The sequence below is a fragment of the Eubalaena glacialis genome, chromosome 7 (assembly GCF_028564815.1).
Source record: "Eubalaena glacialis isolate mEubGla1 chromosome 7, mEubGla1.1.hap2.+ XY, whole genome shotgun sequence".
Taxonomy (NCBI): Eukaryota; Metazoa; Chordata; class Mammalia; order Artiodactyla; family Balaenidae; genus Eubalaena; species Eubalaena glacialis.
Window position 1 is genome coordinate 1636882 of NC_083722.1, and position 71806 is coordinate 1708687.

The window sequence follows — 71806 nt, forward strand, 5'->3', positions numbered from 1 at the left end:
GTACAAGGGTTCCAATTTCTCTACATCCTCACCAACACTTGTTAGCTTTTGTTTTTGATAACCGTATTAGTCAGGGCTCTCCATTCTCCAGAGAAAGAAAACCAATAGGATGTGTGTGTGTGTGTGTGTGTGTGTACGTACAAACATAAATATTTATTTATGTTTATGTTTAAATTTATATATACTTATTCTTATTTATTGTAAGGAATTTGCTCACATGATCATGCAGTTTGCCAAATCCCCAGGTCTGCAGTCAGCAAGACTGAACTCCAGGAGAAGCGATGGTTTAACCCCAGTCCTAAGGCCAGCAGGATCCAGACCCAGGAAGAGCTGTTGTTAAAGTTTGAGTCAGAAGTTAGGGAGAGACACTGTCTCAGCTCAAGGCCGTCAGGCAGGAGGAGCTCCCTCTTCCTCAGCCTTTTTGGTCTATTTGGGCTGTCAACTCATCGGATGAGTTCCACTCACAATAGGGAGGACAGTCCTTTTGACTCGGTCTTCTATTCAAATGTTAATCTCACCAGAAACACCCTCACAGACACATCCAGAATAATGTTTGACCAAATGTCTGGGCACCCCCTGGACCATTCTAGCTGACACATAAAATTGTCATCTCAGTAGCCATCCTAGTGAGTGTGAGGTGACAGCTCACTGCGGTGCAGTTTCCCTAACGTGCGTTTCCCTAATGACTAGTGGACCATCTTTTCATGTGCTTATTGGCCTTTTGTTTATCTTCTTTAAGAAATGTCTATTCGAATCCTTTCCTCATTTTAAAATCGGGTCATTTGCTTTTTGTTGTTGAGTTGTAGGAGTCTTTGTATATTCTGTATGTTAACCTCTTATCAGATAGATGCTTCACAAATATTCTCTCCCATTCTGTGGGCTGCCTTTTCACTCCGTTGCTTGTGTCCTTTGACGCACAGAAATTTTTAACTAAAAATTTCTTTCTGTGATAAAAAAAGTATAACATGAAATTTACCATCTTAACCATTTTTAAGTGTACATACAGTTCAGTAACATTAAGTATAATCACATTGTTGTGCAACCAATTTCCTGAACTTTTCACCTTGCAGAACTGAAACTCTGTACCCATTAAAAACCAGTTTCCCATTTGCTCCTCCCATAACCCATGGCAGCCGCCATTCTACCATCTGCCTCCGAATTTGATAGCTCTTATGGGTGGAATCATGCAGTATTTGTCCTTTTGTGACTGCCTTATTTCACTGAGCATCATGTCCTCAAGGTTCCTCCATGTTGTAGCAGGTGTCATAGTTCCCTGACTTTTTAAGGCTGAACAATATTCCATTGTATATGTAGACCACATTTTGTTTATCTATTATCCATCAGTGGACACTTTGGTTGCTTCTGCCTCCTGACAGTTGCGAATAGTGTTGCAATGCACATGGGTGTGCACGTATCTGTTGGAGACCCTGCTCTCAATTCTTTTGGATGGATACCCAGAAGTGGAATTACTGGATCATAGGTTAATTCTATTTTTAATTTAATGTAATGCCTTACTGTTTTTCACAGGGGCTGAACCATTTTACAACCCCACGACCAACAGAGCACGGGGGTTCCAATTTCTCTACATCCTTGCCAACGCTGCTTTTCTTTTTTTTTTTTTAATAGTAACCATCTTAATGGGTGTGAAGTAATATTGTGGTTTTGATTTTCGTTGCTCTAATGATTAGTGATGTTGAACATCTTTTCATGTACTTTTTGGCTGTTTCTATATCTTCTTTGCCCATTTTAAAATCAAGTTATTTGGTTTTTTGTTGTTGAGTTGCAGGAGTTTTTGTCTTCATATTAACCCCTTCTCATTTATATGATTTGTAAATATTTTCTCTCATCCCAAAGGTTTCCTTTTCGCTTGGTTGATGGTGTCTTTTGATGCACAGAAGTTTTTATTTTTTATATAGTCCAATTTGTCTATTTTTACTTTTTTGCCTGTGGTTTTGGTATCGTGTTCAGGAAGTCCTTGCCAAACCAATGTCATGAAACTCTTCCCCTATGGTTTCTTCTAAGAGTTTTATAGCTTTAGGTCCTACATTTAGGTTTTTGATGGATTTTGAGTTAATTTTTGTATATGTATAAGGTAAGGGTCCAACTTTTGCACGTGGATGTCCAGTTTTCCCAGCACTATTTGTTGAAAAGACTGTCCTTTCCCCAGTTGAATGGTCTTGGTACCCTTGTGGAAGGTCAGTTGACCATGTATGTGAGGGTTTATTTCTGGGCTCTCTATTCTATTCCATTGGTCTATATGTCTGTCTTTATGTTATCCATTCATGATTTTGTAATATCATTTATTGATCACTTTGAAAATTATGGTTCATGGAGTTTTTTACATTTTCCAAATGTTGACATGTTTCACTTACAATATCAAAGTATCAGTATCACCACCAAACTCATCAAAAAGTCTTAAGGCATTGGTAAGCTGCTCATGGGGGTAGATACAAGATTTCCGAAAGTCTGATTTTTACTAGGTAGCTCAAATTTTTATCATTGCCAACAAGACTGACAGCTGTTTGCCTTGTAGTGACAGGGCCACTGCTTTTGTTTCAGGGTAATTTCTGCCAGCTACCCATATCTGAATCTACGTATGGTATATAATTTCAGGTACTGATAAGGGCTGGAGTTGGGACTGGGGCCTGGGGGGGCTCCCTTGAGGAGCTGTGTTTGAGGGCAGTTCTGAATGAAGGGAAGGAGCGAATCACGGGAAGATCTGGAGGTGGAATGTTCCAGGCAGGGGAAACAGAGGGTGAAGGCAGGAATAGAGCAGCAGGAAGACCCGTATGGCTGTGGTGGGATGAGCAAGGGGAAGGGGGCGGAGGCGGATCTTACAGGTGCAGGAGCCAGGCTGCAAGAGCTCCCGGCCACAGACAGGACTTCGGGGTTTATTCTGAATGAGACGGAGGCCCCTGAGGGTGTGAGCAGGGAGTGCTGTGACCTGGCCTCTCAAGTGGTCTACGCTGCGTATCGAATGACCACAGACTCAGCAGCGGGAAACAACGCACATTCATCACGTCACGGTTTCCGTGGGGAGGGGTCTGGGCACGGGGTCTCCCAGGACGCCGTCAGGGTACCGCTGGGCTGGGCTCTCACCTGGAGGCTTCGGACGCCTCGGCTGCTGGCGGGATCACCTCCTGGGCCTGTGGGATTCAAGGCCCCTCGCGCCTTCCGAGTCAGCACGGGGAGCAGGGCTGCAGAGCAGACAGGCGGAGGCTACACACCGTGGCGGAGTCACTCCACGGCCCCGCCCCCACTTGGACAGGGTGAACGTGAACGTGGGTGTCAGGAGGTGGCGGTCCAGGAAGCCACAGCGAAGTCCGTCCACCGCACCTGACATGTGCTCTGAAAGACCCTCTCTGGCTGAGGATGGAGAGGAGACTCCGTCTATCTACAGGGCAGGGGCGGCGGGGCTTCAGTAGTCCGCAAGGCCTAGTGACAAAAGGTGGTCTTCGTTGGAAATTAGGAAATCATTCGGGATGTTTTTTCCACAAATATTTATTGAACCCACTATGTGAGGGGCATTGGACTGGCTTGGGGATTAAGTGAGGAAGTCAGATTTCTCATTTTTGAGAAAACATTGACGAGAGGGCAAAGGGCAAGCGTTAGTTGACGCTGGTTGAGGAGTACGTGGGAGGTGAGGACGTAGTGCCAGCCACTTGGGGTGTCTCCGTAGAGCTTGGAGAGTCCGCAGGCAGAGGAGACGGGGAGGAGCTTGAGGGAGCCCACAATCAAGAGAGTGTTTTTTGTATGTGTTTTCTTTTTCTGTGTTTTTTTTTTCAGGCTGAAGGGTAGGAAGAGTGGAGAGAAAGAGATCGAAGCTACAACAGTGGGACATTCCTGAGGAGAAGGGTAAGGGCCGTGAAGGGAATTATCTTAAAAAGGAGGGAAGACGTCTTTTCTGAAACAGTCTCCACAGTTCTGCCTTTTCCAGAATGTCACATAGCTGGAAAATACGGTACGTAGCCTTTTCAGGTTGGCTTCTTTCACTTAGTAATACGCGTTCAAGGTTTTTCCAGGTCTTTTCATGGCTTGATAGCTCACTGCTTTTTAGTGCTGAATAATAGTCCATTGTCCGGATGAACCACAGTTTATTTATCCAGTCACCTGCTGAAGGGCATCTTGATTGCTGGCAAATTTTTGCAATTATGAGTAAAGCTGCTATAAACTTCCGTGTGCAAGTTTTTGTGTGGACATAAGTTTTCAGCTTCTTTGGGTAAATACCAAGGATCATGGTTGGTGGATGGTACGGGAAGAGTATGAGGTAAGTTCAGTAGAATTAAGTTTCTTGAGAGTGAGACTGTGTTTTTGTTAAGGAAGCATGACTGCACCAGAAAGAAGCAAAGGAGTTTAGGATATATGTGTAGAAGTGACTCATCGCTGAGTTTCGGCTGAACAGGTTTAAAGGGAGGACCTCACCTGAGAGGCCGAGTGTATGACTGGACGCACCTGGAGAGGGAAGCATGCTTGCAGCTGCCCATTAGAGGGGCTGAGAGAGAAAGAGAAGATGGTGAGAGGTAGAAGTTTTTAATGCTGTTAGAAACTGTATTTTCCTTAAGAATAGATTAATTCTTCAGGAAGGAGACCTTCAGCATATGCAACCGAGGATAATAAAAGGAAGGGGGAGCATAGTCAAGTCAAATAAAAAATTACTTGTTGATCATCTCCTTTGTGCCCTGTTGTGTGCCTGCCTTTGGCGGGGGGGACTTCTAGTTTATTTGGAGCCACCGCGTTTTCTAAGCCTTGCGAGTCAAGAACTGAGCCAGAGTGCTCTGCCTGTGAGAACCCCTGTGTACAGAGAGCGAGGACGGGGAGGGCGGGCAGCAGCGTCGGGTGAGCGGTGGTGCTTCACGGGGCTGCTTCTCACACTTTTGCAGCCACCTTCCCCTCCACCTGCTGTGCTCACACCTTGTGAGTGTGTACGCGTGTGTGTGTTTATCCCCCAAAGCACAGGACCTGTGACCCTGACATTTCGAGTAAGCTTGCCAAGGCAATGAGGTGTCCAATTTAAAATTCAAGTGTTCTGGGTATTTCAGGACATGTGACTAATGTTCAACACGTTCATTCCCATCCTGTCCCCCAAGGACACCCAGCGTAAGTGGTGTCCTGGAGTCGTGACCGCAGCGGCCCTGTGCCTCGTGAGACACACCCGAGGGAACTTCTGAACCGGCAGGCGGGCATCACAGGAAGCTCGCATCCCCCGTGCGGCGAGCAGACCTCTGGGCCCCAGGTGAGGGCAATGTCGCTGTCTCCCGTGGCGTTGTGTGTTTCAGGCTGTTTTCTGCTCAGACCCTCCTGTGTCATTAACGTATGAGACCACAGAGCAGATGAACGCAGCCTTGTGTTTGACCCGACATCAGGATGGGAGAGCTGGCCGTCAGAGGAGACAAGTTCGTTTGTTCCGTCTGGGGTTGTCCCGCCGGAAAAGGCCGTCCCTCTCTTTGTTCATTCCTTTTTCAACTTGTCCTGTGTTTCTTATCAGTGTCTGCCAGCCACGAGGATTAGTGGCCTGGAGTTCACCCTCATCGTCACCCTCTGCCTAAATTATTTATCTAACCATTTTGTATTGATAGTTTATGCTGGATAGGCGAGGGACTATTCCCCGTCCCCCGCCCCCCCCCCTCCACTGGAAGGATTTCCAAGGGGATGGGAGGAGACCTAGAAAAACACGAAAAAATTCTTTGACTTCATCTTTGGACTTGGGTCACGCCTCAGGGCGGTGGGTTGGGCGGGGGGCCGGGGGGATGGGGTGAGATGGAATGTAGACCAAGGCCTGGGTCCAGATCTGAAATCACATATCTGGCTGTTCCTTTTATCTTTTCTTTGAGGCAAGATTTCACTTCTTTTCATGCAAACTCAGGCCAAACTTGTGGTCAGGTTCTGCCCATCAAGGGAGCTAGGATGAGAAGGAGGTGGCAGGCAGGTCCAGCTCCCACCAGGAAAGCCCCTTTCTCACGCCTCCTTGGCTTTCGCCTAGCACTTAACTTCTTCTAACCAGTGAAAACCGAAGCCGGTATTCAAAAGAAAAGCACAAATTTGGTACCTTGATTGGTGAGGTTCCTTCTCATCATGTTATTCCCGGGGCATTTGTCGAGGCACCTGCTGAAGCCCTGTTCTTGCCCAAATGTGTTTCTTGTGCAAAAATGGTTGCCCTGACCCAGACCTGCTTCCAGAATGTGTGTCTCATCCCTTCCCTCGGCAAGCCTGCAGGTCCTCTTCTGGAGCCTCCTTGCGACCAGTTCTCCAGATTCTGGCTCATTCATTTCAAAGGCTGTTTACCTTATTTACTGAAATTGCATAGTTTTTTAAAAAACAATTTGAACTTGTATATGAGTTCTTTAAAGAGAGGGGCTTATGTCCTCTGCTAATTGAGATTTTGGCCTGTTCTTTAGATTTTGATACACTTACTTGGAAATTGATTTTAAAAATTTGTAGATAATACCATAAAGACCCTAGTAAATAGCATTAAATTTAACTTTTTACAAGAGATTTGTTGAAAAGTTGTTTAAGGCTTCAAGGGCAATTTGTACTTATTAGGTATCTATCCTGTTGGCCTGATATAGGACAAAGTGCTGAGAATAAAAGATCCAAGGACATAACCAGACTTCCACTCCTGGGCATACACCTCCAAAATGAGTACTATGTCCACCAAAGATGTGTGCAAGAATGCCCATGGCAGCGTTGCTCTTCAAGCCACTACCTGAGTTCCAGATGTCAAACATCTGGTGACAGAAGAGTGTGGTGCAGCCTTTCAACCTACAGCAATGTGGTGGGACTGGTCACAGCTTCATGGCACCACCTGGGGACCCGTGTTGAAGTGAAAGTGGGCATCTCCCAAGAGCACACGCTCTACGGCTCCACTTATATTAAGTTCAGAACAGGCATAACCCATCTATGGTGACAGAGGGCAGAAGAGCGCTGACCTCTGGGGTGTTGGCTGGGAAGGGCGGGGGTGGGCGTCTGCGGTCCTAGAAACGTGTCCGTCTTGATCTGCTGGGGTTATACAGTGGGTGCACGTGTGTAAACACAGGCTGAGCCATACGGTAAGATGGGTGCACTTTCTACATGGAAATTATACCGCAATTAAATAGCTTAAAAGGAAAAGATGGACAATACAGAGTCCCTGACCTCAAGGAGCTAATAGTCTAGTAAGAGAGAAGAATGTGGAAGGGAATCATTCCCTGCCTTGTGCCGAGAGCTGCCCTAGAGGTTTGTAGGAGGAGCAGCAAAAGGACACAGGAGGCATCACTATCACCCTGACACTGCTCTCCAGATCGCCAGATCCAGAGAATATTTCCCGGCTCGTCTACTTTTTGACCTCTCTGTGGCATTTGGCTTTGCCAGCTGCATTCATTGTCAGGAACACTCTCTTCCTCACATAGCCTCGTGGCAACACTCCCCATGGATCCCCTCCTCCCTCTCGCTGTTCTGGTTCTTTTCCTTTCCAGCTCCGCCCGCCGGGTGTCCTGCAGAAGCTCACATGTAACATCCCCAAACCGCGCTCTTGCTCTGCCTCTCCTCCCAGTCGCCCCTCTTTCTGTTTTCCCTCATCCAGGAAATGGCCTCTGGGTGCAGCCCTGCCTTTTCTCCCAGGCTCGGTTAGAGGATCTCTGTCTGCGCGTCCGTCTCCCTGGCACACATGGTTCACGCTCAATCAAAGCTGCTGTGCACCCGCCTCCAGGAAGCCCACCTGGGTTAATGCTTGGTGGAGCCTGATTAGGCCTACCATGCTGTGTTTTCTGACCGGACTTACCCTTGCTCCACAGCCTTCCTGCCTCCCCCCAGCGCTGTCTGATCGCGGGTATCCTGGGTCCTGTGTTCCTTCCGTCAAGTGTCAGAACCGCAGTTACTGACTTGAGCAAAAGGAGGATGCACTGAAAGAGCTGGATTTGACCTTGGCGTAACTGAGTCCAGGGGCTTTGACTAGGTCCCTGCCCTCCACTGTGCTCTGGCCCTCAGACCTGCTCTCCTGCCTGCTGGCCTCACTCTCAGGGGGCCACGGAAGGCTCTGATGCTCCATGACTCTGTGGTTGGTACTTCTCTCCATGCCTCTCCACCACACCTCCCAGAGAGTCTCTCTGGCCTTGCTTGGCCCATGAGCTCCCCTGGGCTGACCGCTGAACAGGGGATGGAGGCTCCAGGGTCCAGACCAGTGCCCACGCCCACCTTGGGAGCTGGCCGCGGAGCTGCTGTCAGAGGAGGGAAGGAGCGTTGACGGCCCCCCAGCAAGTCCCCTGCCGGGAGGGGCTGGCGACTGCGCTGCATTGGCAGCAGCGCCGTGAGCTGAGCCTCACCGGCCTCCCTCCCGGGCTGCAGTTCTGCCTCCGAGTCACTCCAGCCATCACCGTCTCTCCCTCAGCCACGCAGCTCCTAGGACGGGTCGTTGTCAGCGACACAGCAATCAAAGAGAGGGACCCTGTCAGCCTGTACTTTCAGTTCGCCCTCTCCCCTTACGCCCCTTGCCCTGTCCCCTGTCTCGGGAGCGAGGAAGGGAGATGCAGCCGCCGGCCGGGCCGGGCCGGGCCGGTCGCTGTGAACCATTGGTCAGTCGCGCAGAGCGATGCTCCTGAGGGGGGGGGCTCCCGGGAGCCCACCTCAGGCCGCCTCCTTCCTCCACACGGCGCCTGGCCCAGACTCCGGCCCCCGCCCCTGCGCCCCTTCAGACTGGGAGCGGAAAGCGTGTTTGGGGAAGAGAAAGAGCTGCCGCCCTACAGCTGATGCCAAGATGAGTCAGGACAGTGCACGGAGCTCTGGGGGCCAGGCCCCCGCCCCCGCATGTGCTCCTCTGTGGCCTCCTGGTCTGATGGGACATCGTCCAGGTCCCAGTCCTGGCTCCGCCCCTGAGGTACCGCGTGCGCTCACACCTGCGCCGACCCCACCGTGGGCCTCGACCTTCTGTCAGTAGAATGAGAAGCAGGGACACAAACAGTCCTTTTAACTCAAAAAGTTTCTCTGATTCTGGGGTATTTCACTTGGGGAGAAAAACCACCACACACGCAACAATACAATCCTATATTTTGGAGTTGATTTGATAAAAATCACCATACACCATTGAAACTCTCCAGTAACTTACTAGTAATGCATTTCCTGATGAGGGGAGGGAAGGCCGTGGTTTCTTTCTGTTCTACTGGTTCAATGTGTGCCGGTCCCTAAAATAAAATCAGCTTGGTAAAAAGCCGCTGAAAGTTTTATGTGGTCTTAGCACACACCACACCTAAACTCAGCGGGACATTGTTTCCTTGTTACAGGGCACGTAACAGAGAGCCCAAATAATGGCTCAGCTGTCCAGCGTACACTTACTGGATCAGCAAAGTTAACAAATGATATCTTATTCCTGGCTGCTTCTGCTGAAACACGATCCTTCCAAAGGCGAATAAACTGTTCCCACTCGGTGACCTTCCTCCTTTCAGGGAATGAACATATTTGCTTCTCTCCAGCGAGGCCTTTTCCCCTCCCCACAGAATAAACCAAAACATCTGGAGAAGCTGTGGGATCTCTTTCAAGAAGATTACACGTTCTTTTCGGCTCTGACTTTTCTGGGAGATGAATCTTGACGATGTGAAATTAGAAGCTGGTGATCGGGCTTCACGGGAGACCAGCCCGACCGTCCCTGGGAAGCTGGCCCGTCTCTCTCTCTCTCTTTCTCTCTCTCTCTCTTCTTCTCACTCTTTCCTTGTGATGTTTCCCTGACCCTTGAGAACACAAGGCGCAAAGAAACTGCCCCCTCCCTTCTGTCTCCCTGGCAGGGAGTGGCCGCCTGGGAGGGACTTGGCATTGCTGACACCCTCTGCCTGTCCTCTGGGCGCCACCTGAGGCCCGGGCTGCTGGTCGCTGGGCAGGTCTGGTCTCGGCACTGGACACCCCTCAAGGCCACCGAGCTCCTACCTCTGATGGGAGTAAGTTACGGCCTTGAGGCAGGCGGACTGGCTCTGTCCCGTTCGCAGTGAGGGGCTTTGCAAGTGCTGGCGTGTCATCCCTCATCATCCCCTAATCGTGTCCTGTGTGACGGGCATGGGCCCGTTAGGGACAAGGCACGGGGACCACCTTCAGGCTGAGAGGGAGGACAGGGCCCGGCCGTAGGGCAGCCTAGGAAGGAGTCGGCTGCCCCTCAAGGCTCTGCCCTCTTTGCTCCCAGCTGGAAGCTACTGGTGAGGCTCTCCAAATCCAGCTTTCACTGACGTTTGGTCAGAAAGAAAAAGGGTGGGGTGAACGGTCGGTCGCCCGAGTGCCAATGGTGACAAGCATTTTGACCACTACGGGAGCCGAGCCGAGGGTGTGGGTCCTGAGTCACGGGCGCTGGGAGGATGGGTGTTTGGGCAGACGACATACCTTCCCCCAGGGTATGGGCAGCGGGGGCTGTGTGTGTGTTTGGAATAAAGAGAGCGATGGGAAGACCAATAATTGGGGTGGAGAAAGGTCTAAAGAGCCTGCCTTGTGTGCGCTGGCGGGCTCGCTATAGGTGGAGTGTGAAACACGAACTGTTTACACAGCTCTTATTTCCTTGTACTAAGAACACAGAGCAAGCTGGGCACGGAGCTCAACGGGGCTCCCTTCTTCTCGGCTGCAAACCACTTCTTTAAGATGGACCCTTAGACTTTGGAGGAAGCCGCTTTCCACCAGGCCTGGCAGGGCTGGAGCAGCGCGTGCCACCAGCTGAGCAAACAAACCTAAGAAAGAGAACTTGGGTGCACTCGGGTTAGCGGCCCCGGGCTGGAAGGCTCCCTCCCTCCCCTCCTGCTTGGCCCCGTCCCTTCCCAGTCTCCGGGGTGGCATGGGGATGGGGGCTTCCGCAGAGGAGGTCCTCAGGTAGGGGATGGGCCTGGCTGCCCTGCAGCGCATTGAACGTGAGAGATTTACAGTCTTCTACTCCTGACTTCTGTTTAATGGAAACCAGAGGTATAAAAACTAGGCAGCAAGTAACACCATAGCAGGAAATAAAAGGGGTGGGAGGGGGAGAAAAGGGTGCATTTGAATGGGGCGCAGTCTTTATCAGCCCCCCTGCACGCAGCTGATGTGGCCTCTGGCGCCCGATGGGGGTTGCAGAGCTGTCTCTGGAGGGTCACCGGGTCTAGAAATCCTGAGAAAGACGTGGCCTTTGGTAAAATCCCAAATGGGCTTTGTCAAGAGTTTTCCTCTTTTGCTTGGAAATCTTTATTCTAAGAAACATTTCATACATTTGTTTCTGGTTTGTTTTATATTTTCCTGGAACTAGTTGGGTTAAAAAAGTACTTGATGCCTGAAAAGGCCTTTATGGTGTGTGCATGTAAAGGTGTCTCTGTGTGTGAAATACAAGATATTCATACTTTTTCTTTCAGGGAACTAGCAAGCTGGGCAAAAGCTGATGTTCTGAACCTTCATCCATGGTTTTCAAGTGGGTGTTTTTTCCCCGACGATTCCTGATGCTTCCTGAGGACAGAACTCTCACTTTTCAATACAACTCCCTGCACGGAAGAGTAAATCCTGCTTTTAGAGCCTTAGTATTTCTTCCCTTTTTTCCACACTCACACCTGGGTTCTGATTCATCAGCTAAATTCAGGTGGAAGAAATCAGATGCTTATAAAAATATTCTAAAAAGTCATGCCTAACCTTTAAGGGGAAAGGGCTAGATGTTTCATTAAACATTTATCACTTTTTGGGCGGGAAATAAACTTTATTTTCCTCTCTTGGGGAATTACCCAGAAGCAATAAAATGCTCTTTTATAACTGAATATCCCAGTTTACATCTCGTGGAACGAAGCAAAATAAATATAAAGTTTAAAAATAAGGTCACGGCCCATATATTTTAAAAAGCGTTGTCACCATGGGCCAACGCAGCTCAAATATGTTTCTTTCATGTTTAACTGCATGGGGGTGCACAGATTTTCCCCCCCTAATATCAGTCTTGTTTCTCAATTAACTGTCTGATTTCTGCTGTAGTGTTTGATTAGGAAAAAAAAAGGAGTAGTGATGGAATCTTAACGTCTTATTTAAAAAATAAAACATTATCAAAATCTGAGAATAATTCCTGGGAATGAATTCCTTTTCTCCCTTCTCCACTTGATGCTTCAAATTTTTCTTTGGTGGCTTTACTTTTGTTTATTTTCAAGTTTCACTTTCTCTTGGATTTTATATGCACCTTCTCTGTGAAGAGTTCGTCCTAGTTTAAATGCCTTCTCCCTGCATATTCAAGTATCAGGAAGGAAATGGTATGGGGCCCTGGATTTGCTCCCAAACAATGCAGGGGGGTGAGCGAAGGAGGGAATGCGGGTGAGGGTGCAGGTGAAACCAGCTTGGTCGTGAGCTGATCATCATTGAAGCTGCATGTGGGGCACACGGAGGTTTATGACATTATTCTCTTTGGAATGTGCTTGAAATTTTCCATAAAAAAGTTTTCCTCAATTCTCACCAGTCTTCACGTTCCTCTTTTACTGGACTCTGGGTTGTCAATCCATGTTTCCCTCCTTGAGACCCCAAATGTTTATTCTGGAAAGGACACCACTTCGCCCAGTTGACCGGCTCTGACGATGGGATTTTTGGAGATCTTTCTGAAGAGATTGTGAGTGGAAGGCTGTCCTGTGGCTATTTCTCAAATCCAGACTCCTCTAGAGCAGGTGGGTGAGCTCTCAGCCGCCGTAGGGCATCTGTCTAAAGCACCTACTTAAACTTGTAACACATTGGAACAGGCATCTTGATACAGCCCCTGTTTGACACGGGGGCAGAGGAACTCCAAAGGGAAGAGTTCGAACTCTGTCCACAATTGGGGATTGGATACGTTCAGAAAAAGCTCATGGGACGTCCAGGTGAGGGCGTCACCCACTGGGGCCAGGAGGCAGAGATGGACTTGAACCTCTGAAAGTCTTTCCACTTTACCAGGCTCCTCAGAACACAACAAAACTTACTTTTATTCTCTCTCTATAAGGGTAGGATGGATAACTAATAAAATCATAGGTAGATAATGGTATCAGAATTCCAAATTGCTTCAGTAGGCAAGAATCATGAACTAGAGGCAACAAGGTGAACTATAATATTAATGGTATATTAATGGTTCTACGTCCTGCATTTGGGTGAGAAGGACCAATGGCAGTTGTGTAGCAGAGACCTGACATTAGACACATACAAAAGGCCTGGGATCTCAAGAGAATCTAGTCTGAGCCACGGTGAAATGCAGTTACTGAAAAAGCCAACACTCTTCAAATTGCATGAATGCATTTATAGCATCCAGATTGAGGGAGGTAATAGTTCCCTATCAGGGTGCCACACTGTAAGAAAGGTATTAAAGCACTGGGAAAATCCATAAGCAAGTGAGTAGGATGGAAAGGAGGCTGGAAGTGATCATTTATAGGATCATGAAAGGAAACAGAAGTAGCTAGGGCCACAGCTTTCTAGATGGAGGACAAAAGGGGCCCCAGGAAGCTGGGAGGTACTCACAGGGCACAGAGAGAGGAGTTTGGGAAAGCAACCTCGTAACGCTGTTGATGAAATCCTGGGCTCACCCCCGAGCTGCACCGGAATGAATTGCATTCTAATCAGCACATAAAGGACTTTGAGAACTGATTTAATAGGTAGACCATGCAGGTCCCAGACCAGTCACTGGGCACCAAATGTATGGGGCAGATCCAAATAACACTACAAAGGCTTTGAAAAGTGACCTGACCTGAAGACCACAAAGATGGTGGGTGGAAACTTGCAGCCTGAACCTACCCAGGTTGACTGTCTGCTAAAACAACAGTATCAATATTTTCTGTATATTTTAACCAGACCCAGAGTCTCATAACGTAGTAGTCAAAATGTGACCCAGAATTACTTGGCATAGAAAGAATTAGAAAAATATCAACTGGCGTGGCAAAAGGCAGTCAACAGACACCAATAAGGTGACACAGATGTTGGAATCGTATGACAAAGATATTAGAGAAACTATTATGAAAATGTTCCAAAAAACAATTGTGAACACAGTTCAAAGAAATGGAAAGAACTGAAAAGTGAAATAGCTGAAATAAAAAACTCACTGGATGGGCTTATTAAGATAATATAAGATAATTTGTTCCTAAGATAATGTATTAATTATAAGTGTATATAATTTAGTTTTTTAAACAATGACTCTTGTTAATGTTTGCAAACTCCTGAAAATTTAACAGTCAGCTCTTGTGAGCCGATACAAGCCAGCTCACAACACAACTGTCTACCGTGAACAGTCTGTGTCAGTGAACAGTAAAATATCCTGCACTGTAGGACTTGCTAGAGAATTTAATATAGAGACAGACACTGTGAAACACCAAGTGGGGGATGAACGTGCATTTCTAAGTAGAGTTGACTTGTGTCCGGGGAATGGACGTACTTTGGGAAATGCTGACCCAAACAAACAACTAACCCCACAACACTCTAAGCCCACACTCCCCCGGCTGCGTTCTCATCTCTCTCTGGCTCTGCAGCCACCTAAACCCTTCCATCCACCCCAGCCCCAGGCCTTTAATCTTTTCTGTGTCTTCTTTCTACACGCTCCTCAGTAACTCATCTCTTGGCACAAAGCAAGCCCTCGTTACTGTTTTTTTCATAGACAGCAGCCAAGTTTAAAATTTGGACTTAACCAGTAACAATTTTCTCCCATTGCTTTTTCCCAGATTTAAGAGAGAACTTCAAAACTGTCTCTCACAGTATCCATATGCTTTGCAGCTACTAAATCACAGACAAGATGGAGACCATCTCATAAGCTTGGCAAGGCAAACCTCTGGGAGAGTGTCAGACAGCAGTTCCCTTCCTGGTGGCCAGATGATCTGTCCTCAGATCTCTGTGTTGACCTTCCTCCCACCCGAAACCCTTGTTAACAGGAGTGGAAAGAGCCAAAAGTCCGAGATGATGTGATTTCCCCCCTTGGTTCTCGGATGGACAATCCATCACAGGCTATCGTCAGCATCCCTGGGTCTTGTTTGGGAAACGCTACTTTTTATTACTTTAGAATATGTTTATGTCCATGAATATCATCCTGAACTACAGGAATTTGACTCGATAGCTAATTTCTCTTCATTTGCACACAGCTGTTTCACCCGTGTTGGCAATTTTCCTGAAGAAAAATGTTGCCCCTGGTGGAGCGGGAGCGTCTTTCGATGTCACCGGCGTTTCAGCAACAGATGACGTGCTAGAGCAAGCTGCTGTCCAGGGGTGTGGGCCCCCCTCGCCGCGGCCCGGCGTGCGGACTGTGAGAGCAGTTGGGGCCTGGGGCGTGAGGGGCTGGCGGGGAAGAGTTTGAAAACCTGAAAACCTGCCTATCCCTCTTCGGGAACCAATATTTAAACTTAGACTGGTTGGAATAATCAAATTCAGAGCAGAAGCTGACACCACAAGACACCATCTCTCCACTCCTTTGTGGGCACTTTAAAGTCGTAATTTAGACTTTGGCAAATTGGTGTTAAGGAAGATTTGTTAACACACTTGCGGATTACCAACATCAGGTGGTTGGTTTGCTTTCTGCTCGCTTGTTCAAGAGGGTGGGATTGTCTGCACACACGGTGCAATTCATCAGAGTCAGCATCGGGTCTCTTTTCTATGAATAGTAATACACTTCCTTCCTTTAGACATGCTGGGTATTTTGGAATATGTAGATTTATTTACTTTTTTTAACTACTTCTAAAAGTTGTGGTCTCATCAGAGGGACAAATAAGTTCCAGCGTTTTTCCTCCTCCTTTGCGCCTTTAACTCCTGAGATAGAGCTTGTTGGGCTGCCTTGTCCAGTCGGAGACACTATTCTCAGCGTCACGTTTTTGATAACTTCTATTTGTAACACTGATCGTAGTTTCAAGATCTGGGACTCCATTTAGTCATAAAGAGATCCTCTAGGCTGCAGAGGGTAGAAATAATAGATATATCAGGTATTCTAATTATTTGCCAGTCTTAATGGACAAAATATAACTATTTTTATTTCAACCAGCTTCCGTGTTGCTGATGGTTTGCAAATACATCGCATACCTGTGTTCACATTGGTCCATCAGCTACGTGGGCAAATTGTACCCCCATGGAAATGAATAAGATCAACGTAATCCTTTTGAAAAGAAAGAACGGCAAATCTTACCCCGCTTATTGTATGCAATGTTTGGCTTAACTCAATAATAGATATATAATTTGTGATGGGTTAAAAATGAAGTTATCTTTCTTATAAAGATGGTTGTATTGCTGCTGTTACTGTTAAGAGCTAAGGAAAATCTTCCCTTTCATGTTTGCAGAGTTTCATGCCCCCCTTTAATCTGTGGTATCAGCGTTTGTCCAAAAGCAGTTGTTTTTGAGAGAGGATAGTCCAGGCGAGGCAAAAGGAAAACAGAAAATTCTTTTAAAAAGAAAAAAATGAATCTGAGCTGTATATTTAAAACAGAGAAACTAGCACTTTCCAAGGTAAATGAAAAAGAGCTTATCTTATTTTTCTCAGAAAGAGATTTGAAAGCTAATCCATTTATGATTTTAAAGTCATAAATGGATTGGTAAAATAGTGATAGATTCAGTGTGTATTTTATAGTAGCGCGGAATTTAAAAAATAGGAATTCCTACAATATTATTTCACCCAAAGCATAATAAATACAGAGAGGAAGGTCACTGGAGTTGATGATTTATAAAATACTGTAGCTCAAGAGACCTCTAACATGGTGAGGAAAAGCTTGAAAAGGGCCTTATTCTGCGCAGCGTTTGAAACATGCCCTTCCACCAATTAACACGAAGACGAATCAAGGGAGGCCAGCTTTGCCTTTTTTCTTTTGGGTCAAGGAAGTCACTGAGATATAATTTCGTGTCCTACTTTGAGAATTTGGGATCAGTGTTATCCTGATTTAGGCCGTGTTTTGATGGATTATCCTAGGAAAGGAGAGTTGCCACAGTGCGCGGCCAATTTAATTCCTCAGGAAAACGACGCCGTGGTTTCGTATGTCTCCCGCGAAGTCCACGCCGGGGAAAGGAAACCTGAGCGCGAGGCTGGTCCCAGGTGCTGGGTTTCTAGGGGCGAGGGCCTCACCTGACAGGTAGACACTAGTGTGTTCAAGTGATAGATCAGACTGTGAACTTCTCTCGGGCGGGGACCGAGGGGCATCAGACAGGAAGAAAAGATTCTAGGTGGAATCAAGCTTCACACTTCTCAACCGTATCCAAGAGTCACACGTGTTCTCTTCAGTTCCTTGCCCTGAGGACCGGCCTTCAGGGACTTGAGTCCAGGCCTAAAGCCCTCTCAAGGGTCCCCTGACTTCGCCATCTGAGACCCGGCCAAGACTGGTTGAGGTGGCCTCTCCTACTGCAGGGAGCTCAAATGCACTTACTTTTGCTTAATTAACAGTGACGAGACTGGTGGTCTTTCAGGGGATTCAGCAGTCATCGTTACATGGTGGTTCTGATCTCTTCAATTTATGCTCCACTTGTCTGCTGAGCAGCCGCTTGCTCTCTGGATATAGTTGGGCGCGGATGTAGTTTCTGAGCAAGTGCTGACCCCAGCAGCGCGGCGGGCGTGGTGCCTTGGGGATGGCCATCGTTTGCTCCCCGCTGTCTGAAGCTGTACGGAGCATCCCCAGTGCCTGGCTCCCGCTGTCGTGGCTGCTGGGGCCAGCCAGGCTCTGTCCCTTTCCAGGGCAGGGACCCTACTTGCTAAGCGTCCCACACCACCTGCTTAGCTTTGATCCTGGAAAAACCCAGGAAGCCGCTAGAGCTGGGTATTCTGCTCAGATGACCAGGATGGAGCAGAGTTAACGAGGAACAGATGCCCGGTCGAGGAACACACCGAGCGGCTGGGCGTGCGGACCCTCAGGTTTACACCTGGCTTCGGTGTGTCTGGGGCTGAATCCTGCTGTCAGCTGTCAGCCTGTCTTCACAGCAACGCTGAGTTTTCCATCGAGCAGGATGTTAGATTAGCCAAGTCATCTCCACCCGGGTTTTGACAGCAGAAGAGGTTGGGAGAGGGAAGAAAACCTGCCTCCTACTTCTCCCAAAGCTGAGGAGCTGGCAAGTGTGTTGCTCTTTGTAAATCCATAGACTTCTCTTTACATTTTCATGCAACACAGACAAATGATGGGATTTTAGATCTGAAGTTCCAGAGAGACTGCTTAGCAGGGTCGTTCTCAGCTTAGGTCATGCCCCTGGTGTCTAGGGAGAAGGGCTGTCAGGTTTAGCAAATAAAACTACAGGAAGTACAGTGAAACTTGAATTTCAGATAAACAACAAATAATTCTTTAGTGTAAGTATATCCCAAATATTGCATGGGACATACAGTAAAACATGCCTTGTTGTTTATCTGAAATTCAAGTTTAAGTGCGTGTCCTGTATTTTATCTCGCAGCCCTCCTAGGGGTTCATGAAATGGGCCTGGATTACTATTTGCGTGTAGTTCTGGAGTCTTTTGGGCACGCTATGACAGGCCTACGCTTCCCAGAATGATCTATCAGTTTGCTTAGGTGACACGGGGAGAGAATGTGGCAGTGAGGAACTACATCAAAAGGTATTTTCGTGTAGAAGGGGCACATCTACTGTGGGAAAGAAAAACGCAAGTATGACTCTGGGTCTTTGGAGTTCAGGCTTCAGGGAGGGGAAGTGCCTCGCAGAGATCTGATGTGTAGCGGTTGAAAATAATATTCAGCTGTCACAACTCGGTTTAAAACTGTGTCTTTCTATCATTCTTGCCAGGCTCACACCCTGTGAAAGTCAGGCAGGGAGTATATTCTATGACACCAGGCTGATTGCGGCCAGATGTTAATCTCGCTGTTTACTCTATTTTATTGCTGTTATATTATCTTTTTACTGCAGAACAGTGACATGTAATGAAGCTCCTAATACACAGTAGTCAAAATCGGCAAATTACAAGGTCTGGGAAGCCTATGTTCATCTTGAAAGTTTTTTTCAATACCTTCCCCCCTTTTCTAAAATCCACTCATTTATCTTATAGCTAAGAGCCCTGCATTCACACTCTGAAAAGACCTCCCCGACTCCTGGGGAAAATACGTTGATGTAGTTCTTGTTTTCGTTATCGGACATCACGTTCCCGTTACGACGGGAAAGAGCCCTCCCCGCCGAAGGGGAGCTTCCCGGAGCGCGAGCTTGCTGCGGAAACACGTCAAGTCCCACAGCGCCCCCGGCTGGCCGGCAGAGGGAGTGCGCACCTGTGGGAAGCAGCCGGGAGGAGGTCGGCCGCCCGCACCGGCAGATTCCTTTGCTGGTCCAAAGCACAGGCGATGGGGGATCGAACATAAGTGGGTGGTTGGAATCTGGCCATTTTAAGGAAGAATAGCAAAGACGACATAAAGACGTGTCCATGACTCTAGACGGTAAATAAGAACGAAACTCTGAATCGTCTGAAAGTGAGTATTTCAGTATGACATCGTTGCACAGCCTCTGAGGCTTTCCCCTCTCCTTTGCGTTGGGAGAGATGCTCGCAGACAAAGAAAGTTAAAATCGGGCGCAGTTCTCAAGAGAGGGAGAGGCAGCTGGATCCGGCGCCGACCCTGTAAGCGCAGGCAGGGTTTCAGTTTGCTCGGGGGCTGCAGGCGCCTGGGTGTCAGGTGCTGTGGCTGCAGCCCCCGGGGGGCGGCAGGCGTCCACTTGCTCTGCGCTGAGAGCGCCTGCGATGTCAGCAGGCCTTCGTCCGTCCGGCCAGCGCCGTGGCCCACCTCCCCTCTCCTTTCGGACGTCTCAGTGTCAGGGGTGGGCAGCGGATCAGGACCACCTGGTCCAGCCTCTGGTCTCACAGTCTGTAAGCCCCAGGTGACTGGTCTAAAATCACAGTATCATCTCTGTCCGGATATTTTATTTCCACCAGCTGCGGTGTTGCGAATGACCTTGTAGCTTATTCTGTTTTTAAACTTCTCGGTTTTGGTGGCAAAATTGATCTTCAAAGAGAGGTTACACAGAGGATGGATTGTCGTAGAGGGACTTGGGAGGTGGTTACCCAGGTGCCTGGCCAAACCTGCTCAGATACTGGGGGTTATTGCTTTTAGAGTCTGTTTGGTTCACAGAAGTGTATGAAGTCACACCCCAAACAGATGAAGGGTTAGTCTTGGTCTGCTGGTGAGTTATTCTTCCGCGGCCCTGGTATGTGAAGTCGAGGGTAAAGCCTTACACTCAAGGCGGGTCTAGAGCAAGGGTGCTGTTCTTTACGGGCGCAGGTAGACCAAGTTAACCTCATGGCCAAATTAAAATGCTTGACAAAATGGAGCCATCTTTTAGTAAAACTAAACAAGGCAGATAAACTCGTAACATCTCAGATACTTTAGTTTTCTTTCGTAGGCCAAAGAACTCTGAGTATGTTTAATTCTTCTGAGTCTGAGGTTTATAAAATTGAAGAACCTGAAAACAAAAATCCAAAAAACAAAAAAACCAGACTCGGGTTGACTGTCCTAAAAGGTAATGGTCCTTAAAGCATCTTCATAGTTTGGGCCAGGCTGCCAGACTTTTTAAATAAATTGTGGTAAATAGAGCGATAGAAACAAATTATGTGTGGAGGGTATTCTCTCAGAAATCTGGTCTGGAAATCTCATTAGGAATTAGTTGCAAACCATCCTCCTTCACCCATGTTGTTGGGTTTATTTGGTCACTACTGTCCCTGTGAAAGGCAGCTGTTGGCTATTTCGCCTCTGGTTTTCTGTGACCAATTTCCATAAAGTTCGTTTAGCAGTTCAAACTTTATTAAGACTCTTGACAAAAACAGCTGCTAGAAGTGCAAAGGAATGTAATAAAAAACACAGGGTCAGAAACAACCAGAGTCTATAAAAGCAACATCCGCAGTGCCCACGCCCCCCCAGGGGGGTGCAAAGTGATCACAGTATCCGCCTGGACCGTGGGACCCCCGAGTGGGCAGACAGCGGGACCCCAGGCTCAGCCAAGGCTCTGAGGCTTGAGGCTGCCTGCCATCAGCCAGCTGACAACCTAGTTAGGGTCCGGGCAGGGTGCCAACAAAAGAGCAGGACCAGGGCAGGCTTGGTAGTCCTAAAGTGTGAGGAAGCACTGGTGCAGATTCATTTTATGCTGGTTTTATTATGCAGTAAAAAAATCTCCAACACATACTCATTTACTAAAAAGAAAACAATAAATGTTCAGTTGATTGTAGTTTCCATATTCGCACAAAGGGGCACAAATTAGAATCGGCCAAAGGCTCTGAGATGCGCTTGGAAATCTTGGGGAAAATGTGGGTTTGAATAGAAATATGCAGTAGGGATCAGTGTGACAACCCACCACAGTTACGCTTCGTGGCTTTGGGGGATCTTTGATATGTACTCCATGTGCTATTAAAATGACATCTAGATATTTCAGGGAAAAATGGGAACACAATAACTGATGTTGCTTTCCACAGAGAAAACAGAAAATTAGAAAATATAGTTTATCTTTGTGGTTTTTGCCTGAAATCACAAAGGAGGCAATTTGAAGAGGCTGGAGTGATAATGGAAGAAAGGGAAGCAGGAGCTCTCTCCCTCGGCCCCCTGCCCCTGGCCTCCAACACACACCCCGAGGCAGGAGGGAGCCCTCTGCACAGCCAGGGCATGGGGTGGCCCAATCCTGTAGCCGCTCGCTCCCTCACTCATTCAGCAAACACGGGAGAGCTTGTGGGCGCCAGCCAGTGTCCCAGCTGTGAGGACGCAGAGCTGAGCAGGAGCCCGGCCTCCGGCAGGTCCCTGCTCAGAGGAAGGCAGACTGCCTTGGACCTGAGGGGCTGAAGGTCAAAGACAAGGCAGCAGTGGACTGAGAGCTGGACACGAAGCGGGCCAGGCAGCGAGGAGGAGGTGGCGGAGGCCCAGGCTAGAGGCTGCCGACCCCTCCTGGCAGCGGGTGTGTGGCCGGAGCCTGGGCTGCACGGCTGGATGCGGCCCCTCCCTGCCTGGCCCGGGGAGGTGGCTGGGGGCTTCTGCTTTTCCCCCTCAGCCTGGCTGCCTGAGGACGACCAGGGCCTCGCCCTTCTCCAGAGTCACCACTTGCTGGAAGTGTCACCTGTCCCCCCCGTTGCTGAATCTTGTTTAAGGACAAGTGAATACCTTAGTTGTGCAAGTTCCCCCGGAGAGTCACAAGCTGGGCTTGTGCTGGTCTGTGTCCTCACAGAGGCTGGGTGGGCGCTGCTCAAGCCCTTCCCTTGAAGGCTGGACGCGGAGAAGGCACCAGCCACGCCCATTGCAGGCTCTGTTGCTCCAGCAGGATGGGGCACAGGTCGGCTGAGGCCGATGCAGACGGTGGGCGGCGTCCCTGGGGCAGAGGTCACGGCACTTAGCGCCGGGCTTGGGCGGCTCTGTCCTCTCCAGCGGCCACATCTTTGGTGGACATCAGCCCGGTTGGGAGTTGCAAATCTTTTTTTGGGGTGTGTGCGTGTGTGTGTGTGGGTGTGCGTGTGCGTGTGTGTGTTACCTATTTCCAGGAAGGCTTTGTTTTATTGTACTTTTGGGCTTCACAGATACGGAGTTTTTTACGAATTGAAGGTTTATGGCAACCTTGCATTGAGTAAGTCTGTTGGCGCCATTTTCCCAGCAGCACTGGCTCACTTCATGTCTCTGTCCCATTTTGGTAATTCTTGCAATATTTCAGACTTTTTCATCATGACTATATTTGTGACAGTGTCTGTGATCGTTGATGTTACTACTACAACGTGCTAAAGGCTCAGATGTTGGGTAGCATTTTTTAGCAATATTTATAACAGTATTTTTTAACTAAGGTAATGTACATTGTTTTTAGACGTAATGCTGTTGCACACTTAATAATCCACAGTATAGCGTAAACACAACATATGCACTGGGAAACCAAAAAATTCGTGTGACTTGCTTTATTGCAACTGTCTGGCATCAAATCCGCAATATCTCCAAGGGCTGCCTGTATTTTTTGCAGTTTTATTGAGATAGAATTCACGTAACATACAATTCACCCATTTACAGTGTGCAACGTTTTCGGTATGTTACATTATTAACTTTAAAAAATCCTGGTAAAGTCTGTACAACATAATTTTTTGTCATTTTTATAATTTTTAAGTGTGTGATTCAATAGCATTAATTACATTCACAGTGTTGTGCAGCTATCACCACGTCTATTGCCAAAACTTTATCCTCACCCCAAACAGAAACTCTGCCTAAAACCAGAAACTTCTGCTGAAGTTATTAAGCATTTACTTGACATTCCCCCTTCCCCCGACCTCTGTAACCTCTGACCTTTCTGTATGTATGAATTTGCCTGTTTTAGATATGTCACGTAAGTTGAATCATACATTATTTGTCCTTTTGTGTCTGGCTTATTTCACTTACCATACTGTCTTCAAGCTTCATCCATGTTGTGGCCTGTGTCAGAATTTCCTCTCTTTTTGTGACTGAATAATATGACACTGTATGGAGAGACCACATTGTGTTCATCCTTCACCTCTCGAGGGACAATTATTTGGGTTGCTTCCATCTTTTGCCTATTGTGCATAACGCTGATGTGAACATGGGTGTATGAGGATTTGTTCCAGTCCCTGCTTTCAATTCTTTTGGGTGGAACTGCTGGGTCATACGGTGATTTATGGTTTTGGGGGAAACACCAAACTGTTTTCCAAAACTATTTTCTATTCCCACCAGCAATGTAAGAGAGTTCTAATTTCTCCACATCCTTGATACTTATTTTCCATTAAAAATATTGTTATAGCCAGCCTAGTGGGTGTGAAATGGTTTCTCACCGTGGTTTTGATTGCATTTCTCTAGCGTCTAGTGATGTCAAGCATCTTTTCATGTGCTTGTTGGTCATTTGTAAATATTCTTTGGAGAAATGTCTGTTCAAGCCTTTGCCCGTTTTTAAGTTGAATTATTTGTCTTTTGGTTGTTAAGTTGCTGTTAGGTTGTATATACCCATCACTCAGCTTCAACAATTATCAAAGCATGGCCAATCTTGTTGCAATTTTACCCCACCCACTCTCTTTATATGTTCTGGATATTAAACCCTTATCAGATACACGATTTCCAAATGTTTTCTCCCATTCTGTAGGTTGTCTTCACTTTCTTGGCTATATCCTTTGATGATTTACAGCTCTTTCAAAGATGGTAAAAGGGGTTTTATTCCTCCTTCTCACCCGTGTCTCCGTGCTGCCCCTTTGCTCCAGGACGGCAGGTGGTCCAGTGAGGGTGGGAGAGGAAGGGGCAGACGGAGACCTTCTCGGTCTGGTTTTCTCAAACAGGGGCTTTCTTTCCTGAGGGCGTCACCCTGTAGGAGAGAAAATTCCTCGTGGTGAATTAATCATTTCCCACTTTCAAAGTAAGTATCCCAGTCATCTCCTCACTCCTGAGCAAAGTCCTAGCGCTGCTTGGCTGTGTCTGTGTCCAGCGCCCCATGTGTCCGGCTGCCGCCTCCCCCCGGGCCGTCGCGGCTTGCCAAGCCTTTGTGTCTCCTGTCCTCGGGATGTGTGAGAGTGTTTCCAATTAAGTCAGGGTGTGGGAACCTAGTCCTGTGATAAAATGACAGGAACCTCAAAGCTGGGGTCATTGCAAAAGAGGCTGTTCATGGTTTCCATCTGAGTCCAAACTGGACTTGGCCTTCTGCAGAGACTAGTCAAGTTCCATGAACAGGGTCGGGCCACCCCAGCTCCCAGGCCCCTTCTCAGCCTGCTCTGTGCCCACACCTGCCGCCAGCCCTCTCCACCGGCCGCGCCCAGCTCAATAGGTCCAGAGGGCGGCAAAGAGAGATCCCTTTCCCCAGGACTGTGCCAGGGAAACTCAGCCAAAGCTTTGTGCTTTTATTTTTTAACTTTCATTTTGAAAAATTCTAAGCATCTGGCAAAGGAAGCCTCCAGGAACTCACCACCCAGCGTCAACAATTTTCAAAGCGTGGCCGATCTTGTTTCAGTTTTACCCCGCCCACTCTCCCTTGCCCAGTACCATTTTGAAGCAAATCCCAAGCCTCATATAATTTCATTCATGAAGCTTTCAGATCATATCGCTAAAAGACGTGAACTCGTAAGTATAAAGATATAAATCCATGATCACACATCAGCAGTACTAACAGTGGTTCCGTATCATCTGACAGCCTCTTCACTCACATTTCTAAATGTCTCATCAACGTCTTTTTAATTATTCTAAGATCGGTTTGTTTGCATCATGGATCCCAAGAAGGTTCATGCATTGCATTTGGTCAGTATGTTTCTTTTAACCTGTAGATCCCTCACCCCATCTCCTTTTTCACCCCATAGACGTATGTGTTGGAGAAACTGGGTTGTTTGTCCTGGGGAGTTTCCCATAACCTGAGTCTTAACTGCGTCACAATGGTTAACCTATTTCTCTGCTCAATTGGTGGTTGAATCAGCCAGTGCTGATGGTGTTAAGTACAAAGTCTATATAAACCCTGAGGTGTAGCTACACTGGGTTTTCAATAAACCAAGTCTGGTTCCGGAGAGGGCGGCCGGGAGCAGGTTGCTGAGAGGTGGTCCTCACTGCAGCCGAGGCCCCTGGCGCGGGTCCCAGGAGACGTGTGGGGTGGTTCTGGGGAAGGAGGTTGGGATGGGGGGGCGGGATTCAGGAGGACATTCACTTTGTAGTATCTGAAATTTTTATGAGGATATATTTATACATTATTTGTGAAATACAAAAATGAGCTTTAAAATAACGAAGGGGAGAAAATGAAGACAGTGAATTGGTTTGGCACGCGTGCTCGACACGTGGGTTGGCGGCAGAGGTGTGAGATGTGTGAGAAGAGCCGGGGATTCCGACAGGGGACAGGACTCCCGCCGGCTCCCCATCAGCCCCCGCTTCTCCCTCCAGCTAGAGACACGCGGGAGGGGCCCCGTCCTCGGGCACGAAGCCCCTCTCGCCAGACCTGTGGGCACACGGCTCCCTGAACGTCGTGGTAACCCTCTGCCCCACCTGCTGTGCTTTCCGGGGGTCCCGGCCCCGTAGCTCACGGGCGAGCAGATGCAGGGATGACACGGCACACGGCGCTTCTGGGGGCCGAGGGACCACCAGCTCTGTTGGGAGGCGCAGCTTGACCTTTAGTGACACGACTTTAAAAAAAATAACCTTGAAATGGCCAAACTTCCCCACCAGCTCCCTGGAGGGAGAGAACAGAGCAGGACGCCAGCAGCCCGGCCCGAAGGCGGGGACCCTGGGAGGCGGAGGTGCGTTCACCTGTATTCCCTTCTCCCGGGGGAACCAGTTCATACAGGTATCCCCGTTCTTCGGGGAGAAGAGAGTGGGTGCAGGGAAGCTGAGGAAGGCTTCCCATCTTTTCCCTCCAGAGGAATGTAGTGGAGACTCCATCCCAGGAAGTTTCGTCAGGAAGACCCGCGGAGCCAGGGACAAACATGTCCCTCTAAGGGCGCTTTCATACTTCATTCAGCTGACTAGCAATCCCTCCCCTGCCCAGGGACTCAAAGGAGAAACCAAGTCTTCACGTGCCTCCCCCGGCCACCACCCCACACTGCCTACCGTGTGGCTCCTTAGGGCCGGCGGCGACCCGCAGGGCCTGCGCCGCGCTCGGCCTCACGGGGTCGGACACCAGCAGGAGGCGCAGCAGAGGTCTCGGGGGACGGGGACCCGCGGCAGCGGCGGGTGCAGCTCGAGTGATGCCAGCAGGGCGAGCGGGGAGAAGCCCCGACAGGTGTCCCGCTCCGGGTCAGACGCCGCACTTCTCAGGTGAGTCCCTCAGGCGGGAGGCCGGTGGCCGCGTCCTCGTGGGGACAGGGGCCACGCAGCCCGCCGTTGAGGACGCGGCCCCATGGCACCCGCTGCCAGCAGCCGCCCAGGGCGTGGGGACCGGGGCCGCGCCGCCTGAGAACTGCCGAGGCGCCAGGCCACCTGCCAGGGCACCAGGTGCTCAAGCTTTAAGTGAGGGTCCGGTCGCACGGCTGTAGTTGAGGAGCGTCCCAAGCCTTTCTTTAAATCAAGCGTGCGTGGTGCTCAGCGAGCGAGAAGTTAAAAGTGGGAAGTCCTGTGATGTTTAACATTTTTTCAAAGCATTAAAATGACACTTCATAGTTTTGCGAATACAATTGAAAACAAAACCAAAACGTACCCGTGTATGTCTGTTGATCCCACCTACCTGTGTCCTTGAGCTCTGAAGCCATCACAGGCTGGGAGGTGGGTTAGCTCGAAGCTCACCCCTCTCTTCAGTGGGTGTTTCCTTCCCACCTCAAGGCCTTTGTAAGGTCTGGGTGTCCATCGAGCCCCAACTCTCATCTTCTCAGTTCAGGGGACACGTTTATTTCCTAATCAGCTGGCTTTTCAGGCCCTTGGGTTTTAGTTCTCTGTCCAGCCCCGGCCTCTTTCGTGTCTTCCTGGGGCCCTCGAGTCCCATCTTCAGACCCTGGGGAGCTTCTAGGTCCTGAGGTCGTTGTCGCCCTTACTCTGCCTTCAGCTGCACCCTTTCCTTGTCTCATTGGCTGCTGTGCTCAGTTAATTTATTCATGTAAATGAAGGAATCAGAAAAGAAAACATAGCAACTAAATCAGGGCAGAGCCCAGAAATGAAGGAGGACTTTATGGTTTTAACGTTTTGATTGTTCAAAGAACGTTATTTTCCCCATGGCTAGGAATGCAGGTTGTTGATGTATATAGATGGGCAGGGCTCTACTGGGATATGGGTATTTATTTTAATTTTATGATTGTAACTTCTTAAGTTAAGTCATCTCAAGGCACAAGTACAGAGGAATAACAATTAGTTAATTGAAATATGTGACTGGTATAAAATTACCAGTTTAAAAATCAGTAAAACATTTGAAGATCTTTCTTATTCATACAAATCAGGACTTTGTCTTGGCCAAGGACCCAGTTGCAAAAGTAGAGGGTAATTCAACCTCATGTAATTCCCCAGTTCAAGCTGTGATGGTGGACGTCCACTGCACTCATTTTATTTTGACGTGGAGTGGTTAACCCAAGCTCAAGTGTTTGATAACCACAGTGTACGTAGCAGGCCTGGAAACACGAGGCTTGTTCATTGTCTCAGGATCAACTTTTACAGCAATAAAAGCCAGAGAAGGGGGGAGAGTAGCTGAAAGAGAAGCAGAAGGGAGAGGAGGAGAAGAAAAGGAAAAATCCTTGGCATACATTGTCCATGGGCAGGCGATTTTTATTAAAACAGGGCTTGGATCAACTCTGGAAAGCTTGATAAATCCCTGATAAGGACATCCCAGATGTTCTCATGAACTTTCTTGGGGGGTTTGTCATTTCAAGTTCCTGCGATCTGCCCTGTGGCCAAAGATTGGGACGTTCCCAGCATCTGCCAGTGATTCTGCAAAGAAGCCCCCTCCTCACCTCTGGACGTTGAGTGCCAGCTGGAGAGGCCGCAAACTGGATCAGCCTGATCGAAACTGTAGTCGAGCCTGGAAGCAATGTTCCTGCTCACTTTTCCAGGAAGTGTTCCGAGAAAGAAAGGATTCTTGGGACCCTTCCACTGCCTAACAGGGACGGGTCTGTGTGCGGGCAGAGTGCAGGCTGCCTTCTGCGACCCCGTGCATTTTCAAGTCTGCTTCTTAAAGGCCTGAGCAATGGAGAGATCCACCCAGAACCATTTATCCACAGTTGGCTGCTTGACGTCCCAGGCTTCTGGGATTTAGAGACGAATACAGCGGTGTCTGTGTCCTTGGGGAGCTTACAGGACGCAGAGGGAGATGTACGTAAGCTGACAGAGGCCAGGGCATTCTCTCCCTAAGGCTCCGAGATCTCAGGTTAAAGTTCCCATCGTTAGGTTTGATAGTTCTGACACCTAGGATTTTGTTCTCCTGTCTTATATGTGAGTTCACTGAAGAAAGATTTGTCATTAGCTATTTGTCCTCATCTGATTGCTCTCAATTTTGTAAAATGTACGGTTGGGAAGAAGAAAACACCTCAGATGATATAGCTGGATATCAGTCATCTGAGCTATGTTAGACCTTATTCAGGAACAGGTTCAAAGTATACCAAACAAATTCTATTGTCCTACCCAAAGAGCATCAAATTTCATCATTGAATTTAGAGGTATTTTACTTCAAATGAAGGTATATCCTGGTTTAAAAAAAAAAAGAGATCAACCTTCAATTAATGTTAACTACAAAAAGATGGATTTGCACTAGAATCCGTTGGTCCATCCCCCTGTTCTTAATGCCTTATTGCAGTTACATTCACTTAATGCAGGAATAGACCTGGAAGAGAGCTTGGTCCCAGGATGGCATATCATTTTTATTTTGAAAGCCAGTGCTGGTTGGTTGGTAGTGGCTGCCTGGAGCCCTGAGTTGAGGAGAACTCTGAATTCATGTGGGAGCTCAGTGCCATGACGAATGAGTGATGGGCAAGGGTGGCGATGCCTCTTATTTGCTGACTTCCTTTCGCTGAGGATAAGGAATCAGACGCCCAGAATCCACTGACTTACAGAAAAGTCCCAGCGCGAGCTAGTTGCAGAGCTTGGAGCAGGAGCTGCGTTTTCACCTGCGAACCGGAGCAAGCAGCGGAGAGGCACACACAGCTGGCCCTGGCTGCGCAACGGCGATCGTGCTCTTGCAGAGGGCTGTCCGGCTCGCGTTGAATTTCCTGTCCCCTGGAGGCCCTTTCGTGGAGGTGGATGGGGGAGGGAGAGCAGGACATGACCCAGGCTGTAGAGAATGGGGCGTGTGCAGTGGCAAATGGGAGGGAAGGTATTTCTTGCACGAGTGGCCGGTGGTTAGTCACACTTGGTTCCAACCCCGGTTCCAAACCTGGCTTATCTTTAACACCCGATCTACCTCAAGACAAACAACATAAAGCAGAGAAAAACATTTTGGGGTCATTTGGAAATACTTGCGTCACAGCTCGAACGGCCAAGGCGGCAGCAGAGCGTTGGGGTGAGGACGGGAAGTGGCGCCCGCCTCCTCGGCTCAGGCCTCCAGCCCCCCTACCCCTCGTGCAAAAAGTACTCTTGTTAGACGGTCCTTGCCAGGATTTAAAAACTGTTGTTTTGTTCCCGAAGTTCTTTATCCTGAGATATCTCCAAACCAGGCTTGCCCCCAAAATATCAAGAAACATTCCGAATTTCAACATATGCACTGAGCTGAAGAGAATAGCATATTTGGAAAGAAGAAAGAATTCCACTGGGGGATTTCTATGCTAAGTAGCAAAATTTGAGGTCTAGAATAATAAAAAGCCAAAAAATTTTGTTGGATTCTAATGGAACAAAAGACCAACTACGAGAAAAGCAATGCAAACGCCAGCAAGCACTCACTGAGTCTGAATCCCAGGGTATAACCGCCTGATCAGAATGGAATCTTTGAATTCCCTTCTGAAGTTTTAAGAGGAAATGGTTCCGGGTACTTTAGTTAAGTGAGATCCGGTTGTGGGGTGTGCAGGTGTCGACAGCCATCTGGGCCCTGATGGACGTGTGCCCCGACTCTCGGCTCTGTTCTCTGTGCCTTGGTTGTTTACATCTCAGTTGCCTTTGTCCACCACCCTTGAGGCCCTGATCAGATTCTCTCCCTTGTATGAAGCTTGGCCTCGTGATCTCACTTGCTGAAGGTCTGTTTCCACTGTTTCAACAGCCCTCGCATCTGCCCTGCACCTACTTTAATGCCACCGGTCGCTTGTGTCGCTCAGTTATTTTGGCTTCTCTGCGGAGCAACGAGCAGGTTTGCCTGAAGGTGCTCGTGGAGCCCGGCTCTGTGGCCTAAACCCTCTGGTACCGGGGGACCCTATTTTGTTAGCAGGAGAAGCTGCCCCCAGTTCGCTTGCCTTGGGACTGGGGGTTGATCCCTCCCTTTACAGGGAGGCTGCAGCTTCGCACAGGCCCGCTCAGCCCCCAGGTTCAGGGTGGCTGGTATTCTGTGACAGTGTTTAATCCTGTGAAGAGCCGACACCCCAAACCCAGACCGTCTGGCGCCGAGCGGCCTGTTCGTGCCCCATCGACAGGGACGCTCTGCCACGATGGCTCCACACGAAGGGAGACCCAGGTGGTGGCTGGGTCCCCGCGCAGGTCACGCTGAGCCCGGGGCTGGGTCACCTCTCTGTGGGACGTCGGGAAGGTCGGGGGGACTGCGCCTTCTCTTCTCTTGTTGAGCCCTGACCAAATAATGTTTTCTAACAAAGCCTGTTCCTTTGCTCGCATTGTGTGACTTCTGGGGTTTTTCCTGAACCCAGTGCATGACCCGTGGACACTCAGATGGGACCTTGCTGAGCAGGAAGGGAGCCGCCTGGCACGGAGTCCGACTACTCAGCTGCGTGGAGCATCGTAGCCCCTCTACTTCGGGAGGAGCCTGAGGAAAGGAGACGCAGGGAGACCTCAGGAGGCGGCAGGGTTGCGGCGGAGATGGCAGCGAAGCCTGGAGGATGAAGGGCGAGGAGTGCAACCGGGACTGCTTCCGCCAAAGCGCCACAAAGTGAGCCCGGGACTGAGTCCCGTGCTGACGCCACGTGCACTCAGGCAGAGACCCTCCAGGTCTCCAAACCTTGTCATCCGTGGAGACACAGGGTCCTTCCCGCCTACAATGGTACGACTAAAGCTTCTCAGGCCCTTCCCGTCCATCTGCCATGTGGATCCCCTTTCCTTTTGTCTTCCATGAACAGACCCGACTTTAATTCTGCCTGCACCCTGGAGACTCTTGGTTTCTCCTTCTCCATCTCTCTCCTCCCAGCCTGTCTCCCCTCCTGGATGGCCGTGGGCGCCTCTGTGCTGGGCCAGACCTGCTCTGGGACGGACACCACGTCCATCCACCCTGGGCCAGCGCAAGCAGGTGCTGAATTTAGTTGAGGAGAAAACAAGGGCAGGTGTTGGAAAGGATGGAGTGCTGTGGGAAGGTAATACTAGATTTCGTGGGTCTGGGGGGCGCTCTGTGTGAGCCCTTGGAGAATGATGAGTCTCACCCAGTGCAGGTGCCCACAGGCTCCAGCTCCAGGGGTGTGAAGGACGACCCTGGGCCAGCTGCTGGCTCTGGGAGCGTCGCTGGGCTTCCTCCTTCCCTCTAAGCAGAGGGACACAGAGGCAGCCTCTTTCTGGGAGACCCAGGCCTCCCCTGATGGGCAGCGTTGGCTGGAGGACTCCCTGGGGCCCGGCAGGAATGCCCTTGATTGCACAGCTGTCAGGATGCTGCTGCCCACCTGGGCTCCTCCCCACCACTCAGGCTCAGACGTGCCTCACAGTCTGATGCGCTCCAGCCACACAGCTCTCCCCATTCTTACAGGTGTTTCCCCTGTGAAAGCCTTGCACACGGCATCCTGTCTCAGCACGTGCTTCCCTGAAACCAGGACTAACAGTCAGCCTTGCTCTTTGGGTCAGTGCCAACAGACACAGGGAAGAAGCTCACATGCCTGCCCCAAAGTTTGGAAACTTGAACTCCGATGAGTTTACAATATCTGTTGTTTCCGACTCCTGGCCAGTAATTTAAACAATCGGCCAGTGTCTACAGAGCTGTAAGATGAATCAGGTCTGCAAGACGATGAAAAGCTTCTTAGCCGTGTGTGCAGGGAGACGTGGTAGAAAGTGATGAGCATGGTCTGACATCAGGGAAGAAAAGAGTTGGTACAGAGTGGCTCTGCTAATCACCCACATCTCTGATTTGAAAGCCTGCCGCAAAATTTCCTTTCCACTGGCTCAAGCAGTTCCACTCTATGACAGCACTGCAGGCATAGCTCGGAGGATATTTGGGTGATCAGGTGAAGACTGTGGGAACTCTGTCTGGGTACTGACGCTCGGCATTCACTAGGCGCCCTGGGAACTGTTGTTGGTGGAAGTAATGATTCTGAGATACACGGTGAAGATGCGGTGTGTTCAGGAGGGGATTGGGCCGTTCCAAGGGCACTCGCCAGTTGTTTGGGGCATATGGAATGGCTCATAGGACTGGGAACAGGGCGCCGACCTGGCTGCCTTGTGGGTGTGGTTTTCACAGCATTTCTATAAAGCGTTTATTATTATCCCCATTTTGCAGGTGAGGAAACTGAGGTTTAGGGTAGTTAACTTATGCAGCTGGTCAGTGGAGTCTGGCCCATGGCTGTTTTGAGCTTGTGGGGTCTCTGCTGTTTTCAGAGACTAGACTAATTCAGCAACTGCGTAATCGCCCTGCTCTGGGACGGACGTTCTTATTTCCAAAAGGTAGGCACATTTGCCCTGTTCTCTGGGCTGGAAAATACAGTCCCTCAGCAATCAGACTGTCAGCCCTTGTGGTCTGAACTATACCCAAGGACCCAGAGCACTCCTGATAGTCCTAAAAATGGGGCAGTCTATTCTAATTTTTAAAAAAATTTTTGGCCGGGCGGCATGCGGGATCTTAGTTCCCTGACCAGGGATCGAACCGGCGCCCCCTGAAGTGGATGCATGAAGTCTTGACTGGCTGGACCACCAGGGAGGTCCTGGGACAGTCTATTCTGTTGGGAGACGAATGTCAATGCCTCTTTGAGCTGATCCTTCTATCCATACCTTAGGAAACCTGTTATAAAAGTGTCTTAAAAATGTCTTTTCTCTTCATACAAAAGAGATGTGTTCATTGTAGAAACAGTAGATACACAAATAAACAAAATGAAGAGAATTTAAAAGCATCATGATTTCATCATCCAAAGATACCTTGCGCACACCCTTCGGTCCTCTGATGAGTTTGCCGCCGGTTCCGAAAACCTTTCAGCGGAAACCTCGGCATTGACTTTTCTCTCCACAGCACGTGGGTGTTGGACATGGGGAATTTGTGATTTTAAGATATTCAGAACAGTTATTGGTTAATCTCTGTTTTTCTACTTGTCAGAACTTATGGTGATAAATTCTTCATATGTTTAATTGTGATACTCTGTATTTAAATATAGTTATTAAGTCTTTATGAGTTTATTATATACGCTGCTCTGTAATATCTTTTTCTTTACTTAAAATCATGTCGTGAATGTTTTTCTATGTAAATACATAAATAACCCATGACCTGATTTTAAGTGGCAGAATGGCACCCCGTGTTGCATGTGTATGGGTCTTTTATCAATAGGTAGCCAGTCATCTGTTGCTGGATATTGAGTTGTTACCTGACCCCACCCCCTTTGCAATCACAAACAATACTCCTGGGAAAATCATTTTATTAAATCTTTAGTGTTTTTCCCTAGGATATAGTCCTCAAAGTAGAATTTCCAGGTCAAAGGGTATGTACCTTTCTAAGGCTTTAAAATACTTTTGCCAAATAACTTTAGCGAAGAGCTATTCTTACCACCAATCCCACAATAGTCTATGAGGGTGCCCATTTTCCTACAACACGCTCTTGCCAATATGTATATTTTAAATTGCCAATTTGATAGAAAATATTTTATTTTTAAGAATCTGGAATGCCATTGTTCCTTGTTAACTTTTTCCCCCATGGCTGCTTTTCTAAAAAATGAACCTGTTCTTCTAAGAAGGAATTCCTGTGTCTTTGATGTCTCTGGCTGGAAATGCCTATTTTAAAATATAGGTTTTGTTATTATTCAAGTATGGTGAGGCCAGCAAGATACAACTGCCACTGAGAAAATAGCTTGTTAGTCTCAGTTCCCAAGAGGGGGCCCATCGTGCCGCTCAGGACCGCACAGGGAAGCACCAGCGCTGGTCAGGAGGCCAGGGAGATATGCGCAGAGCCTTTGTTATTGTTTCTGGGGAGGAATAGGTGAGGCGGGGTAAGTGGGCTCAGGATTGGCCAGGTTGGAACATTGCAGTGGGGCACAGGGCTGTCCTGGTTGACTGGTACCCGGCCCTGGGGTGACGAGGGCAGGGGGACAGTGCCCAGAGGGTGAGAGCCTCATAAAGAGAGCGGTGGTGGTGTGGGCTCTGGGTGGTTGGTTTGCATATAAACCTTGCAGGTGCGTCCTTTACCATCTCTAGGAGCTGGCCGGTCCTGGGAGGGGCAGCCCCTCCAGGGTCATCAAGGCCCCAAGACACCGACGTGTCAGATACAGACGTTAAAGGGCGTGCGTGGTTCATCCCCCTGCCGCTGGTTCATGGATGGTGTGTGTTGAGGGAGCCCGTGGTGTTAAGACACTCTGGAGTCGGGTGGGGCGGCTGAGGCTGTGACCCCTCCTTACCGTCCAGGGAGAGAGGCCAGCGGCCGCCACCACTCAGGCCCAGGCGGTACAGTGAATGCCAGCTCGTTGTGGGCGCCCCCTGTGCACCACTGCACCCCCGGGTGGGACCAAGGGCAAGCCCCCTCCCCCCACAAGGACCATTAGCTACAGGAAGATGGAGCCTCAGAGCCCTCTCCCAAAACGTGGACGATGCTGTCAACTCCCGGGCACCGTCAGAACGTTCAACATCTGTTAAAAGAGGAGGGCGAAGTCTCGTCAGTTACAGTCGCTTTTTCTCACTACGCCGTACGCTATTTTTGAGACATTTCTTATACATCCTGTCTAGCCACGGCTGTTTGCCAAGGAGTGTCCATTCACCCTCTGCTATTTGCGGGCACACTCGCTCTGAGCTGGGTTTCCTCAATCCAGCCCCCGCTCCGCCGTTTCCTCTCGCCTCCACCCGCTCCCGCTGAAAAACGCAGTGAATTGATGGTGAATTGGGCCACAGAAGCCTGTTATTGGAAGTGATGGGATACAGAAGGATTTATGGGCTGGATTTTTTTTTCTTCTCGAAGAATTACAAGCTAACCCCAAATTATAGCAAGAATTCTTAAAGTTCAATAATTAAAAGCAAAAGGCAGTCCCCTTGGGAAAAAAACAGTGTGGTCTGGAAGATATCTTTCAAATTGAAGCAGACTGTGTAACTCCCAAATATTATGGATACAAATTAGCTATATTTGATCACTGGATCTTATTTACTCTAATTGTCTTCATTTCTGTGGTTTCCTGATACATTTTGGTGGTGAGAGCAGGCTTCAGATTACAAGAGAGAGAGAGAAAGAGAGATGGAGAGAGAGAGAGAGCAAGAGAGAGAGAGAGAGAGAGGGAGAGAGAGGGAGAGGGATTGAGAGAGAAGCCTCTGTCAGGAGATAATGTGATTTTCCTCAAAGACATAGAAGTCTTATAAATTCAGACCAAAGGTATGTCAAAAAACCAACAAATTTTGTACGTAAAATGTTTTGCTTGTCTCTTGGAATGATTGATGTGAACCTGAGAAGAATTTGAAATTCGAGCAGCCAAGTAACCAGGAATTAGGACCTTATCTAAAATTTAGGCAAAAACTCCAGACCACTGCAGTTGAGAAATCGGGTTAGAAATCTCCTGAGAAGTGGCTTTCCCACAAGATTTCTGATGCTTCCCAGCTCTGAATGGATGAGAAAAATGGCAAGAATGCACCATTGCTTTTAGCATCTTTGTCACTCTCTCTGGTTTGGGGTAAAAGTAGAGAACCAGAGGATGCAAACAAACGAGGAAACCAGTGTGCGTTGAGGGACCCATCCGAGTCTCAGGGCCAGGCGGCCTGGGCTGCGGGGAAGGTTGAGGGCCAGTTCTCTTCTCCAAGTTTTTCCTGTTCCCAGGACTTCTGTCTCCAGTGGACGTGGTACTTGTTATTACAGGGGACGGCCTGGCAAGCTCTCCCCCCTGAGACCTGGATTCAAATTCTGGCTTGGTTCGGAGGGGAAAAGGCTGTGGTCTCGACCCAGACTCTCGTGGGCATCTGTCCACGTGACCCCGATACACACGCAGCCTGCTGTCGTGTTGGCGGCCGTCCCAGGAGGGTCGCAGAGCAGGAGTGGGGGGAGATGCCGGCAGGAGCCTTGCCTTCATCGCGTTTGCCGTCAGCCGGAAGCCGTCCTGCGGCGTGGTGAGCACTTTGTGTCGGCTCCCCGTGCCACGCCTTGACCGCACGTGCCACGCCTTGACCGCACGTGCCACGCGTGGGCGGGAGTGCGGCCAGGGCTGCGGGAGCTGCAGTGCAGCGCCTCGAGCACCCACTGGCAGGAGACAGGGCAGCCCGGGAGCCCGGGGTGTGGCGGTGAGTGCGCGTAACTGCGCGCGCGCTGGGCCAGGGTTGGGGCGCGGGGGCGTGGGCTCCACGACCGGGCCCAGCTGCTTGCGTGCCTCTGACAAGCCGAGGCCTTGCCTCTGTCTTTCTGTGACAGCAGATTTGCTCCCAAATGATCTGTTCCTGGGGAGATACGTTTCATGTCCTTGTCTTTAAACAAACGATCCAGTAAACACAGCCCTTCGTGTCCCCTGCCCAAGTGCCCAGACCCGACTCCTGTTCTGACCGCGCTGGACCAGCCCCCAGATGAGGCAGCGGGTTCCGAGGGGGCGGCAGGGCGGGAGCTGCCCTGGGCGGGTGAGGACAGAGCCCCGTTTACTTGTTATTTCCCTACAATGTGAAGCTCATTCTTCTCTTTCTCCAGAACAGAACTCCAGTATTATGGATTCAAGGAAGGGTTTTCAATCATTTGGGTTTTTTTCTCTCCATATGGATCCACGGGCTCTCACAGGTTTTCCTGACTGGCTTTTGGGACAACCCTGTTGATTCCGATGAGATGGCATTGCTGTTGACTCCAGGAGGGCAGGGGTGAGGGCGAGTTGGGCTGGAGAAAGGAAGTGAGGGTTGTTAGAACTGGGTACAGAAATGTCCACTCGAGCGTTTGGTTCTCCCATGGCCATTTGGGGGGCAGAGGGTTCTGTAAAGATCATGAGGCTTGCCAAAGCTTTCCACCTGTTTCCGCGAGGAATTTGTTTAAAAATCATACATAATTTAACAATGTTTTACTTTAAGATGCAGTATTTTAAAATAAATGACTCCGTAGTTATCACTGTGCCTTTTATTCTTCTTATTTTAATTTATATTTGCTAGAAAACTTTGCTGAACTTTCTCCATGGATCATAGTTTATTATTACCTACTTGGTGTATGAAAATAATCTTTGTTAAAAATAAATTATATTTGAGTTTATTTTATAGCCCAGTATCCTGTAGCAAAAATCAATATCTACATCTATCATCTATCTATCTATGTATCTATCTATCATCATCGTCTATCTATATCTCTCTATATATTATCTATCATCTATCTATATCTATCTCTCTATTATCTATCATCTATCTATATCTATCTATTATCTATCTGTCATTGATCTATCCGTCTATCATCATCATCATCTATCTGCCTATCTATCTACCTACCTATTTATCTCTCTCTCTCTCTACAACACTTGATTAGTTCCATTATTTTAGGCCAATGACATTTATTTAGTTCTTGCTTGTCTCCAACTTGCAGTAACATAACCTTTCATAAAACATATGTTTAAAAGTTTATAGTTTACAGCCTGTGGATTTAAAGCCTCACAAAACCAATAATTTATTTAAGTTCATTAGTTTTAATTCTAGATGTGTTTCTGGTATAAGTAGGTTATTAAATCAATAACCATAAATGGATCTGTTCATTCATTTTCAATGAAACCCACAGACCCAGCACACGTGCGTGCAGGTAGCATGTACCTTTCTGCATCACCACTTCGAAGTGAGTGTCGGTTTGAAATAGACTAGAGTTGTATCAAGATTACATTTCACATCTATGAATTTGACTCTGTGAGTTCAGCAAAAATAAACAGATATTAAACACTGGTCGGCCACACCCATTTGTGAACATATTAGACCTTGGAGGGCACCGAGGTGTCTGGTTCTGAGTGCTTGGCGCCCTCAGTTGTGTAAGACCACCTGCGCCTCTCACAGTGTAAGCGTCCGGTCAGCTGAGCCCGATCCTAGGGCTTGAAGAGCAGCGGCCTCTACACTTACAGGAGCATTTTGTGGTGTTCAAACAAAAAAACAGCCAACATTTCCAACAACGTGGGCCTTTCTGAGGTTGTTCAAGGCAATCCCCCCGTTTCTCTTCTGCGCTGGTTTCAGCAGCTGACAGCAGGGAAGATGCAGCGCCACCACAAAGAGATGGCACACGGAGGGTATTTTCAGCACAGTGTGAGGCTCCTGGTCAGTTTCCTTCTCACATCTACTTCTGCGATGTTTCTGAGACCCTTTTCTGAACTTCCACCTGCACCGAGCCCGTCTCCCGCCGAGGAATCCCAAGGTGAAGACGTTCGTGTGTGAAAAACTCAAAACAAAATCCACAGGGCTGATGAGTCTTCGTGTGGTCAGGGCAGCTCTGTTACACGTGCGGCTCTCGTGGAAACCTCTGCCTCAGCCTCTGCCTTTAAAGAATTTTGAAGGGGCAGCCACGTTCTCCTCGAGCATTAGACCTCACCTGACCACTGTTTTTTGGTTTCTGCCTTTAAAAGAACTGTTTTATGAAAATATGCCCTGCACTGAATTGAGCTTGGCCATGAATTTTATCATTAACTGTAGGAGTTATGTGTAGAGCTAACTGCCTTCGAAATTTATTTAGTTATGCACTAAATGTTAAAAATAGATCATTCAGAATTAGAGAGTGAATTTGGGCATTTCTGACCACACATGATAATGCATTTCTTTGGGGCTGAATGGTCTGAGTTGTCTTTTTATGGAATAAAAATGTACATGATGGTATGAGACGCTCCAATTTTCTCTGTTTTGGTTATTATTCGGGTCACCTGAAACCGAAAGTCCCTTTGCCTCACGTCACACTCGTGTCCCCAGGCCTTGCCGGTTCCGTTGCACAAGGTCACGCTGGGGGGGGCGGTGAGGGTGGGCGGTGCCATGCTGGGTCCTCAGGTGAGCTGGGCCTCCCCCTCCCCAGCCCTCCGGGCGTTTCCAGCTGTGCCCTGGCCTGGCCTGTGCCTGCGCAGCACCACGGGGCGGGGACACTGGTCCGCGGGCAGGATGGCCTCCCTCCACTTCCCCCACTGGCGGCCCTGCCGTCACCTGGGAGGCCGTGGTTTACAGAGGAAATGCGGGACAGACATAAACCGTGCATCACCAGTTAGAGCCAAAAGCTGTACAGAACTTCTGATACACGTGTCTGTGACGCCTCACGGAAGCCCTGCTCTCCTGGAAGCCGGGAGCCCTGGGCGTCTAGGCCACTGGCGGGCATCGAGTAGCCCCTAAAGTGGAGGGAACCCCCGTTTCTTCCAAGTTCTGAGCAGGTCCATTCCCACCCCCTATCTTGCCCCAGCTCAAGGCTGGTTACATGCACCTGTGTCCCTGCCTGCGTCCTGCAGCCTCGGCAGCAGGAACCCCTAAGGGAGGAGAAGGGACACTCCACCGCAAGGTCGTGGGGAAAAACCACGTCGGGGTGAACTGGGCCGAAAAGCGTTCCCCCAATTCATGTCCATTTGGAACCTGTGGACGTGACCTCATTTGGAAACAGGGTCTTTGCGGATGTGATGCAGTTAAGATGAGGTCATGCTGAGCAGGGCGGGCCCTAAATCCAATATGACTGGTGTCCTTAGAAAAAGGGGAAATTGGACACAGACATGCTCGGGCAGAAGGCCACACGGAGGTGGGCAGAGATTAGAGTGACGCGTCTACAAGCCGAGGGACGCGAGGGTCGCCAGCAACCACGGGGGCCAGGAATAGATCCCCCCTCAGAGCCTTGAGGAGGAACCACGTCTGCCGACACCTGGACTTCAGACTTCCAGCCTGCAGAACTGGGCGAGAATAAATCCGTGTTGTTTAAGCCACTTGCTTTGAGGAAACTTGTCATGGCAGCCCTAGGGAACGAATGTCTCGAGCTAGTTAGAACCATGAATATGTCGTTAATAGCTCTACACTATAGAATGAGAAAACAGGTAAAACACCAAGTTAGAGGGGTTATCAGTGGCATTTAATGCATCTTAGCTCGGTACTGATGGGAATGTTGCAGGTATTTCCCACGTGTCGCTCCTCGCTGGGTCAGACTGTCAGGGTCTCCCTCCCCACCCATCTCAGTGAGACGCCTGGGCCTTTACTCTCCTTTGTGTCAGATGATGCACAGTAAGAGGCATTTTCTCCTGGGTCACATGATATGGGAACCCTCCCCCCCCACCAGCCAGCACGTGAGCTCTGCACGGGGGCGGCGGAGCAGGACGTCATAAGGTCTGGGCGACCCCCGCCTCGTGTCCTCGATGGAGCTCACGTTCCCTGGGTGGGGTCTTGGGCACAGCCTTGGTGCGTGCTGGTTTCCCTCTGTCGTCCCAGATCTCATTTTCTGTCTGCCCCAAACAGTGCTAATTGGGAGCGGACGTGCGCTGGAAGCCCCCAGTCTCTGAACACAAAGGCGGGCAACGTGTCCAACAGGTGCCGTGTGTGTCGTGTTCACAGCGGCGCGATTTCTCACAGGCCCCAAAGTGGAAACAACCCAGATGTCCTCCCAGAATAAGAAGGGATACGCACATCGTGATGTGTCCATGAACTGGGCGACCGTCCAGCAGTGAGGATGAACACAGGCAACCGCACAGGTGAGTCTCGCAAACACAAGGCAAAGCAGAAACAAAGGTACACGTAGAGTTCCTGCCGTGCGAGTCTATTTACATGAAGTTCAAAAACAGGAAAAACGGAACGACGGTGCTAAAAGGAAGCGTAACAGCTACCATCAGAGGGGTGACAGGAGCCGGGAGTCCCAAGGGTGCCGGTGACGTCTGCCTCTGGATCTGGGGGCTGTGGTTATAGGTGTGGCCCCTTGGTGAAAATCCACTGGGCAGCTCACCCGTGAGGGGTCGTATTCAATGATATTCGTATGGGACTCGCGAGCCAGCCCCCTCTCCCTGTCCTCCAGTCGGGGCCCGCGGTCATCAACAGCAGAGGGTGGGCCACCAGGAACGGTGAGGCCGACCACCAGAGCCCCGCCCGAGCTTCCTGGGGAGACCGCTCAGGTGTGCAGACCCTGACGGGCTGCCTGGAGACAGGGCTGCTCCGGTCGGTCCTTTCTGTACCACAAACAGCTCCGGACAACCTCCTACGCAGGGTGGCTCCATTCTTGCGTGACCACAGCTTCCCTTCAGAAGTCAGGGTCTCTGCCGGAAACACGTGGCGGCTTCAAGTTACAATATTTTAAGGAGGATTTAACGAGGGGACTGTTTACAAAGTTGAAATCAGGGTACGTGGAAAGGACACGCAGTATCCGGGGCAGGGCTGTCACCCTGCCCTCAGTGTCAAGGGCCAGGCGGGTAGAGGTTGGAGCGTCCTGCAGGGACCGCCACCTCAAGGAGGGCTGTGCCCTTGGTTCCAGGGGCAGCCGGTCCGCAGCGATGCTCAGGAGATGCAGGAGAAAACGCTCGCTCTCCACTGCAGGTCGGTACCGGTCAGTCCCCCAGCCCAGAGCAGTGTGGCGAAGGCTGCAGGCAGGGTCTGGGGGCCACACAGAGGACCCTGGGCGGGCAGGGGCCGGGGCTGCCCATCGCCCGAGAGCCGGCTCTGGAAGCCAGCGGCCCGGCGGGAGAACAAAGTGGGCTTGCTGTTGCCTAATTCATTAGCTTTAAACGCCGTCTTGGAAATGCTTTGATTACTGACATGGCCAGGAACGGAGGCTTACAGTAAGTTAGGTAACGGAATGAGTTCCTCTGTATATCATCCTGGAGGAAAAACACAGTGATGAGGGGGTGTTTTGTTTTGTTTTGTTTTCCCAAGACTTCTCGTCTTGAAGTCTGTCCTGCGCAAATGTAACACGGCCTGAGACCCGCGAGGTGGAAGCTGAGTGATCTGGGGCTGCGGGCAGAGATGGGGCGGGACACAGCGCGCAGGCGAGGAGCCTGGGGTCCAGTACCCGTCTCCTGCCTGAACCCTGCTCTCCGCCTTCTCTCGGTCACAGCACGGTCCACCCCGAAGCTCCAGCATCACAGCCACGTTGGAGGACTTGTCGCCTATGGGCTTTTCCCTCATCTCACGTGGAAGAGGCGGGAAGAGCGCGTGGAGGGTCACGGCTTATGTCTGTGTGAACCGTGCATTACCCTGCTGGAGTGTGATGGACACTTAGAGACGTGCCCATGGGAGCGAATACCTCAGAGGATTTCCACACCACGGGCACCGCCCGCCGGGGCGTCAGGCTCGCGGACCCTTGGCGGACGAGTCAGGCTGCGTGACGGGTGAGGTGCGGGAGGGCACCTACACGAGGGCGAGCAGGCTGGAAATCAGACCAGCCTTCTTGTTTCTGGTCTCCTCGGAAAGTGATGGATTTCCCTGAGGAGAAGAATCACCAGAGAAAAATGCTTGCTAGGAGTTCTGGAAAGGAAAGAAAAACAAGATAGTTAAGTGGGACGGGATGAATTGAAGATGATACAGGAAGTGTTGGGCTGCATGTTACAGAAACGGTGGCGTATCAGTCATTTGTGTCCAAGGTCCTTTTACTTATCTGGAGGATGTGAGAACCATCCAAGAAAGTCACGAGTGAACGTCGTTAATTCCAAGCCCTGACTTGCTTGAGAGCAGAAATGTTAACATTTGGGATGATTTTAGTGTAAAAAGAAGACGTGTTTATAGAAGCTTAATCAAAAGCTTCAGGCTGACACTGGGCTTAATAAAAATGTCCAGCTCTATTTGTGCTACTTTGTTTATCCCTGGAATTCCGTAGAATGAGTCAGAAGGAAAGTGCTTTAATGTACGTCACCACTCCATCAAATTCACTGTCACCGTGGGCTGCGGACTTGATGGGACCAACCAGACTTTACAAGTGCTGGATTCTCTGGGTGCATTAGTGACATTGAGGTGTGTTGTAACCGCAGTGGAGCTATGGGGTTGAGGCCTGTAATAACCAGCCCTCGCATCTTGGGGCCTGCCCCACTTTCGGGTTGCGTTTGCCGTATAGGATTACATGATTGGCCAGCAACTGCATAATGGATCGTAGGTAATAATGGCGTGCTCTGACTTCCTAGGGGGCCCTCACTTTCCGAAAACCAGATTCATGCAAAACCTTAAAAACCAAATAAATGTTCTTTCAAGTGATTACTGCATTCCAGTTGTCATCTGGCTTGTAATGACCGGTTTTCAGTGCTGGGCGATGGCCTGAGCCGAGAATAAATCTTGCCCCAATCCTCCGTGTCAGCACAGGCATTAGAGGCCGTAAAGCACGCTCGGCCTGCCTGTCAGCTGCTCCCATGGCCCGAGTACCAGCTCTGTAAACCCGCCCGGCTGGCCCGAGCCGTCGCCCAACAGACATTTTATGGCTGCTTTTCCCTAAACCAGATGAAAATGATTATAAACTACAAGGGCTCTTTTGATATGACCTATTCCTAACCAGGCTGTTTTCGGGCGGAGCAGGGAGGCGGGGGAACGTTGCCCCCGCGTGCGGGGGGCGTGAGGAGCGGGCGCCGCCCCCTCGACACCCACATGTGACGCATCAGAAGTGGGTCCCCCTCCTGGGTCCCCGGGACGCGCGTGCCTGCCCCCCACGGCTCTGTGCACCATCCGTCCCTCCTCTGGGAAAGAATGTTCGACATCCGAGCTATTCCGAGCAGCATCCTTGATGTCTGGTTTCCCGGGCCGTGTCACACCACGGTGATCGCGGGCTGTTAGCATTCATACCTCGGCTATTTGTCTTGGCAGTGCCCCCTGCTTTGCTCACTGGGCAGAGTCAGGCCAAGGCGCCCCCTGCACACGCACACGCGGGAAGGGGCGCCGTCCATCATCGTCTGCCAGCCAGCGGGACGCCCGCTGGGGCCGGTGCGGCCAGGGGGCCAGTGCCCTCCATCCGTCTCCTTCTCCCTCCTGAGCCGGGAGGAAAATGCTGAGGCGGAGATTTTACTCACAACCTTCTGGACAAACTTCGAAGGAAATCTGTGAGCAGGTCTGGTGGGGTTGAGTCAGCGGTGACGATGGGGTGGGTCGGGGGCGGCCAGGCCGAGGGCTGAGCTGGCCCCCTCCTCCGAGGAAGTGCTTCCCCCCTGTTCACAGCAGGACAGTGCACGTGGTGGGAGCATGTCTCCACGGGCCCCGCTCCGGGGTCAGGAGCCCCAGTTTCCATCATTTGAGACCTTGGGGCTCCTCAAAATCGACAAATCGGTCTGATGCCCAACGGGAGACGCATGAGCAGGGGAAGCCCAGCCTTAACGCAGAAGCCTCCCTGAGTCAGAGGTAAACCGCATAGCAGATTGTCGAGTTTGAGAGACAAGACAGAGAGCAGAGAGGATGGTCACGCACTGGGTGCCGTTCAGCTGGTTCAGTGTCAGACAGGATCCCTGCTACTGGCCTCGGCGAGGGGAGCAGGGGTCGTGAGCCTGCGTCACCCGAGGTCGACCGTCAAGTCCTGTTTCTGTGTCTGACGCTAGACTTAAGGAGACGTTTGCCAAGGGTCCCAGCTTGGTTTCCTCATCAGCTGTTCCTGGAGGTTCCCATATTGGACCACATGTTCATTTAAAAATCCTCCAGGGTAAGGGAGTCTTTGGGCAATTTTAAAATAATCTGAGATGACATTCCACGGACACTGCCTGCGGAGACCACCCTCATCTCTGCTATGTCCGGAGCTCAGCTCGACCTTGGTCCAGGCGGGAGTCGGGACCGACCGAGAGTGACCATGGGGACAGGGCTGGCGTAGGAGGCGGGAGAAGGCCAGCTGAGAGCCTGTCGCTGAGGACGCGGTAGGAAGGCCTGCTCAGGCCCAGTGGACGGCGATGGTTAGAGATTTCACCCAAGAAGTTATCTCCGTGGGAGGAAACTCCTCCAGGCATCTTCCCGAGTGAGCACTGAGTGAGCTTGTCTTAACAGGGAAAAATTAATTTTGTAAAAAGAAGGTCACAGAGAAGGGACCCGCGTGTGGTCCTGGCTGGCCGCGTTTGGGGGCTTCCCTCTACCTGGGGCACCTCTCCTCGTTTTCCCGCCTTCACATCACTTGGCAGCTGTTTCTCACGGGCGCAGAGTTGGTTATATCGCTTTGCTCTCCCACAAAGGTCGTGGGGCCTCAGGAATGTCCTTCAGCCTCTGACCTTTAGTCAATTCGTCTTGCGATTCGGAGGAATATTAAGCGCCTCCTGGAGTTCCCATGGTCAATAAGTAGAGAAAGGCGCCGCAGCCACCTGTCCCGTCCATCCCTCTGCGTCACTAACCCCACCGGCTCCGCAGCCTGCGTGCTGTGGCCCCGGGGAGCCCAGCCGTGGAGTCCTGGGAAGCAGGCCCTGAGGTTGGTGCGGGGCGGAGGCTCACGGGGGCGTCCTGTCCACAGCGCCCCCTTTGTGGGGCGGGACGGAGTGGAAGGGAAGACAGGCTGTTGCCGAATCAGAGGTGGCAGCCTGCCCCTTGGGGCCATGAGGCCAGGGACTCTTCCAGTTGGTCCCGAGCAGAGGGGAGGCAGGGTGGCCAGCTCCATCACTGCATCAGCGTCACTGCTTTGCTGCATCCCCGCCTCGGAGGTGCATGCAGGTTGTCTGGCATCCCTGACCCTCTGCGTCTGTGGAGGCTCGTATAGACTGACTCTGTGTTCTCTCCGTAGCCAGAGAGATGCCACCCGACGGCAGCAGAGGCCTCGGCAGAGGATGGAGGTGGCCCTCTGTGCGACGGGGGGTGAGGGGACCCAGGGCCCCCAGAGGGTCTTCAACACAGAGAGCCGAAGTCTGGGGAGGGAACGCAGTGCACGTCTGTTCGGAGGGTTTTAAAGGAAAGTCTGCACACCCTTCTGCTGTGGCCCCCATGGAGGAGGGGAGACAGATCTGCAGTCGTGAGCTGCTGGGCCGAGAACCGGGCCAGGTGGGCTGGTGTTCTGGAAAGTGCCTCTTTGTGTGACATGAAAGTGCATACCATTTTTTTAAAAAATTGAAGTATAGTTGATTTACGATGTGTTAGTGTCAGGCGTACAGCACAGTGATTCAGTTTTATATGCATGTATACACACACACACACACACACACATACACCTCTCTACTGAAAGAGCGTATCCTTAAAAGCTGCACCTTTGGGGCTCAAGTACTTGGGCGTTTTGGTGGCAAGCAGTACTGGAAGGGGCCTGTCCTCCCTGGAAGACCCCAGGAACTGGCAGCCCCACCCCTGCCCCGCCCCCGCCCAGGTCGTGCCGGCCCAGGGGCAGCATCGCCCTGCCCCGGGTGATCGGCCGGTTCCTCTCTAGCTGCGTTGTCTCCACCTTGGACCCTCAATCCTTGGGTTCATGGACGATTCTGGGAAGGAGGCCCTTAGGAGAGCAATGTTGGAATTTCATGTTTTGATTTATTACGTGAGAAAATCAGAATTTGACTAGATCTGTGCCTCAGTTTGTGGGTCGCATCAATTTAAGTAGGTTTGAAATACTGAAGTGACTGTCACGTTTTTTTCTGGTTTCTGAAACACCACAATCAGAGCAATGGCTTCATAAGCATCAATTCGCAGCTCCTAAACTCAGGTCTGGAACAAAATCTTTACTTACCTGTGGGAAAAACAATTATGATGTAAATATTCATAAAGTTAAATTTATTAAATTTCAGGTCTTCTGTTTTATTCTGATAATACATCATTATTATATTTTCATACTTTTTTGGTATAAAATTTTTCTTCCTCTTATGAAATGTTAGTGATTTTAGACGATGGGATTTTAAAAATTGATCTTAACTTGGCAAAATACAGATTTGGCAGTATCAATTTCTCAAAATGTTTCTAAATTTTATTATCTATGAAATCTAAGGAGTCCATTGATTTGACGACCTTTATATCTTCAAATGTAATTGCAGTTACAATTTATAAAGCACTGTATAGTTTACATAACATTTCTGTATCTAGAATCATTAAAGCACCAAGTTAAAAGACTGGAACTTAATGGCAACCATACAATAATTTTATTCTTTTTCATGACAGTCCCTGGAAACCAGCTGTGCTGGCTTCTCTTTTCTCTGGATAAAATCTGGGATAAATCCTGTGATTTTTCTAATCACACTACATTAGGGAAAAAACCCTCCTCTGGTCACTTCTAGTCCTCAAACAGTTTAAATTTCATAATTAAAAGATCTACTTCAATGCAAAAATAACAACTGCAAACTTCTGGGTTTGGGGAAAGAAAATGCACAGCACAAGAAAGCTCTGTCCAAATACCTCTCTCCCCTGTTTCCTTCAGGGGAACCATTTCCTACTCTTGGATGGTGTTGGGCTGAGAGCTGCAAAGCCAGCCTCTAACTAGTAGAAATTAGTTAGAAAATGTAGTGGAAATACACGTCTGAATATAACTATTCTTGTTATGTTCAAGGGGATAAAAGACAACCTAAGAATTTGGGCAGAAAAAGGACTATGCCAACAAAAAAGAAAAGCAAATTCCAAAGCTGAAAAATTCAGTGACCATAATTCAGAACTTATGGGTGGATTTAACAGCAGATTAGTCACAAATGAGGAGACATTCAGGAAGCTGGAAGTTAGGTCCAAAGAAGGTGCTCAGAATAAAGCACAGTAGACAAAGGATGGAAAAATACAAAAGAGCTGACAAGGGACAGAAGATACAGTATTAAAGTTTAACATCAGCAGGAGAGAGAGAGAGAGAGAGAACATACAAGCGAAATTTCGGAAGGGATATGATTAAGAACTTTCCAAATAAATCATAAATGTAAAAAATCTGAAACATACCTTAAACTTCACAAAATTTAGGAAAATAATATTATTTATAAACTTCCCAACACGCCTCTGAAACACTTTTTTCCTACCTGTTTTGGCTGCACCCTCTCTGATCACCTCTTCCTAAATAGCAGTTTTGCAATACACTGTACCGTTTTCTATAGAGAGGAGAGAAAGATAATTCACACTTTCTTCTAGCGTAGTTGATTAAACTTTAATTTTTATTATTGGGGGTTTACAAAATTTTACTTTTCAACTCATATTTGGTCATAATACCTAAAGTTTAGGATTGTTGTTAAAATTTGGGAAAGCTTTTTATGAAGTGTAGATTTCAGATTCTCTTTCGCAGTGACTAATCATCAATACTCTTTGAATTGATCATGTGCATTGACAAGTTTCATCAAAGGCTAGTTAGGACAACTTGTGAGTTTTATGCTATCTTCACTGATGCAATTATTTGTCTCAGATCAAGAAGACATTGAAATCTTTTCCCGATGTGATTCTGGCATCTTCATTGATTAGATTTTCCTATAATTCAACCCTACTCATGATTTCTACTCAGAATTTATCTCTTCCTATTGATGAATTACTGTTTTTGATGAATTACTGTTTTTGATGAATTACTGTTTTTGATGAATTACTGTTTTTGAAGTGATCTGAACATTCTTTTGGTTAAAATTTAGCACTCTATATCAGAATGTTTCTTATGGATTCCATTGCACATCTTTTCACTTTTGTTTGTATTCTATTGAATTTAATATGAATTTTTCTCTTAATTCTTTAATAAATTTAAGCTTGCCAAAGGAAGATATACAGCCAAACACATTCATATACATCCAAATCAAGGCTCTGTAATTTCTCATTTGTTTTATTAAAATGTTTCATCTTTCTAAATGCAGTAAAACATGTGTTTCCTTTTTGTCCACGCCCATCCAAAAAGAAAGAAGAATGAATTTTTGTTTTGACAGGTATTGAAGACCCTATGCATACAATTTTCATAGTAATGATTGGAGGAATTTCCTGCAGACTAGCTTCTGAATCTATGGATATAGAGATTTGTGTCTCCTCCGATACCCACAGCTGGTGCCGTAGGACTTACTCTTATCTCTGGCCCTGCATCTTCAAGTCTTGGTGCTGGACCGGTAGACACAGTGTGCAGTAGAGATGCTCCCAGAAGCCATCCTCCGTCAGGATGATTAGCAGTAACTTGGTACAGGAGAGTGCCTGGAAGTCACAGAAATCTATCCCATTATCTCCCCAACCCCACTAGCCCTTCACTGGAGCCCAGGTGCCCTGCAGCCACTCCAACTCACCCTCTAGAGGGAAAGTGTGGTTGACAGGAAATACAAATGGAAGAAGACTTTAGCCCATTGTTGTCAAAGTACCTTAGTTTTGCAAATTTGATTGTGTATAAGCACAGGAGCACATTGTGAGGGCCTCTCGTGCTCATGTGGACAGTCTCCTAAGGTATCCACTCAGGCCCCCAGAAGGAGCTCATACAATGAAGGGCCCTGAAGCTCCAGCTTTGTTAGTTTTACAGTAAATCTGCCTTCAACATCTATTCATTCATTCATGATTTTGTTGTTGTTGCTTAAAAAAAATTATACTCTGTGCCAGACATCAAGAAGCGTCAAGAGATGGGGCTTCCCTGGGGGCGCAGTGGTTAAGAATCTGCCTGCCAATGCAGGGGACATGGGTTCGAGCCCTGGTCTGGGAAGATCCCACGTGCCGCGGAGCAACTAAGCCCGTTCGCCACAACTACTGAGCCTGCGCTCCAGAGCCCGTGAGCCACAACTACTGAAGCCCACGTGCCTAGAGCCCGTGCTCCACAACAAGAGAAGCCACCGCAATGAGAAGCCCACGCACCGCAATGAAGAGTAGCCCCCGCTCGCCGCAACTAGAGAAAGCCCGCACGCAGCAATGAAGACCCAATGCAGCCAAAAATTAAAAAAAAAAAAAAACTCTTAAAAAAAAAAAGAAGTGCCAAGAGGAATGTAGCACCGTGAGTGATGCAGTCCTCTGTCACCTGCAGCCTCCCCACCGCCCTTCCCCACTCTACAAGGGCAAACTCTAACTCAGATGTCCTGGTGCGTTGCTCCAGGATGTACACGTCCTTGGGGCAACAAAGGAAGAGTTCAAAATATCTGTGTTGAGAGAGTAATGACTGTAATGATGGTAACAAGTCAGGTTAATTCTAATTCTTTGCTTTCAGTACAGTTAAAGGAAAACTTTATCAGCTGGTGGATCATTAAAAATAATTTTGATGATTGAGCATTATGTGATTTTGGGGATATAACTCAGAAATTCAAAGAATTGAGTGACATTGCCTCGACAAATCCTTTACTTACTATTTACTTATTTACGTGAACAGGGTGTCTTTATATTTACATGTATAAAACAAAAGTTAGTAAAAATAATTATTGCTGACTTGTGTCTTATTCTAACAATAAGTAGCCCATAAATCCAATTAAAAATTACACACACACACACGAAAATTTGGGGGAGGTTTGAAATGGGCAGCGATTACTGGGTGTCCTTTGTAGCATACCGTTCTGGGTCATCTCTGAGTTTCATTGTTTTTGAGCTGTTTTAGAACCTGTAAATTGAAGAAGTTACATCATAATGCAAATGATTCTTGACCATAGAAATGTAAATATATTGTGTCTGGTGGAGATTCAATTAATTATTGCCCTGTGGATACTGACCAATTTTGATCTATCTATAAGTTCATTTCAACATTTCTAATTACCTCTGTGTGTGTGAGACTGTATTTTGAACGTGTAGTAATGAACATCTTACTGGTTTCCTCATTGGTTAATAATGTAAGTAAAATCTCTGATGTGCTTATTTTATTTTTTTTAATATTTTTAAAAATTTATTTTATTTATTCATTTTTTTTTGGCTGCCTCGTGTCTTCGTTGCTGCGTGCGGACTTTCTTTACTTGCGGTGAGCAGGGGCTACTCTTCGTTGCAGTGCGCGGGCTTCTCACTGCAGTGGCTTCTCTTGTTGTGGAGCACGGGCTCTAGGCACGCGGGCTGCAGTAGTTGTGGCTCGTGGGCTCAGTAGTTGTGGCTCGCGGGCTCTAGAGCACAGGCTCAGTAGTTGTGGCACGCAGGCTCAGTAGTTGTGGCGCATGAGCTTAGTTGCTCCGCGGCATGTGGGATCTTCCCGGACCAGGGCTCCAACCCGTGTCCCCTGCATTGGCAGGCGGATTCTTAACCACTGCACCACCAGGGAAGCCCTGATGTGCTCATTTTATATTTACCCACTAGTCATGAAGATTTTACCTTTTAAAAATTTTATTGTATAATTATATGAGAGAAAACCTTACCTGTGTGATTTCTACTTCTGGAATTTATTGAGATTTTATTTTTGCCTAATAAATGGCCAGTTCGGGGGTTATGATTTTTCTGTCATGACATGATATTAACCTCTAAGACCCAGGGCAAATAAGATTATGTGCTCCTGCAAATTTTTTCTTACAATCAGGATAAACAACTTCCATCTCAAGGGCTGTGTGGGTGAAGAGGTGTCCCTACAGGGCGCCTGAGCAGACAGGTGTGGGAGTGGGGCTTGTGGAGATGCCCCAGCCTTGCCACCTGGCAAACAGTTCCTCCTGCTCAGAACCATCTGGTTGTCACCCTCCGTCACTGTTTTGGGCAAACGGCAAACACAGGTCCACTCGCTGTCTCTCTGAGTCTCTGTCCAATGTCCCCCTCGAGCATGACATGTAAAGTAACGGCTCTTTCTGATTTCCAATCAACCATGAATTTTTCTGAGCAGAAATAGTCCAAATCCTCTCTGGTTTTCTCTTTTTATACCCCCGATATCTTTCTAGTCAAACACCCCCCAATAGCCATCCCTGCCCCCCTTGCTGCTACCCCTGACCACTCAGAAAAAAGACAACAAACTCATAATTTACTGAAATCGGACTCAGATGAGTGCTTGGTTTTGTCTGGAGCCAAATGATTGTATCCACAAAGTAACCAGAAAGTCCACACTGTGTGTCAACTCCACTGCTAGGCAGAAGAAGCAAAGCTCAACCAGGCTGAGGCCCAGTACCTCGGACGCTCCCAGGAGGTGACGCGCACCAGAGTCAGGGTCCCTGCAGCACCGCGGAAACGAGAGGGACATCTCCTCTGAGTGGACGTGACCGGGCCGAGGTGAGAGGAAGACGTTAGATCCTTTTCTGGGAGTGGCTTTGATGGGGAGTTTGGAGAGAGCAGGAGGCGTCTTGGGCTTGGCAGGAGACACCTGTGCCTGGGGGCAGTGAGGGGAGAGAAGAGTGCGGGGCACTGGGGGGCCGCCAGGGCAGACATCCCCGGGCCTGGGCCACAGCCCAGATGTCTGCCAGGTCCTCGTGCCGTCCCCCAGGACGGGAGGGTGTAAAGCGTGCGTAGTGTCTGTGTGAGTGTGACGTGTGCCCCCGGTGGGGAAGAGGCCCCCGTCCCGTTACAGAGGGTGGGCTTCATCTCCAGGGCTGCAGTCGGAGGCTGTGTGTGAGCTCCGCTCAGCTCTGACTCTTCTCATCTGCTTCCCACCGAGCACTGGACACTCCCAGGCGTCAGCTGAATGGCCCTGTGGGCACCAAGTTCAGGGGCCGCGCGCTGACGACAGTCTGCTTGGCTCAGAGCTCCTTGGCCGTTTCTCCCTTCACTCCCCGATGCCAGCGGAAAGGCAGCCCCCGCCAGCCCAGCTCAGCGAGGACGCTAATCAGCTCCAGCAGACGCGCCGTTTATGTCAGGTCTGCCAGCGGGAGCCAAGGCTTGTTAGCGTTGACTCCAAGCCAGTTCTCACACGCACGCACGATGCACACACGCACACGCACACGTGCACACACACAGGCGCACATGCGCGCACACGTATATACGCATGCACACACGCACACATACGTGTGTATACACACGTGCACGCACACACACACGTACACAGATGCACACACACAACGCTCTCATACACATGCACACATACATGCACACAACGCACATGTATACACACACGTGCACACGGTAGCATCTTTACTTCCCTGCCACCCACCTTCCCATCAACCATCCAGAGACCTTTCACCTACTCCTAGCAAAGGTCAAGATCCTAGTATATGTTCTGTTTTCTGATAACAGAGGAGCCGATTCTAATAGTCCCAACAAAGCTACAGTAGATGTGGTTTTAAGAACAAGAATCTGCTCCGCTGGATGCCTCAACACGCCAAGTCTGGCACATCTTGTGAAGAGGGTGTCTGCTCTCACTCTGGGCAGGGCCGGGCTGGCGAATGTCTCGGACCTGCCCTCCAGGAGTGCAGAGGAGGCCCTGTCTGGAGCAGCTGCTCCCTCCACGGCTGATTCCAAGCTACTGATGTCAGGGCACCGGCTGCAGGGTTGGGTAGAAAAGTACATACTAAGTGTCTCCCCAGCCAGTGGGACCCAGCTCAGCACGTCCCTGGTTCCGGGTCAGCGACGGCCCTGAGTGCCAGTCAGACGGAAGAGTAGCGGAGTTCCTGGAGTGTTTGGGATCAGATTTGGGCATGTGGAGGGGGAGGGCCTGAAAGTGATTCGCGCATTCAGATTTCCCCAAAATCACCTTTGGCAAAGCGAGAGGCCGGCCTGATGGCATCAGATACACTCTGCTGAGGCGAAGCGCCGCGTCTCCCCGCGAGCGTGCGGCGGTAAGGCGCACACTGAGGGCTGCAAACCCCGGGAGGGGGCTTGCCGGCTGCTGGTTTGTGCCCCAGCGGTGGCCACGCAAGAGTAAAGCGGTTCTGTGAGATCTTAGGCCTGGAAAAGACCTCACAGATGATCTAATCGAGTTGCTTCCTCTCCATTCTCCAGCCCTATCTGGGGCAGGACAGAAGTGCACAGACGGTCCGTGTTTTAGGTGCACAATGTGACCAGTTTCGTCTACCTGTGAAGCCATCACCCCCGTCATCTCCTTTTTTAAAAAAAAATTATTTATTTAATTTATTTATTTTTGGCTGTGTTGGGTCTTCGTGGCTGCGCGCGGGCTTTCTCTAGTTGCGGCGAGCGGGGGCTACTCTTCGTGGTGGTGTGCAGGCTTCTCATTGCAGTGGCTTCTCTTGTTGCAGAGCACGGGCTCTAGGCGCCCGGGCTTCAGGAGTTGTGGCATGCGGGCTCAGTACTTGTGGCTCGCGGGCTCTGGAGCACAGGCTCAGTCGTTGTGGCGCACGGGCTTAGTTGCTCCGCGGCATGTGGGATCTTCCAGGTCCATGGCTCGAACCCATGTCCCCTGCATTGGCAGGCGGATTCTTAACCACTGCGCCACCAGGGAAGCCCCCCATCATCTCCTTTTAAAGGTAAATTATTCTTTACTGGAAGAAAATTCGTAGATAATGTAACCCACCTATAAGTGTGTTTTTAAAATCAGTACAAAGGTCAGTTGCTAATGTAGTTCTGCATCAGAACACCTAGTGAGGAGATCTGACCGTGAGGTTTATGTAGTGGATCGTCAGGAACGACGCTGTGTAAAGGCGAACAAACAGGAGCGTCCAACACAACGAACAGCTTTGTGACCTGTGAGATGTTTTTCAAAAATAGTGTAAGAGTCTTGTTACAGTTGCAAACAACGAAGGGTCCCCAGATTTTCGTGATAGCTGCATACTTAGCCTGTGCAAAATACCTGAAGTTCGTAGGCAGACGGACTGAGGATGCGTCACAGCCGTGCAGCAGAACATTCGACAGCCTCTGGGAATGCGAGATCATGTCGGGGAGCCCCACGCATCGCAGGGCGTCTAACATCCCAGCCCCACCCTGCAGACGCTCAGAGAGCTCCCCGCCAACTACTGCCACGATCCCCAAGTGCGCGCTGCTCCTGGGAGAGCTCGGGTGTCGCCTGATACGCGTTTTGCAGAAGCAGTTCTTATGCTCTGGGTGAAGCAGTGAAGTTGCTCTCGGTCCGAACGAACCTAAGGCCCAGCTCTCACTGAGCAACCCGAGAGAACTCCACCGCAGAGCAGCAGGGACGTGGGGACCCTGGCTCTTCCTCCTGCCCGTCCTGACACCCTACGGCCAGTGCAGGATGGCTGCACAGTCCGGGCCCCTGTCCAGACACAGGTACCGCTGAGGAGAAGGGGACAACTCAGAGGTGCCCCCTCTGTTGGCTTCCCTCCCTGGAAAAATGGGCCAGTCGTGACTGGGTAAGATGACTCAGGAGCTACCTGGGCAGGAGGGAAAGTCACTGCCAGAGGAGAAGGTGCCTGAACAAATGCAGGAGTTAAAGGGGGGCCCGGGATGCGGGTTTGGCGACCAACAGTGTCCAGTCTGTTGAGAGGCTGGTTGAATGTGGACTGATTGCACGTGGGGTGGGGATAGAAAGGAGACGCAAGTGAGCACGTCGAGGCTAGAATCCTGAGATCTCCCAGGACGCACGGAGGAGGCCAGAGCACAGGGAAGAAGCCTTGGCTCCGAGGGCCCCGCATCTTCCCAGCCCTTCCTCCCCGACGATCAGGTGAGGACGCTGGTCTCACTGGTGCCTCGCAGGTCTCAGGGCTGCAGACCATGCTCCCTGCATGGCTTCCTCAGGGCGGGGAGCAGTGTGGGGTGACTGAATCCCTGAGTGTTTAGGCCCCGGACTTGCCCGTGACCATCACACGCTAAGTGCTTGATGGTGCTCCGTGAACCAGTGGGAAGGTGGCTGGCCTCACCGTCTACCGTCTGGGCTGCTTGTCGGGGCTCAGCCTGAGCTGCCCCACACATCACCCCATGTCCCCTGCTTACTCATCCTCCGCCCTCTGGGTACCAGCGTCATTACCACTCCTGCTGGGAAATCTGGGGGAAATGGTAACGTTCAGAACTGCCTGCAGAATTCCTCTCAGGAGTGTCGCTGAAGGGGCGAGTTTGTTTCTGGAGATGAGGGCCTGGCCAGCAAGGACCCAGAGGCACTTCACGGTCTTAGAAAAGATCGGGGACGCGAGGGTGGAAATAACAACAAGGACAAGAGCAAGAGGCTGGTTGAGGGACTGCGGGGAGACGAGGGGGGGACGGGCGCTGAGACGTCCGGGGCGGGTACAGGGCGGCCCAGCCTCTCGCCTGGGATAACCTGCTGGGCTGTGGGCGCCCTGGCCCCGTCCTCCTGAAGGCCCCCGCGTGTGGGAGTGCGGACTGGTGAGTCAGGGGAAGGGGCTGCTGCCAGGTGTGCTGACAGAGGGCGGTCCCCGGAGGTGAGCGGGGAGTGACATCTCAAGGTCAGCGGGACAGGAAGTTGGAACCTGAGGTGACCAAGGGAATGTTAGCCCCAGGGCACTTCCAGGAATCCTGTGGAGGCCCGGCCTTCCCACAGGATGTGGGCCGGAGGCATAGCCAATTCTGTCCAACTCCTAGAGGACCCGGTGGGCCCAGCTGACCCCTAAATTACACAATCTCCGCCCTTCACTCTTCTGGCCAAAAAGTTGACACAAAGGACGAAGAAACCCAGGGTCTCAATGTCCCTGTAGATGCAGCCACTGCAGACCGTGACGGCGCCTGGCAGCCCCATCACATCCCCCCGTGCATTCGTCCCACCTCGTACTGGTGATGCTGGAGGCTGCCGGGCCCCAGGAGCGTGAGGACGGTGGGCTCTGGCCTCCTCTGTGGAGGGACTTCTCGCATTAGACCAACTACCTGCTTATCTGGACTTTCTGAGGCGCTTCCCCCCCGCCCCCCCGCTCTTTATTGTGAACGGTCTGCCATCCTGCTGCCCTCAGGAGTCTGGACACTCATTTAGAGGAAGGGGCGGTTGAGTTGGGACCCGGAGGGTGAGTTGGAGTTCGCCAGGCCAGGAAGGAACAGGCGTGGACGCCGGGTTGATGAGTCATGAGCGCCCGAGGGTCCCCTCAGCTCTGCTTGTCTCCATCTCTGCTGTGACCAGTCAGAGCCCAGACGTCCCTGGAAGCGGAATAATCTGCAAAATGGTGCAGATACGGGTCTTCACACTTTTAGCTCTCAGAGAGACCCACACACATGCGGACACACATGGACACACACACATTAGAACACAAAGCACTCTTTTCTCATCCTCCTGGGTGCAGGAAGCTCTGGGTGTGTGTGTGTGTGTGCACGTGTGTGCGTATATGTGTGCGTGTGCGACACTTATCCCGTCTCCTAGCGGAACGAAGAACGAGGACGGGGTGGGCAGGATGAGTCGGAGGTGCTCTGAGAGTTACACGAGGGGGATCCTGGCGGCGTGGGGAGCAGCCGTCTGGATGGTGCCCTGGGTGCAGACGCGGTTAGGATGCATTCTCCAGACAGGCCGTCTCCGTCCAAAGTCGGGCTCTGTACGTTGGAGCTGTGTGAGCCCCTGGCCTCCCCGGGGCTCCTGGTTTCTGTTTCCGAGAGTGTCCACCTGATAACATCCATCAGAGTATGGTCTCGGGCTGGAAAGAGCGAGCGCATGTGGAGCGCGTCGGGACGGTGCTGGGCGCGTGCCAGGCGCTCACTGGGGACCGGTCGCTAGTGGGTCTCAACGTCCCCTTTAGCTTCGCACTCAGAGGGGCGAGTGGCACTGGCTTCTGTGTCTGGATCCAGGAGCAAAGCCTCTCCTTCCGCTGCTCCCCCATCACTGGACGCAATAGTAGCAGCCAGATGTCAGGTGGTTCTTGTGTAAGAGGATGAATACCGGTTGCCCAGGAAGACTCCAAACGTCCCTGAGAAGTTTGAGGCCAATAAAGTCTCCAGGGCACCTGTCAATGCCTGTATCCGGACAAACATCGAGTTAAGAGGGGGCAATATGGGTTGTCGTCCTCGTCCTTCAGGGGATCCTCAGTTGTTTCATCTCACAAATAAGGATAATTTGCTCTGCTCTTATTATTTGTGCAGTTCAGATGGGAATGTCTAAACAGAATCCCCTGTAGAAGTGTGGCCCAGGCCATAGGTAAAAATGATGCCTGCACTCATCTCCTGCCTGGTCCTATTCTGTTAGAAACAATGATTTCTTCAGGGATGTCTCAAGCCACATGCAGGAAAAGTGGTTGACATAATTCCCCTGTGACTGCGCAGCGTTTGGGAGATGAAGGTAATTATAAATATAATATATGACCACTGACGTCTGTGGTGATTGACAGTCTTAAGCTGCCACAATTCAAAAGCGAGAAAACCAGTGCTGGGCAGCTGTTAAGGGCCCTGGAGCTGAGGGAAGGTGAGAAGTGTAACCTATCACGGGTGTCATTTTCTTTCCCAGTGGCCCCAAGACAACTTCTGTTGGGGTGATTGAGGGGGCCCTTCAAGAAGGCACCGCCCAGGTCTAGTTTCTCTATAAAACCTCCCTGGTGGAAAGTTAGCTGTATGGCTTTCAAACTAGCTACTTTGAATGACTCTGTCATTAGGAAAGAATTTAGTGGCCTTACATTTAATATAAGCTAATGGTTTCTGCAGGATTTTGAGCAGCAAATAGTAAGTTTCAGCAGCCTCCTGAGAAGTGTGAATGACGCACAAGCACTAAAGCACCCGAGAGCACTGTGTGCCCATCAACGGAGCAGAGCGTTTATGTTGCACCGAGTTACTTAGATGTGTCGGGAAACACGCTGGCCCAGGCCTTCGCGTGAGCAGTCAGCCCCTTACTTCTCTCACCTGCATGGCTGGGTCTTGTTCTTATTTCCAGTGTCCACTGTAGTTGTGTGGGTGTTTTCACATGCAAGGACAATATAAGGTTCCACAAATCCACAGACAGATTGACTTTATGGATGCAGATGCGGTGGAGGAAACACCTTCCATCACGCCAGAACAGAGCCCAGTGAGATGTGGCAGAGATTTGTCAGTGGGGTCTGAGAGGCTGTTAATTAGAATTGTTTTCTGACACTAAAATGTTCTGAGTTCAACACTAAAGGCATAGAGACGAACCATAATTTGACAGCTCTGAAAATGTATGTTTCTTCTTTCTTTTTCCTTCTTTCTTGCTTTCTTCCTTTCTTCTTCCTTCCTTCCTTTCTTTCTTCCTTCCTTCCTTTCTTTCTTTCTTCCTTCCTTCCTTCCTTCCTTCCTTTCTCCCTCCCTCCCTCTCTCTCTCTTTCTTTCTTTCTTCCTTTCTCTCTCTTTCTTTTTCTTTCTTTCTTTCCTTCCTTCCTTCCCTCCTTCCTTCCATGGTGAAATACATATAACAAAAAGTTACTGCTTTCACCATTTTTCTGTGTACGATGCAGGGACGTTAAATGACTTTACACTGTTGTGCAACCATCACCACCATCCGCCTCCAGAACGTGTCATCTTTTCCCAAACTGAAACTCTGTCTCCTTGAAGTATCTTTCACTGTTACTGAAAGGCTGGTAGAAGGTTGAGATGTCATCATAGCGACCCATGGAAACCCATGGACAGTTCCCCCGGGGGGAAACATTTGGAGCTGTGTCTCATGGGAAGGTCAGCCCTCCCGGCAGCTGGGTGGGGCCCGGGTAGCAGAGGACAGGCGCTCAGGCCACGCGCCCACGTCGGGAGGGCCCGCGCCGTCTTGTGCCCTGGGATTCGGCACTTCCTGCAGTAACGACGTGGAGGAGGACGACTCAGTGTCTCCAGTGTTGCCGACAACTTCCTTTCCTTTCCTCCAAGCTGGCCCACTTCTCCATCCCCCTCGGGAGAGCAGGAATATACTAACAAGTTCTCATTTATGACCCAAGGCTGGTGCTTAAAAAAATCATCTACAGATGCGGCTATTGCCAAAGTGCCCCCCAAAAATTATCTTTGAGCAAAGGGAAAAGTACTTGTCACTCCTAGTGTGGTGAGTTTTCTCCAAAGTAAACAGCAGTGCCCTTCCAAAAATAATCCATCCGCCCGCTGGGTCATAGGTATTCCCATTTGGCCAGAGCCATGAGGAGCCGGGGTTTACCCAGCAGCACCGTCGAGAGGGCCCTTCATGGCTGAGGCGTCTTGTTCCGCTGTCTGGGAAAGGCCTGCAGGAGAGAGGATGGAGCCTCCCAGGGAGGAGAGAGGGAACAAGTGACGGGGCCGTGGCCGGGACACGGCGGGGAGGGCCGTGCCAGCAGCCTTGGCTCCGTGGCTGAGCTGCCTGGACCTGGTACCGGGGGCTCCGACGACAGCCCAGCTTCTGCGGGTCCCCTGGCTTCTCGAGGGAGGAGGGGGGGCGTGCAGGGAGGGTGGATTATTTCTGGGGACTTAAAAACATTTAGAAATTATTTTCTGAAACATAACTCTAACGTTTCCTGTTTTTACAATCTAGAGTTGCCTCGGGAGCCTGCAGGGTCAGTGAACTCCCCTGGGGAGGCGCGAGGGCCACGTGCAGACATTGCAGCTCGCAGTCAGAATGCTGACACACGGCGTGCCCACGGCCACCAGCGTTGGGAAACAGCTGTCCCCACGGGGTGGACGCTGGCCTGGTGGGAAGAGAGTCTGGGAAGAAAGAAGCAGAGAGGACCGGGTGCCGCATTCGTGGCGAGTCTGCTGTGTGCTGGCCACCTCGCCCTCTCGTTAAGGCCTGGAGAGGTCAGGCTCCGAGAGCTGAGGTAGCTCGTTCACAGACACGCGGCTTGAGTGTCCAGTCCCACCTCCTTGACTCCACAGATCACGGTCTTCAAACCTCGCGCTGTTGCCAAGACAGTTCAGGCCCTCTGACTACGCCCATCTAGGAGAAAGAGTGTGTACTAGTCAGGGTTCTCCTGAGAATCAGAGCCAAGAGGATGGATATCTATCTATCTATCTATCTATCTATCTATCCATCATATATCTATTACCTATCTGTCATCTATCTATCTATGTATCTATGTGTCTATCTATCATATACCTATTACCTATCTATCATCTATCTGTCTATCTATCTATCTATCGGGTTAGCCAAAAAGATCGTTTGTGGTTACAGAAAACTCCGAACGAACTTTTTGGCCAACCCAATAACTATCTATCTATCAATCTATTTATCTGTCATCTATTACCTATCTATCATCTTTATCTTTCATCTATCTATCTATCTATCCATCCATCTATCATCTATCTATATCTATGAGAGAGGGATTTATTATAAGGAATTGGCTCACACAATTATGCAGGCTAACCAGCCAAGATCTGAGTTGACGGGGGTGGAAGGGAGACCCAGGGGAGCTGATGGTGGACCCAAGGTCCAAGTCAGAAGGTCTGAGAACGAGGAGAGCTGACGCAGTAAATTCTGGTTCAAGGCTGAAGACAGGAAAAGACCAATGCTCCAGGCAGAGAGAGTGGATTATCTCTTATTCAGACTTTTTGTTCTGTTTGGGCCTTCAGCTGATTGGATGAGGTCCACCCGCATGGGGAGAGCCATCTGCTGTGTCAGTCTACTGATTCAAATGTGAATCTCATCCCAAAACACCCTCACAGGCACACCCAGAAAAATGTTTGACCAAATATTTAGGTACTCCGTGGCCCAGCCAAGTTAATGCATAAATCACAGAGTACTGATTGTAAAAGGATTTTAGATAGATCATTTCAAGAAGAAATAGACATTAGGGAAGTTACAGGAAAAGTTTTTTGGAAAGTTTTAGCAATAATATTTTACATTCATATAATAATAAAATGATAGATTTAATATGTAAATCTAAGAGTTTTATATAGATACATAGTTTTTTTAAACCATCTTTGAAGTCAGGTACTAATATTCCTATTTAACAGAGGGAGACACTGAGGTAGAGCCACCATGTCTTTTGACAATTTTCTTTCTGTAACAACCACTGCTTTTGAGTAGATCAGGATGATGTATTTTAAATTCAGACGGATAAAAAAATGTAACCATCAGTAGGTAAATTATAGTTTTGTCTAAAAATCTTTAAAAATTTTTTAAATTAAAAAATATCTAAGTTATTACTTGGTGTACTCAGATTTTTAAATGCCAAACTCTTTCCAGAATAAAGTCTGTGTGGGTCTCAGATGGTCTGAATAATTTTTTCGGTCTTAAATATATAACACATAGCACAGATTTAAGCTATTGACCACCAGGGATGGGGAGAATGGTTAACAAAGTTGGAAGAATTAGGCAAGAGCCTAGAAAACTGTCATTTTATTGGAAAAAGAACATGACTCGGTTTCATGCTGTCCAATGGATGCTGTATTTCTTTGTTCAGTGGGTGTCCAGTCCTCTAAGGGGTATAGGAGGAATTCTCTGGATGGAGTGCAGCTCAAGTTCTTGGGGGAACTTAGCGATAGGCTGTGGAAGGGATCACCATCCTGGAACTTTTGCTGAACAAGATCTCCAACTGTCCCAGCTGGGAACCAAGACAGTGATTCTAGTATGTGAAGCCCAGAGTTGAGTAGGTTTCCTAGAAGAGTCCCAGTGTCAGCTGAAGGGCCTGGAGGAGCTGTAATGAAGCGTCAAGGCTGGGGGGGCGGGGAGGAGGGCAGGGCGTGTTAGGAGTGATTGATAACAGTTAGAAGTGTCCAGATGTTTTTATTGCTTTAAATTTCGCTCCCAGGATTGTTTGCAAATAGATTAGTAATGCCAGTTATGCTCGTGCTTAACCTTTAACCTGTTGTGTAACTCATCATGTCTGCCTCTGGCCTGGACCTCCCTCTGAGACCCAGGTCCGTGCATCCCACTGCCCGCTTGACGTTTCCTCTGAGATATCCCAGAGCAGCTCAGTTCTGACGTGTCCAGAACCAAAGTCAGGTTTCTCCCTTGGAAGCCTGGTGCTTGCTCAGCTCCTCATCCCGACAACGGAGGTTGGTGAACCAGCCCCCCAGGTGCACGCGAGCACCTCGGAGACACCCCGGCGCTTCCCTCGCTTCCCCCAACACCCACTGCGTCTCCATCCCCGGCCTCACCTCCCCGTCCAGGCCCCAGAGTCCTTCCCTTGGGCCATCGCGGTAGCCCATTCCGCCTACGTCCTCTGTTGCCCGTTTGGGTTGAGTCCCCACCCTGCAGAGAGAACAGTCTTGTTCCGGATGAGACGAAAGCCACATCAGCGGCTCCCTCTGCCTTAGGGGAGGGCACTCCCCGTGCGGCGCCCAGGACCCCGGCGGGGCCGGGCCAGCTCACCTCACCCAGGCCTCTTTCCCTTGCACCCTGTGCCCCAGCCCCACAGCAGCTCCTCAAGCCCCCCGGCAGCCCGGCCCGGCCCACGGGCACGGCCCTGTTCTGTATTGCTCCCTCTGCCTGCGCGTCATTTCCTTCTAGCTTTGCCTAAGGAACGCCCAGTGGCTCCCCGGTAGTGCAGCCCGGCCCTGCTTCTTCCAGGAGTCCCTTCCCCACGTCCCCAGTGGGTCAAGCCCCCTGTAGGAAGACCTCAGAGCTCCCTTTCGAAGCTTTTGTTACACGCTGTAAAGTAACAGGTACTCACATGATCATTGAATGACTGTCTCCGCCCCCAACACAGGCAGGGACAGTTTCTGGTTTTACCGTTTTGATTTGGGGATGGAGAGAATAAATAAGTGAATCCCAACCGAGCAGGAAATGGCTAATGGCTTTGTGTGGCCGCCATGTGTGCGGGAGGCCTGATGGCTCTGGCCCGGGCGGAACCACATCGCGGCTGCTCCCCCTGTGCTGTTTGCTCTAATTTAAGCGAGATAAGGAGCAGGGAAATGGCTGTGCCGAGAACATCCCGAGAAGCGCACACCTTAAAGATTATGCTAAACAGCCTCTGGCAAGTGAATCTGGAACATCATTAATAAGATTTGATTCTGCAGAGATTAACTTTGAAAACATTTCACCAGACCTCTTACTTTGCCCCTTTTCTTCATTGTAAGGAAAAAACAGAGTGCATTCTGCGTATGTTAATTTCCTAATTTTCTAGTGATTTGTCTCCTTTCTTACTTCTTCTATGATCCGAATTTTGGGTGGCTATCTCTGCACAAGTAGGTCTTACTTGGGACCTCTCTGAGATGAAACACTCCCACAAGTTTGGAGGATACCAGGTCTGAGGAGAACTTTGGAATATCTTGGGATCCAAGGTGATTCAGCTCAGCATCACGTCCATCGATCTCATGGTCCTTCATGATTTCTGTTGGTTTCCACCAAAGCGTTTCACGTTACACAACTGAAGGTTTGTGAAGAAATTTAGTAAGTTGAACCAATAGGTCAGCAAGCCTTTAGTTTTCCCAACTTGCTAGAGATGAAAGTTAATCTCGGTCCAGAGGCGTTTAGCAAGCGGAAGTTTGAGTTAAACTCCTTGATTTGTGAGCATTTGCTGGCGCTTCATACCCTATCTGCATTAACATTCTTAAATTACACAAAATTTACAAAGGCAGTGGAAACAAGAAGTGATCGCACCTCCGTGGGGATTTCGGCGATATTGTAAATCAGCCGCTCTTGCTCTGAGGGCCGACCGGACCTCTTGGCCTTTGGATTTTCGGAACATAATTCAGTCTCAGTCTTGGGTTCATCTCTGTGTCTTCTTCCCAGAAGAGCAGGAAGAACGTCCTGGGAATTTTCGGATTACAGTTTATTAATGTTCTTAAATCATCTCAAAAAGGGAAATATGACCCGAGTAAAACAAGTAATTTTTTTTTTAATGGCCATCAGAACAAAGCCTGCTGTCTTTTTTTTTTTGATAAATTTATTTATTTTATTTTTGGCTGCGTTGGGTCTTAGTTGCTCCACGCGGGCTTTCTCTAGTTGTGGCGAGCGGGGGCTACTCTTCGTTGTGGTGCACGGGCTTCTCATTGCGGTGGCTTCTCTTATCGCGGAGCACGGGCTCTAGACGTGCGGGCTTCAGTAGTTGTGGCTTGCAGGCTCAGTAGCTGTGGCTCGCGGGCTCTAGAGCGCAGGCTCAGTAGTTGTGGCGCACGGGCTTAGTTGCTCCGCGGCATGTGGGATCTTCCCGGAACAGGGCTCAAACCCGTGTCCCCTGCGTTGGCAGGCGGATTCTCAACCACTGCGCCACCAGGGGAGCCCCAAGCCTGGTGTCTTAAACTGAACAATTAATTGTGAATTTGGCTGCAAGAAGCCCAGAGAACTATTTCAGCTTCTGTTGGACTTAAGTCACATTCTCATCACCATGTATTCATAAGTATATTATGCTTATGAATAATAAGAAACATGTCTGTGCATTTTCCACATAATGCAATATCAAGAAACTTGAGGCCAGCTTTCAACAGCTGAAGCAGAAGTTTTGACAATTTTCTTGTGAATTAGAATCATTCCGAATTAGCAGCTTGGTGAGACAGTCAATTTGGACAATTTGGACGCCACAGTGATGTCTCGGGTCTGATGTATTTGTTTTGGCTGTCTGGGTGATTCCAAGTCAGCAGACGACCACTGGTGGAGAAAATGGGGAGAGGCCCTCGGAGCATGTACGTCTCCTTTCTGGGCAGGTGTTTAAATGCGTGATGGTAAGAATTTGCCTTTCCTGAGTGGAGGGAATGACTTCAGAAGGTCTAACATTTTTCCTCTTCATTCTTGAAACCCAGACAGCACTGGGAACCCCATGAGCCCCTGATGGCAATTGTGGGATGAAAGGTCTTAATTGACAAAAGAGCCCCTTGGCTAAATTCTCGTCTCTGTAGAACTTGTCAAAAGTGTTCAGTTTCAAGCCAAAAAGCTGCCAGAAGGAAGGCCAATCACTAATGACAGAAAGATTAGGAGAGCAGAGATCTGCTGGCTGCCCAAAAGCACATAATGAGGCGAAGCTCGGGGGTAGGCTAAGGGCAGTTAGCCCACGCGGATCCCTACGAGGAGTGGCCTGGTACCCTGCGCCCACCTCTGCATACCCTTGCTTTCCACCCGCGGAGCAGTGACTTGTCTCTGCCGTAAGAAACTGAAAATATGATGATCTGAGTATATTTCTAATTCAGTGTCTTTTTTTTCATTGTGCGTCTGCACTGTTCCAGGCTTCGGAGTAAATGGAGGCGTAAAGGAAACAAGTGACCGCCCGGGGTATTTGCTGCAGGCACCCTATCGGGTGGGTCCCCTATACTCCACTGGCAAATACATGCGCAAACGCACACACATGCAGAGAAGACCCTATACAGCCCATGGTGGGTTTTCTGCAGGCTGTAGAACACCTCCAGGGAAATTCCTTGCTTTTCTGAGTTATCTCTAGAGCTATAAATATGCTATTTTAGTTTAGCTGAGACAGTTTAACAAAGAGGCAGAGTTAAGACACGTGTGAATGGTCCTGAAGACCATTGTGCCCAGGCCTTGGTGATGGTGGCTCTTGTTTGCCCTTGGCTGTTGAGGGCAGCTGTGCAAAGCTCCATGTTAGATCTAGAGGCGGTGGGGACTTTTCCCATTGACGTTTCCTCAGCCATAGCCCCTGTTATGCCGAGTCACCAGAAGAGGCCAGATGAAGGAATGGACTCGAATCTCTCAATCTTGGGACTTACTGTTGGTTCTGATTACCTAGAAAAGAAGTTGGAGTTTAGCTAAAGAGGCATTTTGAGTGTTTCTATATTCTCCTAAACTGTGGAATCGCTATCCCTATCAATACCCTGCCCCCGACTCCTAGCCAACGAGGGGAATTCGTCTTCACCTCCTCCACTCCCGAGCCTCCGTTGGGTTACAGCAGTGAGAGCGTGGCAAAGGCAGAGGATCCAGGAAGAGTTGATGGATTTCTAGAAAGTTCCTGGAGGGAAAGGGGCAGGTGGGCACGGAGAAAGGTGCGCTTCAGCTGAGACTGACTTGAAGGGGTCTTTTTGACAAGTGTGGAGAGAAGAAGGAGAGAGGTTTTAGGAGAAGTCGACATGTAACGGAGACATGAAAAGAAAACGAACATTTGGAAAGAAGACTTTCTGGGGTCCTTTATGTGCTTTTGTTTGTTTATTTGTTTTTAATTCATAGAATCCCCTTTGGCATTTTACAGAGACCCTGGTAAAATATATTTTAATTGCTTTTCTAATTAAAACCTTGGATGTCAGACAGTATTTCTTTGCATTCAACACCTTGCCAGGAATGGGTGACAGGGTGTCTGGTTTATGTGGGGGACATATGTAACCGAAGCCCTGCCTGCAGCCTGCTGGGCGATAGCGCTGAGGGGGACCTACATCAGAGACCCAAACGCCCAGATGTTTGCTCTCTGCTGTGCTGAGTTTCTCCACACGAGTCTGGTGTGTTGGATGTGGAGACATCCCAGTGTCCCACTGCGATGCCCTCAGACCACAAGAGTCAGGGCCTCCAGTAATAGCTGGAGTAAACCAGGGACATAAATCTCATCATAGGCGCTTGTGCCTGCTTTGAATCAGTACACTCTTTGAAGTAAAATGGCTTGTTTTCAACCTTTTGTGTAACCAAGGCAGGGCAAGGACTTTAACACTAGAAAACACACTTTTCTGTTTTTTGAAAAGTGCCGCTATTTTCAAAAACAAAAGAGAGCAAATCCATCACCACAAAGTGAAATGGTCAGCATTTGCCGGTAATTTTCCATCTGTGCTATAGTGACTTTCACTAGCAATTTAAAAAATCCTGTCATAAGCAGAAAACACATTTGGCCACGAAAGTAAACTCCCTTCCCTGCTAGTGATTGAATGTGACTTCCAGGTTTATAAACTCACAGGCCACTCACATCGCGTTAGTTGTTGAACTGGGGCGAGGTTTGGCTTTGAAAGATGTTTACAATATTTTTCAAGTTTTGTAATAAGCAAGTGTCCAGTGAAATTCACCACGTGGACGGCAGGAACGGGGTGGCCTGTTTTCTGCTTGTGTTTCCAGAGTCAGCTGCCTGCATTTCCAGCCCAGGGTTGCTGCCTCAGTTGAAGACAGAGGCTTAAATAATATCAAAATGACGTGGTGATGCCGAACTAGAAGATGTTGAGAGACGTTATCTACAGCGTTCTACGTACCAACGCTAAGTCAAATCATCCTTTCTCAAAGTTTAGCAGATTAAAGTTTTACATTTGCCGTGGGCAGGAAGCCAGCCATTTCTGGAAACGTAAGAAAGGTACAGATCTGTATCTTCTTTATGTTCTCATGTAGTGCGAATTCACTCTGCTCAAATTATTCTATTTGAACCTGGTCTGGAAATCTGGGTTGGCAAGTAGCCACAGCATCTGTAGAATGACTCAGTCATCCCGGTTGACTGTATCCTGGTGACTCCCAGCCCTCAACTTGGCTCCCAACCACCATCACCAAGATGTTCTGGGCTGGCCCTTCATGGACGTTGCCCCCAGGCCCCTGGCATTTGGAAGCCCCTGTGGCTTTGGCTGTGAGGTGGAGCCTCTGATGGGAATGGAGAGAGGGTGGCAGAAGTGGGATAAGGTGTTTCCTGGGGTCCTCAGATGTAATAAGACACACAATCAATCTGTGCAACCCCAGGGCTGTCTGTTTGGCAACTGTTTCCCCTGTTCCTTCCATGACGTCTCCCAGGCTGCTGCATCGTGCTCTCTGGGGCAGCCCCTCTTCATTTCAAGCCTGCACTTTGTACATTTTTTTTTTTTTTTTTTACCAGATTCAGTACAAAAATGTTAACAAGGGTGGAGGAGGAAAAGGAAGACATACTGATTGGCTTTAAAGCCCCCCCACCCCTGCTCCCCAGGCCCTCATGACCCTCTCCATCCGTCTCTCCGTCCATGTTGGTTGCATGGTGTTTCACCCTTCCTCCTTCCTAGTCAAAGTGTTCAACACGCTACATTCCTTGCTGAAGTCAATGTAAATTAAAATCATTTTGAGAGCTGATCTAAGATACCTAAATATTAGTTAAGCATGTGTTTGACTGAATGTAGTAGAAAACCTGAAGATGTTTACAAAATAAGGAATTTATTTGTCTCAGGTAACAAGAAATCTTAGTGTGGCCGAAACAGGGCTAATGCCCAGGCTCCATCGACCTTCCTGCTCTGCCGTCCTCGGTGTGTGTGTGTCTTCATCCTCATGGTGGCAAGATGGCTGCTGCACCTCCAGGCACTGTATTCCAGGCAGGAAGAAAGGAGATGAATGAAGGAAAAAGAGCAAAAGGCTGAAATGGACAGACCTACTGGGTTTTCCTCTTTAAAAAGCTTTCTGGGACACTGTCCTAAGACGTCTACTTACATCTCATAGCCCAGAAGTGGCTCTCGTATCTACCCTTTGCTGCACAAATTCTGTAGCTTCCGTATTAGAGGAAGGGACTGTATGACTCTTGAGCAGCTTTGTGAGGACTTTAATACTGTTTAAGATAATCCATAGCAAATAAACATCTCGGTTCCAACATGTAAGTAGACCTGAGCAGGGTTTAAATTAAAGAGTCGGGATTACCTATGTGCAGGTGACCCTCTGTGTGAGCTGGTCTGAGAAGCTGCAGCTTAGCCGGTGTCCCTGGCCTGATGCGGGTAGTACCTCCTTTCACCTTTCTCCCAAATTGTTACTATGAAAAAGCTGGAGGGATTTTATGGGAATACCTGCATATCCATGACCTAGATCCTACTGTTAACAATTTCCTACGGGTGTCTTATCATATAGCTCTCCATCCACCAAAACCCCCATCAAGATATAAAACAGAAAAGTTCCCTTATTCCCCCTTCACAATCAGACAGCTGCTGTTTGGACTTTATCAACATAGATGACTTAGCCTGTTTGGGGGCTTCGGATTAATGGAGTCCCACAGTAGATATTCTTTGAGTAAGAAACTCAGGATAATATTTTTGAGAATCACCCAGGTGTATCATTGCAAAAGCTAATTTATTTCACTCATTTTATAAGAACCAAGCAAACTCTGGATCCCAGTTGGGTCCAAATCACCTATTTTCGAGGCTTATTTTTTAAAATCTCTATAGGGAGCAAAGAACTTTAAAGCTATTAGAGCAATGCTGCTCTTCTCTGTGGCAAAGAACGTAAACTCCTGGAAATAAAAATCTTTATTTCACAAGAAGGAATGTGGGTTTGGGAACTTCTAAATGACTCATTTTTTATTTCATGTCTCTAAGAGATATAAATTAGCAGCAGCAAAATCTTATGACCCTTTGAGTGCTTCAGCCCGTGAATTGTAAGTTAAAGTTTGTTTAGCCGTTCGGTGGGGTTTAACCACACCGGAAAGAGCTGTTAAGTATTTTATGGTGTCTAAACGCGCTTGCAACCCTGGGTGCCATTCTTGTCCCCTGACACATTTTTGTTCAAGTGAGAAAGGGAACGACAGAATGCACATAAAAATATTCCCAGTTAACAGAAGTTTAAATGAATTAAAAAAAGAAAGAACACACATGTTTGCATTTAGACATGGTATAGGGCCAACTTTTTCACGAAGAGCTCCTTATTACTTTTGCTCTAAGTGATTCTCTGAATGTTCAATGTTTGACAAGGGGAATTTCCCTCCCCTGCTCTCCTTCCCTGATAGTCTATATTAAACTAATGGCTTTATTTTAACAAGGGGGACCCTGTTTCCCCCAACCATCCTTCTGACCCGCAGCTTGAACTTCAACTCTGAGGATCTTTGCTGAGAGATAATTGCACCACCGATATGATTTAAGGCACTTTCGTTCTGGTGCGTGAAGTCTTCCCTGTCTCCAGAAACATTGTTAACTCTCAAAGGGTCAGATTCCCATCCTACATAATTCTTGGAGAGTCATATAAAAAATCTGGCCCAGAGTTTCCTTATCATTTATAATTTTCAAAATACTCTCAGAGTCACATATGTATCTAGTGTTTCAGAGATGAACAATTTGCTGTTTTTCACGAATAAAAATTCTCTAAAGAGTAATGTAAGGAAGCCAATAGGATTAAGACTGTCCCAGGGAAATTGTAAATAACTCGCCCGCCATAACCTACGGTGCCCTCATCTCAGGCCTCCATTTATAAACGCCCGCTTCTTCAGCTTCTTCTAAAAAAGTCCTCATGATTGAAGTGAACACACACGGAAAACTGGCATGAGGTGAGGGATTGGCCTTCCTGCCATGGATGGAGAAATGGAGCTGGGCACCACTCTGAGGGCCCCCAGCCTCAAGACTCAAGATTCTCCTTCTCTGGAAAGTTCCCCCGACCTACCTGCTCTGAAGTCCAGGGCAGCAGCACTGAGTTCTGTGGTTGGCGTAACCTGTGTTTTCCTTCCACCTCCCCCATTTTCCTGGCAAGAAGCTTTCTGCACTTGTGTACTTACACACACACAGGCACCTAAAACACACATACACGCCCCACAGAGAAATCCACATACATCCCACATCCACGTCCTATATGCAGACACACATGCACACACACTTTCAAGATGAGCAGCATTATATTTAAGTTATTTACGTCCTCTCTGGTCCTTACTCCCTAAGGAAGAATCTTGCTCTTTTGTGGTGGGCTAAAGCAAATACTAACACTAACTCTTTTGGAAGGCATTGGGTCCGTCAGTGATGTAAACACAGTGTATATCCAGGCAGCTTCAGCCAATGGAACGCGGAGGAACTGGCCTCTGAAGACCCAGGTCCTGCCCTGGCTCCGGCACGTTTCAGTGAAAGCATCTTGGACAAGGTGGATTGCCTCTCTGTGGCTCAGTGATCTCACCTGCAAAGTGGGAATAAAATGATCCACCTACAGCATTATCGTGAGGCTCTATAAGACGCAAGCATTTTAAATCTGTAAAATACAGAAGAGTTATCTCCGCTACCAGACAGCCGTCTCCTTCTCGGCGAGGATCACACCTGAGCAAGGCGGCTCTAGGATCCCGAGGAAAGTGCTAGGATGAGTGTGAACATACCTTCAAGGAAACAGAAGTGAAGTGAGATCTGTGCAAAGGTCTCTTTAGCTCTATGCTATTACAGGGGATAATGGGTGTGGGGACCGCGGCTGGGCTGCTTTACTGCTGGTGGGCTTGATGCCGGGGAAGCAGACGGCAAAGGCTGGCCGTGCAGAGCTCGAGGGGAGACGGGAGGCTTCCTAGAATCTTCGGGAGACCCGGCGCT